This window comes from Platalea leucorodia, assembly GCF_965183815.1.
Source record: "Platalea leucorodia genome assembly, contig: HAP1_HAP1_SCAFFOLD_46, whole genome shotgun sequence".
In the NCBI taxonomy this organism is placed as follows: domain Eukaryota; kingdom Metazoa; phylum Chordata; class Aves; order Pelecaniformes; family Threskiornithidae; genus Platalea; species Platalea leucorodia.
Genome location: NW_028121454.1, coordinates 345,037 through 415,159, shown reverse-complemented (window position 1 = coordinate 415,159; position 70,123 = coordinate 345,037). Strand labels below are relative to the sequence as shown.

The following is a 70,123-nucleotide window of genomic DNA, read 5'->3' as shown; positions in this document are numbered from 1 at the left end:
CTTTCCCCAATTTGTACTGACCCATAGCACCTCCTGATGAAGTCTGACTATGTAGGAAAGGTAAGATCATTTCTGTCAGACACCATGCAGGCCATCTTTGCCCCGTGTCCCGTCATCATTGTCAGTCCCCCCCACCCCCGCCTCCACCGGCCATTTCTCTCAGTGGCCACCTGGGATTTGCATCATGATTTCTCAAATCTTAGCTTTTTCCACTAAAGCCTGTAGCTGAACAATTCAGCTCGGTTGCATTGATTCCCACCTGCTCTATCCACCCATGCAGACCATAATAGCCTACCATTGAATATTGTGGGGGAGGATGCTGAAAGCCTTGCTGACCTCCAGGTAGAAGGCAATCACTGCTCTCCCCTGTCCAGAAATCCTGTCCTTTCATCAGAAAAAGTAAAAAGGATGGGCAGGCAGAAGCTACCCTGGTGTCCTGGTTTCAGCTGGCATAGAGTTATTTTTCTTCTTAGTAGCTGGCAGAGTGCTGTGGTTTGGGTTTAGGACGAGAACAATGTCGATAACACACCGATGTTTTGGTTCTTGCTAAGTAGTTGCTAAGTAGTGCTTACACTGTTCAAGGACTTTTCAGCTTCCCCTGCTCTGCCAGGTGCACCAGAAGCTGGGAGGGGGCACAGCCAGGGGGGCTGACCCAGGCTGGCCAAAGGGCTATTCCACACCATATGACGTCATGCTCAGTATATAAGCCGGGGGAAGAAGAAGGAAGGGGGGGATGTTCGGTGTGATGGTGTTTGTCTTCCCAAGTAACCGTTATGCGTGATGGAACCCCGCTTTCCTGGGGATGGCTGAACTCCTGCCTGCCAATGGGAAGGAGTGAATGAATTCCTTGCTTTGCTTTGTTTGTGTGCGCAGCTTTTGCTTTACCTATTTAACTGTTCTATTTTATTTCACTTCAGTTACTAAACTGTTCTTATGTCAACCCCTGAGTTTTCTCCCTTTTACCCTTCCAATTCTCTCCCCCATCCCACTGGTGGGGGGGAGTGAGCAAGTGGCTGCCTGGTGCTTAGTTGCTGGCTGGGGGTAAACCACGACACCTGGGTAAATCCAGTCACCTTCCTTTCAGACACCCAGAAAGGGGATCCGAGTGGACACGCTCTGGGGCACAGCCTTCTGTTACCCTGCTCATCTTTTCGGCATTTTTGCAAGGTGCATGCAATGTTCAGGTGCTGCCAGTCATCAGGGATTCCCCCCAGTCTCCATGCCCTTTCAAAGATGATGGAGAGTGGCTTCACAGTGACATTGACCTGCTCACTCAGCTCCCTGGGATGCCGCCCCTCCTGTCCCGTAGACTGGTAAGGACTGCGTTTGCTCAAGCGACCCCTGACTTGATCCACATCCGCTGCTGGTTGTTTCCTTCCAGAGTCCTGCCTCAAGGTGCAAAGGCCTGAGAGACCTTGCTGGGGAAGACTAAGGCAAGGGGGATAGACTATCTCAGATCTATCTACGCCTGCTTTTATTAAACTCTGCAGTGGCCACACACGATCTTTGGTTTTTTCTTTAACTGTTCTAGAAATAGGAACAGATCCTCTTGATGCCCTTGAATCTCTTGCAAGGGTCACACTAGGAAGCTTTGGCTTCTCTAAAGCAATCCCTGTTTCTAAATTCCTCCCTGAGTCCCTGCATCCACCTCCTGAATGCTTCTTTTTTTCTGTGGAGCTTCACTCTTTAGCCAAGCTGCTCTCCTGAAATGGCTGGTTGTTTTCCTGCTTATCCGTCTAGACAATACTTGTACTTGGAAGATGCTTTTCTGAAAGACCAGTTCTACTGAGCTCTGCTGCCCTTGAGGGCTGCTGCCCATGGGGCTACCACTAAGAGTCCCCTGAAGAGGCAAAATCTCCTCCCACTATTTCATGGTCACTACAGCCAAGGCTGACACTGGTTTTCAGATCCCTGACCAGCACTCCTTCCTTTGCAAGGACCAGATTCAGGTGAGCATCGCCTTTGTTGGCCTAGCACCTGTGCAAAGAAGTTGTCCCAAGAGACCCCAGACACGTGCTGGGCAGCATGCATCCTGCTGTGCTGCCCTTCCAGTGAGTGTCAGGGTCCTTGAAGTCCCCAGTAAGACCTGGGGTCACTGATCTGGTGATTTTCTTGGGTTGCTTAAATAAGCCTTTCTCCACTTCCATACCCCGATTCTGGGTTCTTTGTCTCCCACCAGGATGTCACACTAACAGGCCTCTCCTCTGACCCTCACCCGCAAGGGCTCACCCAACCTGTTGCACATCCCATAGAGGAGCTCCATACATACGATAAGCTCCTGCAGACGGAGGGCATCTCTGTCCTCATCTTCCTGGCCCATCGCTCCTGAAAAGCCCCTATGCACCATTGCGGCACCACTAGCAGCGTGAGCTGTCCCACCACACCTCGTCACTTATTCCATCAATACCCAAAGTCTGCAGTGGCACATGGGACACCAGCTCCTCCTGTCTGTGCCCCAGGCTGTGGGCATTGACGCACGTTTGGGCTGCAGCACCTCAGCTGTAGCACTGGGGCCAAGCTCAGACTTGTCACAGGCAAACCCAGTACCAAGTGCCCAAGACCCAATGTGTGCAAATGCTGTGCTTGAGACCAGAGGCGTGCTGGAGGGGATGGCAGATGGCAAGGTGAAGGCACAGAACAAGGAAATGCTTCTCTCCCAAAGGCCAGAGAAAAGTTGGGCTGGGATCTGCTGTCCTGGCAGAAGAGGGCTTTTCTCTTTGTGGTGTCTCTGCAGCCCCTGGAGGGCCTGTGGTGGAGCTGAAGCTCATCTGAAGGAAGGACAGATGCTGCTGAAAATGTCTTTGGGTGTGGACATCCTGTGATCCAAGAACACTGTGAAGATCCTTAGACAGTTCCTTGGTTGTTTCATCAAGTGGGTGAATAAAGGAGGGCTTTAAGGAGAAGCAGCAGAATTTGGGAGTAGGCAAATGCGTGGAGATCCCGGTGTGATGTGCTTCCTGTTCATGAACCGCCCTGCACTGACTGGCTGGAGGTGGGTCAGACCCTGCCTCATTGCAGTGGTGGGATTCAGTCTCTGGCCAACAGAAACTGATTCTGTCAGACATGCATCTGGAGTGTCTGCCTCGCACCCACTCTGAAGGCGGGTGCCTTTCCCATAGGTCCTGTGCTGTCCCCGCCAGCCACATGCAGTTGTGCTGGAGAGCCCTGGCATCTCGCATAGCACTACAGGCCTGTGTTTGGCCATTGAGGCACTGCCTTGAATTAGGTTAGGCAATGTAGGGATGTCCAGGAGACATCTGCCATTACAGTCAATGGCACTCTAGTGTACACAGCTGAGGCAGAAGATGGCTGATGGCTATGGCAACAACTACATCTGGTCCCCTGACTACCTCAATAGGCTGCCCTGGACCTAAGGAGTAGGGAAAAGTGCAGTTGTCCTAAATGTGGGCATCTGTTGTTGGCCAAAGGAATTCCCCACTGAGCTCAAAGATGATGCTTCCAGGTACTGCCCTGTCTCTGTGAACGGCTCCATAAGAGCTTGCAGTTAACTGCACGTATCTTGGACCACCTCTGACACCTCAGATGTCACCAGGTGTTTGAGTCTGAACAGCTCACTGCTGGCCTCCATCTCCAGTAATTACCATGGGAGCTGAGACAAGCAGCAGCCAGGCAGCAGGTGCCTGTTTTGTGCCCCCTGAACTGAGACAAGAGGAATCCCACCTCCTGGGGGTTTGTGGCAGGCATGGGTGAGAGCTGAGTCCCCTTCCAGCCCCAGGACTACAGACCCAGGATGAGATGCCTCCATTGACTCACCTGACTCCCTTCCCTCAGCAGGGGTAAAGGAGCCCCCTCCCTGTCCCTGCCTGGGTGTCCTGTCTAATAATAACACCAAAAAAGGTGATATTTAGATGTAACACTGACTCTGAGAGGAGAAATTACACTTCTGGAAAGAAGTGTCTCTCCCCAGCTGAGAGGGGCAACATGAGTGATTCCATCATTCTGTTTCACAGCAGGTTCCCCTGGAGCCCCAGGGACACCTGGAGGGAGCCCAGAGGGGCAGAGAAAGTGCTGCCTTGGGCTGGGCCTCTGCTGCTGAGCTGGGCTGGGCTCCTGGGATGGAGGGAGCTCCTGGCAAGTGGGCAGCCCTGCAGAGAGACAGCTCTGCCCAGGAGCAGCTCCTCTGCAAAGCACAGCAGGGCTGAGGGCACTGCCTGCAGGCACTGAGGACAGAGAAGAGGAGTGAAAGAGGTTAAAGGCAGTCTGGGGTGAGAGGACAAGTGAGAGCTCACTAAGGGAGAAATCTTCACAGCCCTTGACATGGTAAGTCTTAGGCTGCAGGGCAATGCAGATGAGTTCCTGGAAGTGTCTCCTAGATCTGGCACATGCCACAGCTGACAGGACCTGTCGGGGTGGCTCTCCTGGCTTTTCTGGTGTGGAGGAGGAGGGGGTGCTCCAGAGCAGGGATTGCCTGCTGCACCATCAGAGGGACAGGGCATGATGGCTCCCTCCTCCCAGGGATGGCTGCAGGGGTGCCAAGCTGGGTGTGCATGCAGGGGTGTCCTGGGCTCCGAGCAGGGTCCCTGCACCCCAGGGGGTTGTGTGCCATGACAAGGACTCTGCTGCCTGCCAGGGTCAGCACTCAGCCTGCCTGGGCATCTCCCCATGGTGCTGTGGGGAGAAGCTCTGGGTGGAAGGAGTGACCCCTGGCAGGACAGAGCAGGGTCCTTCTGCTCTCAAGAGGGTGCTGCGTGGCTCAGCGGCTCCTCACAGCTCCAGATCACCCCCAGGGCATTTCCAAGGGGATGTTTCAAGAGAAAGGTGCAGGCAGGGGCTACCTGGAAAGGAAGGTGCTTCCCTTAGTCTTCAATTTCATGCTGTGGGGGTGTAAAGGGAAAAGGAGCTGCCACTTTTGAGAAGCAGCTGTCACCCCTTCCAGCACAGACACCTTCCTCTGAGCAAGCCCCCTTGCATCCTCTCTGACCCAGCAAAGTCTCTGCCCTCGTGGCCGTGGGGCACAAGGCATCGGCCACCCCCTCTGCAGCCAGAGCTCCAGCAGAGGAGAGGTGCCTCTCTCCAGCCACGCACCCATTTCCCTCTGCAGAGCACAGGGGCTGAGTCTCGCTGCCTTGCACATTGCTGTCTGGGAGGCTGCGTGCATGGCTGGTTAAGGTGATGACTTTCTCAAGTGCCTTTGTCTCTCTTCTCGCCTCTCTTGGCAGAAGGATTGCAGAGCTGCTCCTTCATTTCCCACTTGCACCTGTGCTGCTCCTGCTCCCACTCTTGGGCTCTGTGGGGTTGGGGGAGTCTCCAACACGACCCTTCAAGCCTTGCTAGGCAGGGGTCTGCATGGGAGTGAGATGCCCCAGCTCCCTTCTATCCTGTGGGGCTCCAGGAAAGGTGGGCTGTGGGCTTGGGAATCGAATGGCTCTCCCCAGAGGAGATCCTCTCTGTAGGACACTTGACCATTTGCCTGCAGTGTCCTGCCAGCTGTGAGCTTGCCACCAGACGCAGCTGTCTCAGCATCTTTGTGATATCTTTGTGTTACCCCTAAAGAAGCCCCAGAGGTGCTAAGACTATGGAAACGGTGTTGAGCAGCTCTGTGTGGGCAGCTGAAAGATGCCCAGTGTGTCCTTGCCTAGAAGGGGAGTGTGGAGGCCACCCTCAGGAAAAGAGGGAGAAGTTTAGAGATCTGAGCTTTGAGTCCGGACTCCTCTACTCTCAGGAGGGTGCGGTTTCTTTTAAGGGGAACAGATGACTATGATCATCCTCCAACTCAAGCACATGCGAGCGCAGGGCAGCTGGGAACAAGACTGATAGACAGACCAGCTCCCCTCAGCCTGCACTAAGTGTCAGGGAATGCTTCTGCCATTCAGGTCTCACGATAAATATGCTGAGGATTTCTGCCTTTGAGGAAGACCCCCCAGGTAGGACAGGAGTATCTAAAAGAAAAGAAACAAAGTGAAAACCTTGTAAGCAGCTCCCATTCATCTGAATTGGGAGAGAAGATGGTGAAACACCCTTATGCATGAGAGTGGATTTCATCTGATGGAAACTGTGAATATCGGAGCTGGTCACCCCCATAGGCCCGTACCCACCACTGTAGAGCAGGACCAACTCTTTGGGAGCCCATGGGCGAGGCCTCTGCTCCTCATGGCCCACCTGGGGGTTTGTGAGAGAAATGAATATTTTAGTTTTCTTCCTTGAAAAGTCTCTCCTAAATTCTCACTGTCTTGTCCTTCTTCAACAGTCCCCCATGCCCAGAGGCAGCAGATGTCCAACAGCAGCTCCATGACTGAGTTCCTCCTCCTGGCATTCACAGACACGCGGGAACTGCGGTTCTTGCACTTCTGCCTCTTCCTGGCCATCTACCTGGCTGCCCTCCTGGGCAACGGACTCATCATCACTGCTGTAGCCTGTGACCACCGCCTCCACACCCCCATGTACTTCTTCCTCCTCAACATCTCCCTCCTCAACCTGGGCTTCATGTCTACTACCGTCCCCAAATACATGGCCAATTCCCTGTGGAACACCAGGGCCATCTCTTACGCAGGGTGCATTGCACAGGTCTTTCTGTTTGTTGCCTTCATCGTGGCAGAGTTTTCTCTTCTCACCATCATGGCCTATGACCGCTACATTGCCATGTGCAAACCCCTGCACTACGGGACCCTCCTGGGCAGCAGAGCTTGTGTCCACATGGCAGCAGCTGCCTGGGGCACTGGGTTTCTCACTGCTGTGCTGCACGCTCCCAATATATTTTCCCTACCCCTCTGCCAAGGCAATGTCCTGGAGCAGTTCTTCTGTGAAATCCCCCAGATCCTCAAGCTCTCCTGCTCACATGCCTACCTCAGGGAAGTGGGGCTTCTTGTGTTTTGTGTCTGTTTCACATTTGGGTGTTTTGTTTTCATTCTTTTCTCCTATGTGCAGATCTTCAGGGCCGTGCTGAGGATCCCCTCTGAGCAGGGACGGCACAAAGCCTTTTCCATGTGCCTCCCTCACCTGGCCGTGGTCTCCCTGTTTATCATCACTGCCGCGTTTGCCTACCTGAAGCCCCCCTCCATCTCCTCCCCATCCCTGGATCTAGTGGTGGCAGTCCTGTACTCGGTGGTACCTCCAGCAGTGAACCCCCTCATCTACAGCCTGAGGAACCAGGAGCTCAAGGAGTCCATTAGGAAAGTGATTTCATGGCTATTTCTCAATAGTGAGAAACTTCCCAACACTCCCCACACATGAATCCCAGGCTGTCTTGTTCCAGGCCTGTACTTTGTGGTGTTTTTTTTTAATTATCATGGCCATGATTAGCATAATCTTGTCAGAGCTGACTCTCTCATATGTAATAAAATTGTAATAAAATCTGTAATAAAATCGGATCTCCCTGGTCCACGTCCTGAAGGCTGGGCTCTTCTTCCAGAGCTGGCGAATGGTACCTGAGGTACATACCCAAGGCTGTCCCACACATGAACTGGTTGATGATGTCTTTAAAGAGGGGAGTCTGGACCTGAGTGCAGTAACAGTGACACTGGCTCAAGGTGCAGAGCCAGAAGTTCTTGCTGTCCTGGTGCTCCACCAGGCCTGGAAGATGGCTGAAGAAGGACTGGTGCCTCACACTCTCTTAGTGCTGTCGTCTCACCTGAAGAGTGGCATGGAGAGGGAGGCTGGGACCCTGTGTCAGGGCTTGCACTGAAGGAAACATGACCCAGAAGCCATGTCGGGTCACTGCAGTCCCTGTGCCCAGCACATGCCCATCAGACAGCCTCCCCTACCCTCTGCGTTGGCACACATCCCCAAAGCACCCCCAGTCCTGGACTTTTGTACCTCTCCTTTCCAGACCTGGCCATACACCGTGGTCCAGGTTTGGGCTCATATTTGAAATCCAAGTACCTGGGAGAACCACCAAGCCCTTCCCAGGCTCACACATGCCCAGAGCCTGGCAGACGCCAGAGCAGAGCTGTCTGTGAACCTCTGTGTGGGACACAGTCAAGTCTGGGTAGGGGCTGGGTGCTGGGGAGGGCTGCCAAAGCAGGAGGGGGGCAGGGAGATGGGGCATTGAGGTCTGTTGTGCAGACCACGCCAGGGAAATGCTTCCCCACCCTGAATGCACCTTGCCCTGTGTGGTGCCTGCACAGTTGGGCTGTGCGGCTACACGTGGGGCAGTGGGGCTGGTGCAAGGATGGGAATGCGAACAGGAGACACGATGCTCCTTGAAGCTCCTGCACTGCTAGGACATAAAAATGACTGTCAACCCATAGCCAGGCAGGGCTGTTGCCTCGGTCACTGCGATGACTCTGGGAACCCAGGAGACAACAAGGGTGGGAGGTCTGGGGTGGACACTTCCAGCGCCAGCTCTGCCAGCAGCCCCTCTGAAGACAGAGCAGCTCCCCACAGCCGCCACAGGACTCGCTGCTGCTCACGGGCTCAGGGGTGTCTTGGAGGCTGCAGCCACTGGCACCACCTGTCAGGAGCCCCAAGGCACACGGTGAGGGTTGGTTCCCTGCGCTGCAGCTCACGGTGCCTCCCCTCCTGTGCCACTGTCCTCTCTCAAGAGCACCACCAGCTGCATTACTGCCTACCTGGGTGTGAAGGGGACCTGCTGGAGGTCTTCTCTGCTGACCCCCATGTCCCATGGCTCTGTCCCAGCAATAGCTCACAATCACGACCACGGTCCTTCTGCAGTTCCATCTCTCTGCTTGGAGCTGGACACCACAGCCTGCCTGCATGGTCCCAAAGGGTCCCAGTGAGGCTGAGCTTAGACAGGAGGTTGTGACTGTCCTTGGTCTGGGTAGTTGGGATGATCTGGGTGGGCACCATGAAGGGAAAGAAGGGACAAGGGACAACAAGGACAAGAAGCAGGAGGGGAAATTTCAGATTAAGACAAAGAAAGAAAAGAGGAAAAAAAAATCTATCTATCTCTCCACCTATGTATCAGTCTATCTCAGCCCAGGATACTGGTGGCCGCCTTTGCTGCAGGGGCACATGGAGGGCTCCTGTTCAGCTTATTGTCCACCAGAAAACCAGGGTCCTTCTCTGAAAAGCTGATTTCTAGCCGGTTGGCCCTCAGCATGTCCTGGTGGACAGTGTTTTCCCTGCCTGGGCATTTCCCTTTGTTGAAGTTTCATGAGGTTCCTCTCTACCCATTCCCCCAGCCTGCTGATGTCCCTCAGAATGTGTCGCGAATGGGTCACTTAGAACACATAAGGAATCACCATCAAAGGTGTTAGCAAAAGTGGTTTGAATATGATGTTGTAAAAGTGCGACTTAAGAAAGTTTGATGGGAAGGTTCACTCTATAAATCACCGTGTGGAAGAATCATACAAAGGGATATTGAGTTTCCCTTTCATAAAAGTGAGTATAGGGGGTGAGCAAAGATAGAAAATCCAAGTACATGTTTCCTCCAGTATGCTAACGTACTCACAGTTGTTGTAATTCTTTACTAGATTGGGGCATCTGCAATTGTTCTGTTTTACTTAGGGTGTTCGGTGGAATTGCTGCACTATCTGCAATCCACCAAGTACCTAAAAATTTTACTTCTCTACTTGGACCCTGACGTTTTTCAAGGGGAATGTCAACTTCTGCTTTACCTAGTGCTTGCCACACTGCTGCTGCCACTTCCCCCACTTTTTCAGGGAAAGTTCCTTCAGTCAGAATATCATCTATATATTGGTGCAGTTTCACATCTTGAGGGAGTGAGACTGTTTGTAACAGTTCAGCAAGTGCAGCGTGAGCAATTGTGTGTGAATGTCTATACCCCTGTGGGAGTCTGTTAAAGGTTTATTGCATACCTTCCTCAGTAAAAGCAAATTTTTCTTTATCTCCCTCCTGCAAGGGGACCATAAAGAACATAGCTTTCACATCTAGCACTGCCATCCATGGGTGTGCAGCTGCTTGTAGCGTGGCTGTTAAAGTTGCAGTATTAGGTACTGCAGCCGTTAGCAGAGCTGCGTTAGCATTTAGGCACCGATAATCAATTGTCAGGCGCCATCTCCCATTCGGACTGGCCAGACTGGTGAATTGTATGGGGAGTGGGTTCTGGAAATAATGTGCCATTTTTCTAAGTCTGCTATTACATCAGAAATCCGGTTTTGTGCCACAGCAGCAATTGGGTGTAGCAGTACATTAGGAACCTATGAATCAGGGAGTGCAGGGGCAGCGTGGAGTACACGCACTGGAGTCTCCCCGTTTTTAGCAGGGTTAGGGTTAATATTTGAACCGAAGGACCACACGCTGCCATCCTGCAGGCACCAGGTTCAGCCATTCAAAACATCAAACCCCAAAATATTTTCCTTGTGATCTTTGATTGCAAAGTGAGTAGGTAGCATGCGCTTCTCACCTGGGAGCCATAAATTCACTTTCACGGTTTGGCAAATAGAACTTGCTCCGTTCACTCCAGTAATTTTATCTCTTTGCCATCCAGGCTGTACACCCAGCATCTCGGCATCCGGTTGTGTTGATATTGAAATTTGTGCTCCTGTATCTATTAGAAATTTCACCAGTCGTCATCGAGGACCAACTGGAATCAAAATATATGGTCCATTATTATTATTTATCCATTGCTAGGATTCCACTTGCCAGACAGGAGGCCCAGTTGCTGTCCTGGCATTACCTGGTTTTTGGCCTCATGTTTTGCAATTCATCCCTAAGGGGGAGGAAAGGGTTACCGCTCTTTCTTGGAGCGTGCAATGGCGCCGGAGTACTCAGAGGACGCTCTTTCATTTTGCCATCATCACATTTCTGAAATGCTTGAATTAGACTCAGGATAAAATATAGAAAAGTGCGACTTAAAAAAGTGTGATGGCAAGGTTCGCTCCATTAATTACTGCATGGAAGAATCATACAAAGGGAAATTGAGTTAGACGCGAGTAAAACTGATTCACAGAGAGACCAGAGATGCAAAGAGTAAGGAAGACCCTCCCAATGAGTAACAAGGTTGAGAGTAGACCCCCTTCCTTTCTAAACTCCTGATGGAGCCCAGGTGCGGCTAGGTGCAATCTTAGTCTCAGACTTGCACAATGGTTTACGTCTAAGGAATACAAACCAGACCCTGCTCCGCTGGTCCTTCACGTCTCTCCCAGGAGGCCTGGCTGTGCGAGGAGACATTCTTGGGTGCCAAGGACTGAATTCTCCCATGAGCGTCCATGACACTGCTGTGTGCCCCAGAGCTGCACACTCACACACTTGAGCTGCTCACAAGGGTTTTCCTCTCCTGGGCACTTCTCCGGGCATGTTCTCTAGAGCCACTTTGAAAGAAGACCTAAGCCTTCAGGCACTGCCCGGAGAAGATCCTTTCTCATAGAATCATAGAATGGTTAAGGTTGGAAAGGACCTCTGAGATCCTTGAGTCCAACCTCTTAACCTAACTGCCTGGTCCACCTCTAAACCATGTCCCTAAGCACCATATCCATATCCACACATTTTCTGAATATTTCGAGGGATTGTGATTGTACCACTTCCCTGGGCAGTCTGTTCCAATGCCTACCCACTCTCTCCGTGAAGATGTTTTTCCTAATAGCTAATCTAAAATGCTATTATGGAGGCCAGCTCTGTCACAGAGGTGCCCATTGCCCGTCCCTGCCTGCGGGCACAGGACTGCCGCACCACAGGACTGTGACCAAGCTGCCAGAGCACTCTGACCGTGCACCAAGACAAGGGCTGAGAAGGAGAGTGTGGAAGTGGAAAGAGAGCAGCTTGGGAAAGACCAAGAACTGGTGCTCCCTGGCAGTGCTGCTGTGCCAGGGCTGTTTTTCCTCTCCACCTCTGCACCAAGGTGCTTCACCTGCAGCTTTACAAAGGTCTGAGGGGAAGGATCTTAGAAAACAAGTCACTGCAGTGTCCTTTATTTTGTTTAAACACACAGAGAGCATGGCTCCTCATGTACACAGTCTGTGGATCACAAAAAACAGGTGGATATTGAAACAGAAGCACGAGGAAGAAAGGCACTTTTCTGTGGACAGCATTATTACAACTAAGAAAAGCTAAAAACAAAGTACCAAAGAAAGTCTGAACCTAGAATGAGTTCCATTATGTGTGCAATGAGATTTGCAGAAGAAGATGGGCAGTTTCTTGCAGTTTAACAGCATCCAATCACAAGTTTCTTCACGGAACGCTTCAGCTCCTTGTTCCTCATGCTGTAGATGATGGGGTTGACTGCTGGAGGCACCACTGAGTACAGAAATGATACCCCCAGATCTAGAACTGGGGAGGAGATGGAGGGGGGCTTGAGGTAGGCAAACATACCAGTGCTGAGGAAAAGGGAGACCACGGCCAGGTGAGGGAGGCACGTGGAAAAGGCTTTGTGCCGTCCCTGCTCAGAGGGGATCCTCAGCACAGCCCTGAAGATCTGCACATAGGACACCACAAGGAAAACAAAACACCCAAAGACTAAACAAGCAGCAAACACAAGGACCTCAACTTCCCTGAGGTAGGCATGTGAGCAGGAGAGCTTGAGGATCTGGGGCATTTCACAGAAGAACTGGTCCAGGACATTGCCTTGGCAGAGGGGTAGGGAAAATGTATTGGCAGTGTGCAGGAGAGCATGGAGAAACCCAGTGCCCCAAGCAGCTGCTGCCATGTGGACACAAGCTCTGCTGCCCAGCAGGGTCCCATAGTGCAGGGGTTTTCACATGGCCACCTAACGGTCATAGGCCATGACAGTGAGAAGAAAATACTCCACTGTGATGAAGAAGAGAAAGAAAAAGACCTGTACAGCACATCCCAAGTAGGAGATGGCCCTGGTGTCCCACAGGGAATTGGCCATGGATTTGGGGACGGTAGTAGACATGAAGCCCAGGTGGAGGAGGGAGAGGTTGAGGAGGAAGAAGTACATGGGGCTGTGGAGGCGGTGGTTGCAGGCTATGGCAGTGATGATGAGGCCGTTGCCCAGGAGGGCAGCCAGGTAGATGGCCAGGAAGAGCCAGAAGGTCAGGAGCTGCAGTTCCCGCGTGTCTGTGAATGCCAGGAGGAGGAACTCATTCATGGAGCTGCCACTGGACATCTGCTGCTTCTGGGCATGGAAACTGCCAAAGGAGAGAAAAGAGAAAAAATCAGAGAAGCTTCTCTGAGCCAAATTTCATTCATTCATTGTGCAATACCTAAGGGTGCTTTTCTTTCCCGGGGGACTGTTACGCAGCTCGGAGGCTTCAGCTGTGGTTTGTGCTGGCTGAGTGTGCTGTGCAGAGCCGTGCCCTCTCCCCAGGGGCTCCTGAAGGGTCAGCCCTGCTTTCCAGGAATGACCCATGCAGGCAGCAACAGCCCAGAGTGTTTGGAGGGAGGCTTCCTGGGGAGGAGTTCCCTGTGCTGCACTAGAGCGGAGGGCAAAAAGCCCAGAAGGACGCTTTCTTCCCCAAAGGTTGCTCTGGAAAAGACACAGGCCTGTCCTGGGAGCAGAGGGGTGCTGTGCCAGGTGCAGAGTTCAAAACACCTCTCCTTTCCAGCACAGCTCTGCAGAGTATGAGGAAGAGGACAGGGCAAGGATGCTGATTGGCATGGGCAGATCGGGTGCTCTCAGACATCTCTAGGGTCCTACAGGAGGGCTGTGCCCTTCTGGAGGGATGCTCACAGCCCTGCAGGACTCCCTGTCCAGCAGAATCCGGTGTCTTAAGGTGCTGTCTGCTAAGGGAAGCAGTGTCTCATTGCCCAAGCACTGAGTGCAGTGTCTCGAGCCTGGCAAATGAAGAGAGGGCGTGGGCACCTTGGTCCCATGGAAACACCTCCAGGGCAGCACCCTCCAGGCCAGGGCCAGAGCAGGCACTCCACACCCCCACCCCTTGCCCCACACCACCACCGTTCCTGCCAGGGACCCCACGAGCAGGAAGAAGAGCAGCACAAGCAGGTGGAGGACCAAAGCAGAACTCTGTGACTCTCCTCCCAAGGGAAGCAAGGAGAGGAGAGGCAGCCGGGCACTCAGGAAAGCCTTCTCCTTACCCAGCAGAGCACAGCAGCTGCCAGTTAGCAAAAGCCCAGGGCAGTCGCTCGCAGCCCCTTTGCCCTGCAGAGGGAAGCGGCCACGTGTCAGGAGAGATGCCCCTCTGCTGTGCCAGAGCTCTGGCTGCAGAGGAGGCAACTCCTGCCCAGGACCACACAGCCTTGAGGGCAGAGGCTGTGCTGGGTGGGAGACGAGAGCAGGGGTCTTGCGCAGAGGCAGGTGTCTGCATTGGAGGGGATGGCAGGGAGCTTCCCAACTTCTCCCTCCCATGCCATTTGGGGTTGGAGGTTCCTAGAGCTCTCTGCCCATGTCTCTGCTGCCTGGAGCTATCCCTGCCGGGAACTGTTGCTCTGCCCTCCAGTTTTTCCCTGTCAGGGATCACAGACCCCATCACCCACTCCTGTCTGCTCAGCTCTGACCTCAAGAAACCTCCCCGTTCCAGGCACTCTCTAGAGGTACTCCCCGCTTGCAGGCAGGAAGGAGCAGGTCAGAGAAACCCTGCTGAGGCCAGCAAAGGTGGTGCTGGTGCTCTCTGGAGGGAGAGGAGTGGATGCAAGCAGTTGCCTTGGCTCCTACCAGACCTCCTGATCTGTCAGGGTGGCAGCTCAGGACTCTCAGGCTCCCTCGCCAAACGCAGCAGCGCCTTTTCCCCTTTGTCATGAAACAGCAGGAAACTGAAAGCACAGCCTCAGGAAAGCTCTTTAGCTGTAAGGGATCCCCTGCCTTGCTCTTCCTCTGCAAAAGCCCCCTCTGAAATGCCCTGGGCAGCTCTGGCTGCACACCCTGCCTTCACCCCTTCCCCCTGGTCTAACATGAGCCCCTGGGCTGGGAGGCCTCCTGACAGACCCTGCAGGCTGGAGCCTATGAACGCTTTCGGAGACCCTTCCCACAACGGCAGCTGCATTGCCCTGCACCAAGAGACTTACCGTGGCAAGGGCTGCAAAGGTTTCTTCCCTTGCAGCTCCCCTCTCTCCTCCCACTCCGGGCTGCCTTTAATCGCGCTCTGCCCTACTCCTTTGCCCAGAGCCCTGCTGCGCTTGGCAGAGGAGTTGCTCCTTGGCAGAGCTGTCTCTCTGCCCTGCTGCCTGCTTACCAGGAGCTCCCTCCACCCCAGGAGCCTGTCTCAGCCCCGGAGGAGGGGACCTGCCCAAGACGTCACTGTCTCTGCCCCCCACCCCACTCGGCGCTCCCTCCAGGGGTCCCTGGGGCTCTCCAGGAACCTGCTTGGGAAGAGACTGAAGGAATCACCGCTGTTGACTGTCTCACCTCTGCAGAGATATTTCTTTGCAGCAGTCCCTTTCTCCTCTTAGAGACACAGTCACCCTTCCTTGGCCCATCATGAGACATGCCTCACCTCTGTTGCCTCGTGCCCTTGGGGCCAGCACCAGCCATGGCGCTGATGCACAGCCTCAAGCCCCTCTCTGCCCCCCAGGAGCTGCTGTGCCCTTCAGAGGGGCTGGGGCTGTGGGGTGAGTGCCCAGAGCTCTGCAGCACCCTGCGGTGGGCACTGCCGTGGGGCCAGCCCAAACTGGGCTGCTCTGCTGGGATTGGGAGAGGGCAGGGGTTGTGGGGAGAGCTGGGGAGGGGCTCGGCTGGGAAGTGCCTGGGAGAGGAAAGCCCCAATGTAGAGCTAAGCTGTGTGAGTGTGCAGGGTGGGGGCCCCCAGCAGGGTGCTCACAGTGCAGAGTCTGGTGTCATGGTGAAGGAAGCAAGGCACCAAAGGTGCAGAAGAGAGGGGCCAGGTCTGTGCCATGTTCCCTGGACATCCTGGGGAAGCTTTCCTGGGAAAACTGTCCCAGATCAGTCCCGCATGGTGGTCATTTCCATCTCTGTATATCCCAGGTCTGAGAAGGGACCTTTGCTGCACGGTAAACTCTGTCCTCCTCCAGGGCACTGTGATACCCAACTCCACCGCCATTATTAATAGAAAGGGAATCAGTTTCCTACTGAGTTTTATTGCACACAAGCTTCATAGCTCTTGTCACAGCTTGCCTCTCTCAGGCAAGCCTGTTCTCAGTCAGCTCCACCTTTAACAGGTGCTCGTGGCCTTGTCTCAACAAATACTGAATATCTCCATTGATTGAGTTCCCATCAGGTGGCCTGGATGTTTCCTCCAGTGTTTCGCTCTGAATGATTTTTCAAGAATCCAGCGCTCTCAGCCTCTCCTTGTCCATAATGTGCTCCAGGCCCCAGCCACACTTCTGGCCTCAGAAATGCTGAGGATTTCTGACATCCCAGGACAATCCCTGGGGAGATGGAGGGAGCTGTAAAAAACCCCAAACCTCTCAAACTGCCTTCTGCTATGCCAGTTCCTTGGCACTGGCAGTGCAGATGCTGACAGGCCATTCTGTTTTAGGAGAGGTTTCATCTGACAAAGTCAAACACCTGGACTTGCCCCTGCCCCCACCATTCCCATGACCCCACTGCTGCAGAGCAGGGCTGACTCCTCAGCAAATAGCGGGCAAGGGCCCTGCTCCTCATGGAACATTCTGCCAGCACCAACCAGAGCTCCAGCCACAGACCCGAGGAAGGTCTCCTGGAAAATGAAAAGGGGGTGTGTGCAGCAGGAGCAGAGTCTATGGGAAAAGGCTTTGATTTTGCTCAGAGAAGTCTCTGCTAACATACTGTGTTTTCCTCCTTGAACAGGTCCACATACCAAAGTGAAAAAATGTCCAACAGCAGCTCCGTCACCCAGTTCCTCCTCCTGGAAGAGGCGGGACACGCGGGAGCTGCAGCTCCTGACCTTCTGGCTCTTCCTGGCCATCTACCTGGCTGCCCTCCTGGGCAACGGCCTCATCATCACCACCGTAGCCTGTGACCGCCGTCTCCATGCCCCCATGTACTTCTTCCTCCTCAACCTCTCCCTCATAGACCTGGCCTCCATCTCCACCACTCTCCCCAACGCCATGGCCAATTCCCTGTGGGACACCAGGGCCATCTCCTACTCGGGATGTGCTGCCCAAGTCTTTGGATTTGTCTTTTTCATTTCAGCAGAGTTTTCTCTTCTCACTGTCATGGCCTATGACCGCTACGTGGCCATCTGCAAACCCCTGCACTACGGGACCCTGCTGGGCAGCAGAGCTTGTGTCCACATGGCAGCAGCTGCCTGGGGCACTGGGTTTCTCAGTGCTGTGCTGCGCTGCACACTGCCAATACGTTCTCACTGCCACTCTGCCAAGGCAATGTCCTGGACCAGTTCTTCTGTGAAATCCCCCAGATCCTCAAGCTCTCCTGCTCACATGCCTACCTCAGGGAAGTGGGGCTTCTTGTGGTTAGTGTCTGTTTAGTCTTTGGGTGTTTTGTTCTCCTTGTGGTGTCCTATGTGCAGATCTTCAGGGCCGTGCTGAGGATCCCCTCCGAGCAGGGACGGCACAAAACCTTTTCCATGTGCCTCCCCCACATGGCCGTGGTCTCCCTGTTTCTCAGCACTGGCATGTTTGCCTACCTGAAGCCCCCCTCCATCTCCTCCTCATCCCTGGACCTAGTGGTGGCAGTGCTCTGCTCCGTGGTGCCTGCAGCAGTGAACCCCCTCATCTACAGCCTGAGGAACCAGGAGCTCAAGGATGCCCTATGGAAACTGGCCCAATGGATGCTGTTTCACCAACGATAACCTGCCTCCCATTCTCTGCACATTTCGCACAGTTTATCTTAGGCCACACGTCTGCTCTTTTCTCTTATGATAATCCTGCTTACAGATAATTTGCTGGGTTCATACTACTTGTCTTAAGGCTTGATATTATTGTGTCTGACTCTTGCACAACACTGTGTGATATGTGGCATGCCCAATAGCAGCTCTTCAATAAAACGGAATCACCCAGATCCAGTGCCTGAAGGCTGCGCTCTTCCTCTAAAGCTGCTTCCAAGAAAATGTCCAAGAAAGAGTTTTTTAAAGAGTCAGATCTCCTTGTGTTCTTAATATTTTGGGAGTTAAGCTGATGGTCACATTGGGTTCCACTGGGCCAAGCGCTGTGAATTTAAAAGCTCTCTTCTTGGCGTCCAATGGGAGGGGAGATGGCCCATGAGCTCCCTTTCTCTCCTCAGGTTTCTTCATGTATGACAGGAGTGATGGCATATACCAGACTGCCTGGAAATGAATCTGGAGGGGTGAGGAGAGGAGAGGATGGGGACTCCCCACGTGCCCTGGGGTTGCAATGAATGGAGGCTCAGAAGGTGAAACAGTCGCAAAGGTGATGTCCCCCAAACGTAAAGCAGTAAATCATCTTATCCATGAACAAGGACTCTGCAGTGCCATGGGAGTCAGTGGGGACTCAGAAGCCAGAGGGAGGGGAGACTGGAGGGATTCGGGAGCTGCCTGAGGAGGCCCAGGGCCAGGACTGCTGTGCTCTTCTGAGGAGTGCGGCTGGTGGGAGCAGAGGAGGGGACAAATACAGTTAGCATTGGGCATCACCCACAATATGGATTCAGGAGAGCCAGAGAGTGCCTGGCCTGTTTCCTCCTGGCCTTGGGGCCAGCACCAGACTTGGGGTTAATTAGGAGCCTGAACCCCCCTCTCTGCCCCCCAGGAGCTGCTGTGCCCTTCAGAGGGGCTGGGGCTGTGGGGTGAGTGCCCAGAGCTCTGCAGCACCCTGCGGTGGGCACTGCCATGGGGCCAGCCCAGGCTGGGCTGCTCTGCTGGGCTGGGGAGGGGGCAGGGGAGGTGGGGAGAGCTGGGGAGGGGCTGGGCTGGACTGGGCTGGGAAGTGCCCGGGAGAGGAAAGCAGCAGTGTAGAGGCAATCTGTGTGAGTGTGCAGGGTGGGGGCCCCCAGCAGGGTGCTGACAGTGCAGAGTCAGGCATCAATGTGAAGGAAGCAAGGCACCGAAGGTGCAGAAGAGAGGGGCCCAGTCTGTGCGATGTTCCCTGTACATCCTGGGGAAGCTGCCCTGGGAGAACTGTCCCAGATCACTGCCACACACCGGCCATTTCCAGCTCTGTTTGTACACCCCAGCCCTGAGAAGGGACGTTTCCTGCATGGTCAGCCCCATCCTCCTCCGGGGCTCAGTGATACCCAACTCCATCACCAATATTAAGAAAAAGGGAAGCAGTTTCCTACTGACACTTATTACACACAAATCATAGAACCATAGAATCATCAAGGTTGGAAAAGACCCTTAAGATCATCAAGTCCAACCGTTAACCTATCACTGCCAAGTCCATCTATACCATGTCTTCAAGCACTGTATCTATCCGTTCTTTAAATACCTCCAGGGAGGGAGACTCAACCACTTTCCTGGGCAGCCTGTTCCAATGCTTGACCACCCTTTCGGTGAAGAAGTTTTTCCTAATATCTAACCTAAACCTCCCCTGGCGCAGCTTGAGGCCGTTTCCTCTTGTCTTATCACTCGTTACTGGGGAGAAGAGACCGACCCCCACCTTGCTACAGCCTCCTTTCAGGCTGTTGTACAGAACAATAAGGTCACCCCTCAGCCTCCTCTTCTCCAGGCTAAACAAGCCCAGTTCCCTCAGCCGCTCCTCATAAGACTTGTGCTCTAGACCCCTCAAGTCTCACAGCTCTTGCCACAGCTGGTCCCTCAGCCAAGCCAGTTCTCAGACAGATCCAGCTTGAACAGGTTCTCATGGCCTTGTCTCAACAAATATTGAATATCTCCATTGACTGAGATCCCTCAACTGGAGTGGGTCCTTCCTCTAGTGTCTGACTTGAGGGATTCCTCAAAACCTCAGCACTCTCAGCCTCTCCTTGTCCATAATGTGCTCCAAGACCCAACCATCCTTCTGGCCTCTGCAGGACTCGCTTCAGTCTGTCAGGGTCTTTCTTGTGCTGGGAAGCCCCATACTGGACGCAGCAGTCCTGATGTGGTGGTTCTGGAGTGGGTTAACCTTGGCCACCAGCCAGACACCCACCCAGCTGCTCACTCACTCCCCTGCCTCAACAGGACAAAGGGAGAAAATAAGATGGAATAACTCATGGGTCAAGATAAAGTAAAAGAGATCAGTTACCGAATACCATCATGGGCAAAGACCCGTTGACTTGGGGAAGATCAAATTAATTTGTTGCCAATTATAAAAAGATTTGGATTGTGAGAAACAATGAGAAAAATATTAAAGACCATTTCCCTCACAGTTTCTCCCAGGCTCAAATTACTCCATTGTTCCCAGTTCTACCTACCTCAACACCACCAGGAGCAGAGGGGATGGTGAAGAGGGGGCTAACAATCACTACAGAACATCTCTGCTGCTCCTTTCTCCTCACACCTCCCCTACTCCAGCATGGGTCCTCTCCATGCGATCCCACCGTATTTGCAGTCAAGGCTAGGTGTTGTTCCTTTCTTTCTCTCTTACTTTTCTCCTGCATACTCACAGAATCATGGAAATGTTGAGATTGGAAGAGACCTCTGGAGATCATCTAGTTCAACCCCCCAGCTGAGGCAGGGTCAGCTAGAGCATTGCTGAGCACCTTGTCTAGCTGGGGTTGGAATACCTCCATGGATGGAGACTCCACAACCTCTCTGGGAAACCTATTACAGTGTTTGACCACCCTCACAGTCCAAAAGTGCTTTCTTGGGTTCAGATGGCATTTCATGTGTTTTTAGCTGTGTCCATCGCCCCTTGTCTTGTCTCTGGGAACTACTGAGAAGAGTTTGGCTCCCTGGTCTTCATGCTCTCCCGTCAGGTGTTTATACGCATTAACAAGATCCCTCTGAGCCTTTTCTTCTCCAGACTGAACAGTCCCACATCTCTCAGCATTTCCTCCTATGAAAGATGCTGCAGTCCCTTAAACCAGCTTTGTGGCCCTTTGCTGGACTTGCTTTAGTAGGTCAAGAACTTTATTGTAGTGAGGAGCCCAGCACTGGACACAGCACTCCAGATGGGGCCTCCCCAGGGCTGAGTGGAGGGCAAGGGTCACCTCCCTCCATCTGCCAGCAAGGCTTTTCCTAATGCAGCCCAGGACGCTGTTGGCCTTTGCTGCAAGTGTGTATTGCTGGCTTATATTCAGCTGCTTCTCCTCTGGGATGCCAAGGTCCTTCTCTGCAGAGCTGCTTTCTGTCCAGTCAGCCCTCAACATGATGTCCACAGTGTGGCTGGGTCACAGGCTGCCCTCCCCCAGGGACTTTCTCAGCAGCAGCTTGTCCTTCTTGCAGCTCAGCTCCACCTCTGGCACAGGCCCCACGGTGCTGCAGAGTCACCTGGCACAGCAAAGCCCTCTCCTGCCAGGGCTGCACAGCCCAGGCCTCTTGCTCTCTGCCCTTGGGGACTGCAGCTTTTGCTCTCCGTGGGGGAACCTCATCCATCATTATGGCACCACCTGCCACCCACTCCAGCATGCCTCTGCTGGGAAGCCAAGCCTTGTCACACACGGGCTCCCACCTCTGGGGACCAGGTTTCCATGTGACAAGTCTGCCCTTGGCCCTGGTGCCACATCTGAGGTGCTGCAGCCCAAATGGGCACCAAAGCCCAGAGCGTGGGGCACAGAGAGCAGGAGCCCCGTGTGCCATCACAGAGCTGTGACATCAGTGGAATAAGAGGTGAGGTGGGGAAGGACAGCTCCCATGGCTTTTGTGGTGGATGGAGATACAGCATCTTCAGGAGAGACCTACAGGGATGATAAGAAGTGGAACATGCACTGTGGGATTTCAAGGTAGCTAAGATAAATGGAGGTTCTCTATGGGACAGGCAACAGGTTAGACGGCAGCTTGTGTGTGGCTCAGCTTCTGAGCCACCCAGTCTTCTGCTAACCTGGACCTGATACTTCCAAAAGAGGAAGGGCTCATCAGGAATGTGAAGAGCAGTGTCAGCCTTGGCTGTAGTGACCAAGAAATGGTTGTCTCCCAGATTCCCAGGGAAATGGGGAAGGAGAGGAGCAGAGAGCAGCCCCTGCACATCAGGGAGTGAGAACTTGTTCTGTTGAGGGCACGGGCAGGTGGGATCCCATGGGATCCCATGTCAGGGCCCTGAGAACATCCATAGGCCTTCATGGCCATGACCAGCCTCACCCGGGGCCTCTGCCTGCATCTCTGTCCATGGGTCCAGGAGACCATTGAAGCCAGGCCTGAATTTTAGCCCCAGCTGGATCTATGCTGGAGGTGTACGGATCTCCAGACACAGCCATAGACACAGCCTTGCCTGTCCATGGACCTTACTGATACAGAATTGCAGACTCACTTCCCAGTTTGATCCTTTATGAGATGTGCAATGGAATGGCACCGTGGCTCTCCAAGTGCCAGACCCCAGCTGATTCACAGAGGCCTAAGGGCCTTTCTGCTGCCTTTCCTCCTGTCGTTTGGTCAGATTTTGGGAGGAGAGGAAGGCAAAGCAGGTGAGGTTTCTGGGTGTCAATGATTCAACAGAGCCTGCACAAGTTAGATGATCTAATGGCTATGCTAGTTCAAAACTGTTGTCTTCACCTCCTTTCTCAGAGGTCTTAAATCTTCTACAGGAACCTGGAAGCTCTGAGCTTCAGCTCCATCTCCCTCTCCTTTAGCAACGTAGTTGATAGTACCCAAGTCAGAGGCTTTCAATTCTTTTTCCAGCCTAAAGCACCCCATGCTCTGGAGCTATGCCAGGGCACTTCCCTAGGGAACCATCTCCTCTGGACAAGAAGGTGGATGTTCCCAGGAGTCTCAGGAGGCATGGCATAACCATAGCTGTGTTCAGGGAGCTGGTCAAACACATCGTCTCCATTTCTGTAATGGTGGCCTAGATGCCTGCTTCATGTCTAAACTCTCCCTCTGGATGCTGACATTTACTGAGGAACTTGGTCTGACCTCAGAGCTGGCCCTGCTTGGAGCTGGGCATTGGACTACAGATCACCTGAGCTCCCTTCCACCCTGAATTGTCCTGTGAGCACATGATGTAGAGACCCTCACCTCCACCTTAAGCTTTTCTCACAGGGCACATGGTCAAGGCCCAGGCTCCTGGAAGAGTTGGTGGGAAAGAGACTGCAGGGGGACTCTAGTCCAGCCTCCAGGCTGGCTGTGACTTTGTGGAGCAAAGGAGAGTTCCAAAGGTGGAGATCACAGAAACGCTCATCCTAGTCCATTTTATCTTTCCTATTTTCCTGCCAAGAGGCAGTTTGTGGCCGTTGCCTCTTTCATAGGCCACTGCAAAAAGAGAGCGTGGATCTGTCACCTCTCCAGGTAGGTTTAGGCTCTTATTAGGTTGCCCCATGCCTCCACTTCAGCAGGCTAGAGAGGCCCAGTTCCCTCAGACTCTCCTCACACCTCCTGCTTTAGGCTCCTCACTCCATCTTGGCAGACCTCCTCTGGGCCCTCTCCAGTCTCTCCATTTTCCTTTTGAAATGCAAAGCCCACGGGCTCCTATGGCAGCCATCATGACTCGCAGGCCCTTCTCCTCAGGGCACTCCTTAGCTGGTATGGTCACTGCCCATGCTGCTGCATGCAGTTGTTCTGCAGCTTTTCCTTCCAAACCTTCAGGTTTCTGTCAGCCAAATCCCCAGAGGTGTCGAGGTCTCTCTGGACTGAACCTCCAGCAGTCAAGCACTGAAAGTACATGTGCTGATGCCCATCCTGAGGCACGGTGCCTTTAACAAGACCATAACTTAAGCAGCTGCAGGACACTACTGATGATAAGAAAAGAGTACTGGTGTAATGGAGTTGCTAATCAAGGGAGAAAGCACTGTGATAACCATCTCAGAAACAGCAAAGGTGGGTACAAAGTGAGGAAAGGCAGCGCCAGTGGGGAAATGGTGAAAAGGGGTTGGCTTTTTGCAGGGGAGGGGCTAAGGCTGGTTCAAGAGTAGCACTTGAGAGGTGGGAAATTAATGAAAAGGAAATGAATGGTGAAGCAAAGGAAGTGACCCGGGCTGTTTGGGGATACCTGTCAAGTAGCCCTGCATCTGAGCCACACAGCCTGGAGCAGGACAAGCAAGCTGCAGCTGCTCTGACTGTACCGACATGTGACTTTCTTCCAGGGTCACAGGAAACCTGAGAGCTTTCCTTACCGTCACCACTGCCTTACTGAAGTAGGATTTACCCTTGGTAAGTCCATGCTGACTGCTTTTGGGCACCCTCATCTCTTTTAGGTGCCCAGAGAAGTCACCCAAGAGGACTCTAATTGATGGCAGACTCCTCACCACAGTGAGCTTGTACAGCCTGGGGTTCCCAGGGTCGCACCTTGGGCCCCTTTCAAAGGTGGGTGCAACATTGCCTTGTCCTCACTCACAAGAGACCTCTGCCCATCCCAAGTCAAAAGGGAGATTCAGAAGAAATATCAGTCTTCCCCTGTAACTTCATTACCACTATTTTGCCTGTGACACAGTCTATTCAGTTTCTCCAATCTTTCATATATTTGCACCTGTCCTGATACAATGGCCATTTCTGAAGTCACCTTTGCAGATGCAGACTGCCTCGGCAAAGGCCCTTGCCATTTTTCTCCAGTTTTCTCCTCCCCTTGTTCTTTGTTCATTCCGATACCTCTCACCTCTGCAGCTGCTTTGAGCTTCAGGGAGTAAAAGCTTACTTCTCTTTCAACACTCTAATTGTCTCCTTAGCCAGCTCTTTAATTGTGTTCATGTCTATCTTTGTATCCACCTACCTACCCTGTGCTGCTGCTTTGAGCTTCAGGGAGTAAATTTGGCCTGTCTTTCAGTAGTCTAATTGTCTCTTTAGCCAACTTTTTAGTTATATCTCTCTTTTTGTATCTACCTATCTAAAATAAAAATAAAATAAAAAATAAAAATAAAAATATTTCTCATAAGATTATCCCTTGTAGAAAGGCAACCTCATTAGAGGTAACTTGAATTGAGCATATGGCTACAGAGTGTGTTATGAAACCCAATCATGCTTTACTTTTCTTTGCTTGCAAATAGGAAAAATTCTTCTGTGCCTGTGTGCAGCCAGTTCTCGAAGGAGAGCAGGTGGGAGATGGTGCAAAGGACCTGTAGCATCCAGCTGCAGACTTCAGGGCAGAAGTCTGATGTAAGGAACAGTGATGCAAGTCCCAGGGGGCCAATGTCAGAAATGGGGAGGTTTGGGAGTGAAGGAGCAAGGTTGTCCATACAGTGTCAGACTTCAAGGGACTGATTCTGCTACCTGTCCAAACCTCCTGAGGAGACACTCTGGATCATTATCACCTGGAGAATGCTGCTATAACCTCCTCTCTAAACTAAAAGGTAATAAAATATTCCTTTTAAAAGAAAAAATAATTCTTATTAGGTGCACTTTGAAATCTTCCTCCTTAACTACACTATGAAACAGCTCCAATTAGAGATACAAGTCTTGAAGACTTGAAGAAAATTACAGAAAGATAAAGAGCTCGTTAGGGCATTTGGGGCTTATTCCATGAACCTCAGATACTGAGAGGAGACTGAACAAACTGCTCAAGAAGTCAAAGTCAGAAGCAAACCCCAGAGTACCTTGAAGTATTAATGGGCCCCACTGAGGACCATTACTGACAAAGCCTCCCCAGGGACTTGTTAGAGCAGATAATTGGAGGCCATGATAGCAGGTAGGCAAAGGCACTGTGCAGGTGCCTTTAATGCTGAGGAAATCAAGTTTCCTTGATTATTAGGATTTTGTGAAACGTGACTAAGCAATTTTATATATGTGAGGAGGTTTTTGTAATAATGCTGTTTGTCTAGCTACTCCCCACACTCTACCATATCGGAAAGTGTTCAATAACAAACGTAGTATAACAAGTGTTAACAAAATCACGGTAGGATGTAGCATCTGGTTGAGTGTCCTGGTCGCTGTTGGAGACCATCCGAATAAGGATGAAATGGTCTTCATATCAGGACAGGGGCAAATACATGAAAGATGAGAGAAATGAAATACTCCATCTAACAGGCAGAGGAGTGATGAAGAAGGTACAGGTGAAGATCAATATTTCGTTTGAATATCCCTTTTGAAAAGTCATGGGATTGGTAGAGGTCTCTTGTGAGTGAGGGCAAGCAAATGGTGCACCCATCTTTGAAAGAGGCCAAAAGTGCAACCCAGGGAACCCCAGGCTGTACAAGCTCACTTTGGTGAGGAGCGAGCCATTGAATGAGTGCTCTTGGGTGACATTCCTGGGCACCCAAAAGAGAAGAGCATCGTCATGCACTTCCCAAGGGTGAATCATGCCTCACCAACCTGGTTGCCTTCATGATGAAGTAGCTGCGTTTGTGCATGAGGGGACATCAGGTGATGTCATTTACCTCCACTTCAGCAAGCCTTTTGGCAAGGTCTCCCTCAATGTTCTTGTATCCAAGTTAGGCCATTACAGTCTGGATGGACAGACAAACAGATAGGCAAAACGCCGCTTGGATGACAAGGCTGAGAGAGCAGTGGTGAAGGGGCCAGACTCTACCTGGAGGCCAGGGGCCATAGTGGGGTTTGGTGAGGTGGCACAGGGGACTCTCCTGAGCCCTGCACAGTTTAACACCTGTATCCACGACCCGGAGGAGGCAACTCTCACCACATTTTTCAATGTCACTAGCATGGGAGGACCATTCCTGTGCCTTAGGGATGCCTTTCAGGGGAAACCTGAGAGGCGGGAGGACCGTCCTGTGGGGACCTTCATGAAACAGAAGAAGGACAAAGGCCAGATCCTGCGCCTGGGATAGACTGGTTGGGGCCTGGAGCACATTATGGAGAAGGAGAGGCTGAGAGAGCTGGGTTTTAGTGAAATCCCTCAGAGCGAAACACTGGAGCAAAGACCCAGGCCAGTTGGTGGGATCTCAATCAATGGAGATTTTCAATATTTGTTGAGACAAGGTCATCGGCACCTGATCTAGCTGGAGGTGTCTGAGAACTGGCTTGGCTGAGGGATGAGCTGTGGCAAGAGCTATGGGACTATAAGGGTCAGTAGGAAACTGGTTCCCTTTTTATTAATATTGGTGGTGGAGCTGGGTATCACTGAGCCCCGGAGGAGGATGGGAGTGACCATGCAGCAAAGGTCCCTTGTCAGGGCTGGGGTATACAACCAGACATGGAAATAGCCAGTCTGTGGGACTGATCTGGGACAGTTTTCCCAGGGCAGCTTCCCCAGGATGTCCAGGGAACATGACACAGACTGGGCCCCTCTCTTCTGCACCTTTGGTGCCTTGCCTCCTTCACCATGATGCCTGACTCTGCACTGTCAGCACCCTGCTGGGGGTCCCCACCCTGCACACTCACACAGCTTAGCTCTACACTGGGGCTTTCCTCTCCCAGGCACTTCCCAGTCCAGCCCAGCCCCTCCCCAGCTCTCCCCACAACCCCTGCCCTCTCCCCAGCCCAGCAGAGCAGCCCAGCCTGGGCTGGCCCCATGGCAGTGCCCACCGCAGGGTGCTGCAGAGCTCTGGGCACTCACCCCACAGCCCCAGCCCCTCTGAAGGGCACAGCAGCTCCTAGGGGGCAGAGAGGGGGGTTCAGGCTCCCCATCAGCCCCAAGGATGGTGATGGCCCCAAGGGCATGAGGCAACGCACTCTGTGGCTCTCCTAAATTCTTATTGTAGGTGATGCCTAATGCTGACTGAATTTGTCCCCTCCTCTGCTCCCCCCAGCCCCACTGCCCAGGACAACGTGATAGCCCTGGCCCTGGGCCTCCTCAGGCAGCTCCTGCATCTCTCCAGGCTCCCCTCCCTGTTCCTGCTGGGTCCGCACTGACTCCCATAGCACTGCAGAGTCCTTGTTCACGGATAAGATGATTTAGTGCTTTACTTTTTGGGACTTCAGCATTGTGTTTCACCTTCTGAGCCTCCATTCATTGCAACCCCAGGGCACGTGGGGAGTCCCCATCCTCTCCTCTCCTCACCCCTCCAAATTCATTTCCAGGGAGTCTGGTATATGCCATCACTCCTGTCATACATGAAGAAACCTGAGGAGATAATGGGGAGATCATGGACCATCTCCTCTGCCACTGGACACCAAGACAGCTCTTAAATCAAGAGCATTTTATTCAGTGGAACTGAAGAGTACCATGAGCTTAACTCTGAAAACATTGAGAACACAAGGAGAACAGACTCTTGAAAACACCAATTCCTTGGACATTTTCTTGGAAATACCTTTGGAGGAGGAGCCCAGCCTTCAGGCACTGGACCTGGGAGATTCTGTTTTATTGAAGAGCTGCTATTAGGCGTACCACATATCACACAGTGTTGTGCAAGAGTCAGAGACAACAGGATGAAACCTCATGACAAGTAGTAGAAGCCCAGCAAATAATCTATGAGCAGGATTATCACAAGTGAATAAAGCAGACGTGGGGCCTAAGATGCTAAACTCTGGGAAATGTGATGAGAAGGGAAGGCAGGTTATTGTCGATGAAACAGTGTCCATTGACCCACTTTCCATAGGGCATCCTTGAGCTCCTTGTTCCTCATGCTATAGATGAGTGGGTTCACCACTGGAGGCACCACAGTGTACAGCTCTGCCACCACTAGGTCCAGAGACGGGGAGGAGATGGAGGGGGGCTTCAGGTAGGCAAAAAACAAGGTGCTGAGAAAAAGGAAGACCACAGCCAGGTGAGGGAGACACGTGGAAAAGGCTTTGTGCCGTCCCTGCTCAGAGGGGATCCTCAGCACGACCCTGAAGATCTGCACATAGGACACCACAAGGAAAACAAAACATCCAAAGACTAAACAGGCACTACCCACAATAAGCCCCACTTCCCTGAGGTAGGCATGTGAGCAGGAGAGCTTGAGGATCTGGGGGATTTCACAGAAGAACTGGTCCAGGACATTGCCTTGGCAGAGGGGTAGGGAAAATGTATTGGCAGTGTGCAAGAGAGAGTTGAGAAACCCAGTGCCCCAGGCAGCTGCTGCCATGTGGACACAAGCTCTGCTGCCCAGGAGGGTCCCGTAGTGCAGGGGTTTGCAGATGGCCACGTAGCGGTCATAGGCCATGACAGTGAGAAGACAGTATTCTCCTCCAATGAAGAAGACAAAGAAAAAGACCTGTGCAGCACATCCCAAGTAGGAGATGGCCCTGGTGTCCCACAGGGAATTGGCCATGGCTTTGGGGAGAGTGTTGGAGATTAAGCCAAGGTCTATGATGGAGAGGTTGAGGAGGAAGAAGTACATGGGGGTGTGGAGGCGGTGGTCGCAGGCCATGGCGGTGATGATGAGTCCGTTGCCCAGGAGGGCAGCCAGGTAGATGGCCAGGAAGAGCCAGAAGTGCAAGAGCTGCAGTTCCCGCGTGTCTGTGAATGCCAGGAGGAGGAACTCATTCATGGAGCTGCCATTGGACATCTGCTGCTTCTGGGCATGGAAACGGCCAAAGGAGAGAAAAGAGAAAAAATCAGAGAAGCTTCTCTGAGCCAAATTTCATTCATTCATTGTGCAATACCTAAGGGTGCTTTTCTTTCCCGGGGAACTGTTCTGCAGCTCCGGGGCTTCAGCTGTGGTTTGTGCTGGCTGAGTGTGTGTGCAGAGCCGTGCCCTCTCCCCAGGGGCTCCTGAAGGGTCAGCCCTGCTTTCCAGCAATGACCCATGCAGGCAGCAACAGCCCAGGGTGTTTGGAGGGAGGCTTCCTGGGGAGGAGTTCCCTGTGCTGCACTAGAGCGGAGGGCAAAAAGCCCAGAAGGACGCTTTCTTCCCCAGAGGAAGGTGGGAGATGAGGTGCAGCAAATGTGTCCCGTTACACTGTGGTTTAGTATTCAGACACCCCCATCCCACTTGGGAAATGGTCTTGGAAAGGCTGGAATTCCCCCATTGCCCCGTTACTCTCATTGTAAACTTCCGACAGTGCTCCCATGCAGGAGGGCTGCTCTGTCCATCAGCCTGGTGCCCAGCTGCTCTGGGCTTGCACCGCTCTCAGCTGCAGGAGGGCTGCACCCAGAGGTTGCTCTGCAAAAGACACTGGCCTGTCCTGGGAGCAGAGGGGTCCTGTGCCAGGTGCAGAGTTCAAAACACCTCTCCTTTCCAGCACAGCTCTGCAGAGTATGAGGAAGAGGCCAGGACAAGGATGCTGATTGGCATGGGCAGATCGGGTGCTCTCAGACATCTCCAAGTTCCTACAGGAGAGCTGTGCCCTTCTGGGGGATGCTGACAGCCCCACAGGACTCCCTGTCCAGCAGAATCCGGTGTCTTAAGGTGCTGTCTGCTAAGGGAAGCAGTGTCTCATTGCCCAAGCACTGAGTGCAGTGTCTCGAGCCTGGCAAATGAAGAGAGGGCGTGGGCACCTTGGTCCCATGGAAACTCCTCCAGGGCAGCGCCCTCCAGGTCAGGGCCAGAGCAGGCACTCCACACCCCCACCCCTTGCCCCACACCACCACCGTTCCTGCCAGGGACCCCACGAGCAGGAAGAAGAGCAGCACAAGCAGGTGGAGGAACAAAGCAGAATTCTCGTCCTAAGGGAAGCAAGGAGAGGAGAGGCGGCCGGGCACTCAGGAAAGCCTTCTCCTTACCCAGCAGAGCACAGCAGCTGCCAGTTAGCAAAAGCCCAGGGCAGTCGCTCGCAGCCCCTTTGCCCTGCAGAGGGAAGCGGCCACGTGTCAGGAGAGATGCCCCTCTGCTGTGCCAGAGCTCTGGCTGCACAGGAGGCAACTCCTGCCCTGGACCACACAGCCTTGAGGGCAGAGGCTGTGCTGGGTGGGAGACGAGAGCAGGGGTCTTGCGCAGAGGCAGGTGTCTGCATTGGAGGGGATGACAGGGAGCTTCCCAACTTCTCCCTCCCATGCCATTTGGGGTTGGAGGTTCCTAGAGCTCTCTGCCCATGTCTCTGCTGCCTGGAGCTATCCCTGCCGGGAACTGTTGCTCTGCCCTCCAGTTTTTCCCTGTCAGGGATCACAGACCCCATCACCCACTCCTGTCTGCTCAGCTCTGACCTCAAGAAACCTCCCAGCTCCAGGCACTCTCTAGAGGTACTCCCCACTTGCAGGCAGGAAGGAGCAGGTTAGAGAAACCCTGCTGAGGACAGCAAAGGTGATGCTGGTGCTCTCTTGAGGTAGAGGAGTGGATGCAAGCAGTTGCCTTGGCTCCTACCAGACCTCCTGATCTCTCAGGGTGGCAGCTCAGGACTCTCAGGCTCCCTCGCCAAACGCAGCAGCGCCTTTTCCCTTTTCCTGAAACAGCAGGAAACTGAAAGCACAGCCTCAGGAAAGCTCTTTAGCTGTAAGGGATCCCCTGCCTTGCTCTTCCTCTGCAAAAGCCCCCTCTGAAATGCCCTGGGCAGCTCTGGCTGCACACCCTGCCTTCACCCCTTCCCCCTGGTCTAACATGAGCCCCTGGGCTGGGAGGCCTCCTGACAGACCCTGCAGGCTGGAGCCTATGAACGCTTTCGGAGACCCTTCCCGCAACGGCAGCTGCATTGCCCTGCACCAAGAGACTTACCGTGGCAAGGGCTGCAAAGGTTTCTTCCCTTGCAGCTCCCCTCTCTCCTCCCACTCCAGCCTGCCTTTAATCGCGCTCTGCCCTACTCCTTTGCCCAGAGCCCTGCTGCGCTTGGCAGAGGAGTTGCTCCTTGGCAGAGCTGTCTCTCTGCCCTGCTGCCTGCTTACCAGGAGCTCCCTCCACCCCAGGAGCCTGTCTCAGCCCCGGAGGAGGGGACCTGCCCAAGACGTCACTGTCTCTGCCCCCCACCCCACTCGGCGCTCCCTCCAGGGGTCCCTGGGGCTCTCCAGGAACCTGCTTGGGAAGAGACTGAAGGAATCACCGCTGTTGCCTGTCTCACCTCTGCAGAGACGTTTCTTTGCAGCAGTGGCCTTGCTGCTCTCTGAGGCACACTTAGGTCTGAGAATCCCCCTTCCTTGGCCCATCATGAGACAGGACACCTGGAGACTGCCAGGGAGGCATCTCCTTTAGCCATGCTGAGGGAAGGCAATCAGCTGAGTCAGTGGAGGCATCTCATGCTGGATTTGTAGTGGTGGGGCTGGAAGGGACCTCAGCTCCCTCCCATGCCTGCCACAAATGCACAGGAGTTTTCTCCTTTCTACTCACAGAACCACAGAAATGTTGAGGTTGGAAGGGACCTCTGGACTTTCCCTTCCCCTTCATGAACCCATGTTAAATACAAGTCCTGCTTAACTCATTTGATATCCTTCTGGGATAAGGTCACCATCCCAGTGGATGAAGGGAAGGTGGTGGGTGTAGTTTTCCTGCATTTTAGTAAGGCTTTCTGTACTGTCCCTCACAGCATCCTTCTGGACAAGTTATCCAACTGGGGGATGAGTGGGTTCACGGTGCGCTGGGTGAAGAACTGGCTGAAGGGCAGAGCTCAAAGGGTCGTAGTGAATGGGGCTGCATCTGGCTGGTGACCGGTCCCCAGCGGTCTTCCTCAGGGCTCTGGGGAAGAATCCCTAGGATTCTAGGGCCAGTTCTGTTCAATATGCTTATCGATAATTTGCATGCAGGAGTCGAATGCACCATTACCAAGTTTGCTGATGATACCAAACTGGGAGGTGCTGTCGACTCTCTCGAGGGACAAGAGGCCTTGCAGAGGGATCTAGAGAGATTGGAGCATTGGGCTATGATTAATGGGATGAAATTTAACAAGTCAAAATGCCAGATTCTGCACCCAGGATGGAGTAACAGCGGGCACGAGTATAAATTGGGAGAGGAGTGGCTGGAGAGCAGCCCTGCAGAAAGGGATCTGGGGGTGCTGGTGGACAGCAGGCTCAACAGCAGTCAGCAGTGTGCCCTGGCAGCCAGGAGGGCAAACCGTGTTCTGGGGTGCATCAAACACAGCAAAACCAGCCGGTCCGGAGAGGGGATTATCCCGCTGTATTCAGCGTTGGTGCGGCCTCACCTGGAATACTGTGTGCGGTGCTGGGCCCCGCCATTGGAGAAGGATGTTCAGGTCCTGGAATGCATCCAGAGGAGGGCACCAAAGCTGGTGACAGGGCGGGAAGGCATGTCCTCTGAGGAGCAGCTAAGGGCTTTGGGCTTGTCTAGTTTGGAGAGAAGGAGGCTGAGGGGCGACCTCATGGCTCTCTCCAGCTGCCTGAGGAGGGGACGTGGAGAGGGAGGTGCTGATCTCTTCTCCCTGGCATCCAGTGATAGGATGAATGGGAATGGCTCAAAGCTGCACCAGAGGAGGTGTAAACTGGATATCAGGAAACATGTCTTTACCAAGAGGGTGGTCAAACCCTGCAACAGGCTTCCTAGAGAGGTGGTCGATGCCCCAAGCCTGTCAGTGCTTAAGAGGCATTTGGACAATGCCCTTAATAACTTGCTTTAACTTTTGGTCAGGCCTGAATTGGTCAGGCAGTCAGACTAGATGATCATTGTAGGTCCCCTCAAACTAAACTATCCTGCTCTGCTCTGGTTTATGCTATGCTATTCTACTCATTTAATCAAAAAAGGTGGCAGTTGTGTGACAAGCCATGGGCCTACAGCTCTTCCTGGCAGTGCACACATGGGCCGCAGCACCTCAGCTGGGGCACCAGGCTGGAGGACAGCCTTCTCACGGGAAACCTGAGCAGTTCCTGCTGGGCTGGGCTGGGCTGCATGGACAGTGTGGTCTTCACGCCTGTGCTGTGCTGCACAGGTCCCTGCGCCGCAGGACAACCTCAGCAGCTCATTGCCACCGAGGAGCCTGCAGCCAGCTCCCACTCTCCACTGGTCATCAGGCCACCTGCCTGGCTTTGCCTGCCCCTAACAGCGCAGCAACAAGTTCTCATGGGAACGTTGTTTCTGTTGGACTGCACAAAGGATAAAGAACGTTGTTTCCTGGCACCTCGTGTAGCCCTGGCACCTCATGGAGCTCCGTGGGCCTGGATTTGAACATGAAAGTGAGCAGATTCCCTGAACGCTGTAAGGCAACGTGGGGCTGAACATGAGGCAACGGCCAATATCTCCACGTCAGTGGAGATCTCGTCAACACAGCAGAAGGAGAAGAGAGAGACGGAGTTCTCCCTATGGCACATGACTCGAATCATTCAGATGAATAACTCCATAAACTGCCCTGAACTTCATGAGCAGGGACAGTTTTAAGGTCCAAAACTGATCACAGAGCCCAAACTCTCCTTTTCAGGGCCCAAAGCCTCCTTTTCAGCATCCAACTACTCCTTTTATGGTCCAAATGCTCATTTTAAGGCCCAAAGCCTCATTCTTAAGGTTCCAATTATCACCTTAGAATCCAAAGCCTCATTTCTATGGCCCAAAGCCTCACTTTTAGGGATCAAAGGCTCATTTTAGGCTCTGAAGTCTCCTTTTAGGTTTCAAAGCGACATTTTTATGGTCCAAAGGCTCCCTTTCAGTTTGCAAAGTCTCCTTTTTTTAGACTCCAAGGCCGCATTTTGAGAATTTAAAGCCTCAATTTCAGGCTCCAAAGGCTCAGTTTTAGGATGCAGCCAGTTGTATTGAGGGCCCAAGTTGCATCTTGAGTTTCCAAACCCTCGTCTTTAGGGCCGACCCCCTGTTTTGCGGCTCAAAGCTTCAGTTTTAGAGTCCAAAGCCTTGATTCTAGGCTTGAAAGCCTCCTTTTGATGGTCCAAGCCCTCATTTTCAGGGTCTAAACCCTCACTTACAATTTCCAAGCCCCACTTTTAAGATTCAAGGACTCATTTCAAGGGCCCACAGTGTCATTTTTAAGTCCCCAGTTCTGATTTTGAAGGTCCAAAGCCTGATTCTTAGAGTCCAAAGCCTTATTTAGAGGGTCCAAAGGCTCATTTTTGGGCTCAAACCCTCAGTTTTAGCTTCTAAAGCCTCCTTTTCAGGGACCAAAGCCTCGCTTTCAGGAACCATAGCCTCATTTGTAGGATCCAGTCTGCAATTTGGATGGACCAAAGCCTCATTTTGACAGCCCAAATACTCATTTGGTGGGCCCAAAGCCTCCTTTGAGGGTCCAAACTCCTCATTTACGCTACAAAGCCTCAGTTGTTTCATGTCCAAAGCCTCATTTTGAGCCTCCAAAACCCCATCTTTAGGGTGAAAAGCCATAGGTTTTGGTACCAAAGCATCATTTTAGCTCACCAAACCTGATTTCAGGGTTCAAAACCTCCATTTCCTTTCCCAAGCCCCATTTTGAAGGCCCAAATCCTCCTTTGGAGGGTCTAAACTCTCATTTATAGGCTCCAAAGCCCCCTTTGACAGCTCAAAGCCTTCACTGGGGTGCCCAAAGCCCTATATTTGGGAAAAAAAGCTTCAGTTCTTGGGGCCACAGAGGAACCAATGGGTTTCCCTCATTTGCAAGGTCACAAGTGTCATTTGTAGCGTCTAGCTGATCCTTTTTAGTGCCCAAAGAGTCCCTTTGAGGGCAAAATCCTCATTTTTTTTGCTCCAAACCTGTCCTTTATTACCCATAGCCTTTTTGGGGGGCCCACAGTTTCATTTTTACGGTTTACACCCTCACTTTTAGGGCACCAAGCCTCTTTTCAGGATCCAAAGATACAGTTGCAGTGTCCAAAGCCTCATATTTACTTTCTAAAGTCTTAGTTTTGCTTCCAAAGCATCATTTTAGACTTCAAAGCCTCATGTTGATGGTCCAAAGCCTCTGTTTCAGATGGCAAAGTCTCCTCTTTTAGACTCCAAAGCCTCATTTTGACTTTCCGAAGCCTCAATTTCAGGCTCCAAGGTGGCATGTTTAGGATCCAGCCAGTCGTTTTGAGGGTCTAAGCCACATCTGGAGTGTCCAAACCCTCATTTTTAGGGTCCAAACCCCTCTTTTAGGGCTCACAGCCTCATTTTTAGGGCCCAAAGCTTCATTTTTGGAGTACAAAGCTTTGATTCTAGGGTTGAAACGCTCCTTTTTAAGGTCCAAACCCTCATTTTCAGGTTCCACACCCTCATTTGCAATATTTCCAAGCCTCACTTTCAAGGTTCAAGGACTCACTTAAAGGGCGCAGAGCATCATTTTTAAGACACCAATTCTGACCTTGAAGGTCCAAAGCCTCATTTTTAGAGTCCCAGGCCTGATTTATATGGTCCAAACCTGTCTTTTATTAACAATAGCCTTTGTTCAGGACACACACTGGTGGGGGATGGCAGAGGCTGGATACTTGGTGCTCCGTGGCAGGTGGGATGGATTTCCAGGCACAGGCGGTGGCTGCTCGCATCAGGTCCGGCTCTCAGGGGTTCTGGGGCATGCAGGACAGGTGTCTGGGCACGTGGGGTGGCTGCTGGTGTCAGGCCGGGCTCACGAAGCTGCAGAGAGGCGCCTGTGAAGAGAGCAGGCTGCTGAGGCCCCGCTGCAGCTGCGGTGCCACGTGGGTGCCAGGGTGCGGGGCAGCGCTGGGCGCCCTGTGGGGTTTGGGCACCTGGCTGCACGTGGCAGCTGTGGGCACGGAGAGCTTTGTGCAGAAAACGGGGCGCCCCACACCCCTCGGCTGGGGCTCTGCTCGCCTGCCCACGGCTCGTCTCCTCTCGGCCCTGACCATCCTGACCTGCCTGCTCTGCAGGTGCCGGGAAGGAGACCTGACCCCGGCAGGCCGAGGGGACCAAAGCCGGGCACGGCACTGCAGGGCCAGCAGAGCCTCCTGGTCGCCTTTCTCAGCGTGCCTGGCAGGGACCAGCGCTCGCCTCCATGCCCATCCCTGACCAGGCAAGGGGACAGCCTCGCCTCACTCTTCGCTGAGGTGTTCTCCATCCTCTCTTCACAAGACCTATCCAAAGGGATACGTACCCTGCACAGACAAAAGCCCTGCCTGTGCTGGGAACGCGCACGCTGGCGGTGTTGGGCTGCAGGTGGGACAGACTGACTCTTTCTCCAAAGCAAGGCACAGAGCTGGGAAGGTTCGGCACCACGGTCTGCGTTGCTGAGACACCTTGGCTGCGGTGAACATCTGGGATTTATGGCATCACCTAACAGAGTGATTTCTGCTGCGGGGTTCACTGGCAGGGAGATGTCACTACTGCAGTTCTCACTTTTTATGGCAACGTCGTCCCTTGTTGTTTTTACTTTCTGACCTTGCTCTGCCTGCGTCTGTCGCTGGGTCTGCTCTTGTTGAGGCAGGGTCACTTTTAAGCAACACTTGCCATAGTAAGAAGGGCTTTCAGAAAAGAATGCCCATGAATGGAGAGGCCAGTGAAAGCATCTTACAGCAGAAACCTCAGTCGAGTCTAGCCAATAAGTAACTCACCACTCCAGAATACTCTAAATGCTTCATGACCAACAGCAGCCATCTCATACAGAAGTTTGGCAAAAAAACCTCCCAACAACTCACTGTTTCCTCTTCCTCCACAGACAGATCACACCACACAATGCCATCCCAAACAGCACGGAGCCCAAGACTGCCACGGCGCCTTCTATGCAGTATTTCTGGAAAGCATTGGGATCCACAGCATTTGAGTTTCTCCTGCCATCCACACCTGGAGGAACAATTCTGCACGTTAGCGTGTCCTGCACCTCAGCTCACAGCAGGGACCCCCTTCTGTTGGGCCTAGGGCCTCTAGGGACGCATGGCAAGCTCTGGGATGCAGGTACTGAGGGAGGCGCATTCGATCAAGAGTCACATTTCCCATCATCTACTGCACGTGGTTCAGCTGGCCTCGTTCCCAAAATGGCAGAGTTCTGAAATTCCTGGGAAAGGGGGGGCGGTGGGAGGCGAGCACTTCACCACATCCACAGAGGGTTACCGGTGTCTCTCTGGCACACTGCTGGCAAGAACCTCCACACCCCCGAGACGACAGCCATCCTCAGGGAGCCGCTCCTGGCTCCCTGCAGAACACTGGCTCTGTACTAATAGTTCGGCTGCTGACACCACGTGCAGTAGCCGGCACCAGGGGAAGAGCCTGCAGACACCCAGGGATTTTGAGATGTGACACTGGATGACCGAGGGACAGCAATTACCTGGCACGCCGCTTGGTTGGATTGCCCCCGCTTTTCCGTCAGAGACTGGCAATGAGGGACTGCCTCCTTCCTCAAGCGCCTCCTTCTCCACGGTCTCACGGTCCATCTCTTTAGAAAGAAAGTGGGTCAGTTGAAGTAGAAGTAACCGTTCCTCCTCAGGAACACGGTATCCTCAGGAGGCAAAATACATTAATTACACTCAGAAACAAAGCCTGGGTGTTTGGGGGTGCACCTCATCACTAGTCCAAACAATGTGTCATTTACGGGAAAATATTAAGCACTGGACACTTTCCAGTTTGCCAGTAGACGGCAAAACCTGACCTGCTGAGAGACTGGGAGATTGCAGGTCATCTTCCTGTTCACATTCCACTCAGTTCATTTTGGGCAAACTGCAAGATGACGGTAAATTACTTCCCTCAGAGAGGACAGGAGGACGCTGCAGCCAACTCAGCTGGGGAAAGAGCCCTTCGGAGAAGCACGTCCCATCATGCCAACTCCATCACACACTAAGGGTAACAGCCCCACACAGTGGAATGAACCCCAAGCTCTTGCAACCATGGTCTGGGCACTTTCACAAGCGGCAGTGAAGAGCCCACAGTCCCCAAAAACAAGAGGAAAGCCACAACCAAGGTAGCTAAAACACAACTACACACAAAGAGCTAAACCACCCGAGACTGAATGCACAGCCTTTCATTTTAGCTGCCTTCAAGGTTCAGTGTCCGGCCTCAAGCTGGGTGTCCAGCTTTCACCTGTCCCTGACCCCAAGGTGTCACAGCGTCCTAAAGGTGAGCTCTGATCTCAAAGCCCTAACCTGAACACCTAAGCCCCAAAGCCCTCATTCCTGTGCTCCAACCGCCTCACCTTCAGCCCCTCCTAACCCTAACTTCCTCTGTTTGGCCCCTTGAACAGGGCAGGGGTCGTGAGGTCCCAGAACATTCTCATGGCACTGGAAGAGGAATGTGAGGTGACCTGTGTCTGCTGTCTTGGGCTCAGCGACCATGAAATGATAGAGTTTTCAATTCTAGGAGAGGTAAGGAAGGGGGTCAGCAAGACCGCTACCCTGAACTTTAGAAGGGCGGACTTTGGGCTGTTCGGGAGTCTGGTTAACAGAGTCCCTTGGGAGGCAGTCCTGAAGGGCAAAGGAGTCCAGGAAGGCTGGATGTTATTCAAAGAGGAAATCTTAAAGGCGCAGGAGCAGGCCGTCCCCATGTGCCGCAAGTCGAGCAGGTGGGGGAGAAGACCGGCCTGGCTGGACAGAGAGCTTTGGCTAGAACTTAGAAAAAAAAGGAGAGCCTACCACCTTTGGAAGAAGGGGCAGGTAACTCAGGGGGACTACAAGGATATTGTGAGGTTATGCAGGGAGAAGATCAGAAAGGCGAAGGTGCCGCTGGAACTTAAACTGGCCACTGCCGTTAAAGACAACAAAAAAAGTTTTTATAAATATGTTAGTGACAAAAGGAGGGCCAGGGAGAATCTCCCTCCTTTGTTGGATACAGAAGGTAACCTTGCCACAAAGGATGAGGAGAAGGCAGAGGTACTTAATGCCTTCTTTGCCTCAGTCTTTAATAGTCAAGCTAGTCATCCTCGGGTTTTTCCAGCCCCTGAGCTGGGAGATGGAGATAGTGAGTGCCATTATGCAGCAAGTGCGGGACAACCGAGGGATCAGGCCCAGCCAGCATGGGTTTATGAAAGGCAGATCCTGTTTCACTAACCTGGTCTCCTTCTATGACAAGGTGACCTGCTTAGTGGATGAGGGGAAGGCTGTGGATGTTGTCTACTTGGACTTCAGTAAGGCCTTTGACACAGTCTCCCACAGCATTCTCCTGGAGAAGCTGGCTGCTCACGGCTTGGATGGGTGCACTCTACGCTGGATTAAAAACTGGCTGGACGGGCGAGCTCAGAGAGTGGTGGTGAATGGAGTCAAATCCAGTTGGTGGCCTGTCACGAGTGGTGTTCCCCAGGGCTCAGTACTGGGGCCAGTCCTTTTCAATGTCTTCATTGATGATCTGGACGAGGGGATCGAGTGCACCTTCAGTAAGTTTGCAGATGACACCAAGTTGGGTGGAAGTGTCGATCTGCTGGAGGGTAGGAAGGCCCTGCAGAGGGACCTGGACAGGCTGGATCGTTGGGCCGGGGCCAACTGCATGAGGTTCAACAAGGCTCAGTGCCGAGTCCTGCACTTGGGTCACAACAACCCCATGCAATGCTACAGGCTGGGGGAGGGGTGGCTGGAGAGCTGTCTGGCAGAAAAGGACCTGGGGGTCTTGGTTGACAGCCGCCTGAACATGAGCCAGCAGTGTGCTCAGGTGGCCAAGAGGGCCAATGGCATCCTGGCCTGTATCAGGAACAGTGTGACCAGCAGGACCAGGGAGGTGATGGTGCCCCTGTACTCGGCATTGGTGAGGCCGCACCTCGAGTACTGTGTTCGGTTTTGGGTCCCTCACTACAAGAAGGACATCGAGGTGCTGGAGTGTGTCCAGAGGAGGGCAACGAAGTTGGTGAAGTGTCTAGAGCACAAGGCTTACGAGGAGCAGCTGAGGGAACTGGGGTTGTTTAGTCTGGAGAAGAAGAGGCTGAGAGGAGACCTTGTTGCTCTCTACAACTACCTGAAAGGAGGTTGTAGCGAGGGGGTCGGTCTCTTCTCCCTAGTAACGAGTGATAGGACGAGAGGAAACGGCCTCAAGCTGCGCCAGGGGTACACCGGTCAAGCTGCGCCAGGGGTAAACTGGTCAAGTAAATCCGTTTGTCCCTTTCCTCCACCTGGCTGGAGGCAGGGCCCCCTCTAGTCCTTGTCATTGTATTCATAGAATCATAGAATGTTTTGGGTGGGAAGGGACCTTTAGTGGTCATCTAGTCCAACCCCTCTGCAATGAGCAGGGACATCTTCAACCAGATCAAGTTGCTCAGAGCCCCATCCTGCCTGTCCTTGAATCTTTCCAAGGACGGAGTATCTACAATCACTCTGGACAACCCATTTCAGTGTTTCACCACCCTCATCGTGATTTTTTTTTTTCTTTTTGTTCAGTCTAAATCTACCCTCCTTTACTTTAAAACCATTACCCCTTGTCCTGTCTCCCTTCCCTCTGCCTGCTGGGTTCCCACTGACCTCCATGGCAAAGTCCTTGTTTGTGCGTACCTCAGTTTAGTGTTTTGCTTTTGGGGGACTTCACCATTGAGGGTGTTTCACCTTCTGAGCCTCCATTCATTCCAACTTCAGGGCATGTGGTGAGTCCCCATCCTCTCCTCTCCTCACCCCTCCAAATTCATTTCCAGGGAGTCTGGTATATGCCATCACTCCTGTCACACATGAAGAAACCTGAGGAGAGAATGGGGAGCTCATGGACCATCTGCCCTGACACTGGACACCAAGAAGAGAGCTTTTAAACCCAGAGCATTTGGTCCAGTGGAACCCAATAGTACCATGAACCTAACCCCAAAACATTGAGAACACAAGAAGAACAGACTCTTTAAAAGACTAATTCATTGGACATTTTCTTGGCAGCAGCTTTGGAGAAAGAGCTCAGCCTTCAGGCACTGGAACTGCGAGGTTCTGTTTTATTGAAGACCTGATATTGGACAGGCCACATTTGACACCTTGTTTGCAAGGGTAAGGCACAACAGGATCAAGCCTCAAGAGAAGCACTATATAAAAAAAAAAAAAAAAAAAAAAAAAAACAGAAAAATATTAGATGTATGATTATCATGAGGGAAAACAACAGTCTCCTGCCATAAGGTAAACTCTGGGAAATGTGCAGAGAAGGGGAGGCAGGTTACTGTTGGTAAAAAAACGTCCACTGGGCCCGTTTCCATAGCGCATCCTTGAGCTCCTGGTTCCTCATGCTGTAGATGAGGCGGTTCACTGCTGGAGGCACTACTGAATACCAAAGCGATACCCCCAGATTTAGAACAGGGGAGGAGATGGAGAGGGGCTTCAGGTAGGCAGACATGGCAGTGCTGACATACAGGGAGACCATGGGCAGGTGAGGGAGGCACATGGAAAAGGCTTTGTGCCATCCCTGCTCAGAGAGGATCCTCAGCACAGCCCTGAAGATCTGCACATAAGACAGTGTGCAGGCACACAAGTGGAGACCGCGGTGCTCTGTGCCTTGTGTTCCTGGACTGCCCTACATCTACTGGATTGACAGGGGACAGACCTTGTAACACTGCAGTCGTGGCCATCAGTTGCTTCTGTTAGGAAAATTTCCAACTGCCACGTGCACACTGAGGAGAGAGGCTAGGATGCAAAGTCTAGAATTACAAGGGTCAATATTTATTCATGCACATGAGGTGCCCCAGCTAAACTGGGGCACTGTCGCAAGAGCAAGTTGGGAAGTTTGTCAGCTGAGGAGGAAAGGGACACAAGGGTAGAACTGCAAAAGGTTTCTTTCATGATCGTGAGACCAGCTCTCCATAGGGAAGGAAGGTATCCATCGGGATTTTTCAAGAGCTCATATACAGCTTGAAAGGTTTCTATACAGCTAAGCTTAATCATCCAATAGCGCACACACACACTTTAGTCCTCTCCGATCACGTTCAGTTCCTTGCAAGTATTCTCAGTCACCCAGTGTTGTTCTGCATGGGCAGTCTGGTTGTTCAAACATGACCTCCTGAGGTCCAGATGTTCCCCTGCGTTTGCCAAACACAGGTTCCTTTTTATTCTCCTTCTCCTGAGGGCATCCTGCTCAGGTCTCTTCTCAGGATTTTTACCTGGCTATCTGGGCTCAGCAGTTTACCCTTTCCTCACAGCTAATATCCTTAAACTGTGCTGTGCCCAAGCTCTGAGATGTGGTACCTAAGAGCACAGCCATGACCAGTCAGCTGACAGACCCCTGAGCAGAGATTGTTCTTGAGCTATTTGGTGTCAGGTATGGGCATGTTCTCGAATGATATTTACACTGTACTCAATTGGTTTACATTTGTTAGCATAACAACAACAACAAGCAGTATTTATTAAGTTAAGGAGCGTTCAAGGCTTTCCATCTCATCCTCAGGGGATGACCATGTTTCACCATTCACTATTCATGGATCCAAAAAACACGGGCTGAGGAAGCACATCAAGATGTGTGAGGGGAGGACCTCCCTGAGGCACCTCTTGGCTCTTTGACTGCTTGTGCACGGCTCGGGAGGAGCTCATTTGGTGACCCCATTTGTATTGCAGGCGGTTGGTCTGCACTGGGCAGGGAGTGAGACGGAACTGCTACCAGGAATGCCGTGGGAGGGGAGCTTCGGTGTACTGGGTGTGGCTGGGAGAGGGTTAATTTTCTCCACAGCAGCCCGTATGGTGTGTGCTTTGGATGGGGTGTCCAGCGCACACGGGCACAGACCAGACCCTGCTCCGCTGGTCCTTCACGTCTCTCCCAGGAGGCCTGGCTGTGCGAGGAGACATTCTTGGGTGCCAAGGACTGAATTCTCCCATGAGCGTCCATGACACTGCTGTATGCCCCAGAGCTGCACACTCACACACTTGAGCTGCTCACAAGGGTTTTCCTCTCCTGGGCACTTCTCTGGGCATGTTCTCTAGAGCCGCTTTGAAAGACCCAAGCCTTCAGGCACTGCCCGGAGAAGATCCTTTCTCATAGAATCATAGAATGGTTAAGGTTGGAAAGGACCTCTGAGATCATCGAGTCCAACCTGTTAACCTAACTGCCTGGTCCACCTCTAAACCATGTCCTTAAACACCGTATCCATATCCACAGGTTTCCTGAATACTTCCAGGGATTGTGATTGTACCACTTCCCTGGGCAGTCTGTTCCAATGCCTAACCACTCTCTCCGTGAAGAATTTTTTCCTAATAGCTAATCTAAAATGCTATTATGGAGTCCAGCTCTGTCACAGAGGTGCCCATTGCCCGTCCCTGCCTGCGGTCCCAGGACTGCCGCACCACAGGACTGTGACCAAGCTGCCAGAGCACTCCGACCGTGCACCAAGACAAGGGCTGAGAAGGAGAGTGTGGAAGTGGAAAGAGAGCAGCTTGGGAAAGACCAAGAACTGGTGCTCCCTGGCAGTGCTGCTGTGCCAGGGCTGTTTTTCCTCTCCACCTCTGCACCAGGGTACTCCACCTGCAGCTTTACAAAGGTTTCAGGGGAAGGATCATGGACAAAAAAGTCACTGCAGTGTCCTTTATTTTGTTTAAACACACAGAGAGCATGGCTCCTCATTTACACAGTCCATGGATCACAAAAAACAGGTGGATACTGAAACAGAAGCGGGATGCAGACAAGCACTTTTTTGTGGACAGCATAATTACAACTAAGAAAAGCTAAAAACAAAGTACCAAAGAAAGTCTCAGCCTATAAGGAGTTACATTCTGAGTGCAATGAGATTTCCAGAAGAAGATGGGCAGTTCATTGCTGCTTAAAAGCATCCAGTCATAAGTTTCTTCAGGGAATCCTTGAGCTCCCGGTTCCTCATGCTGTAGATGAGGGGGTTCACTGCTGGAGGCACCACAGTGTAGAGAAATGATACCACCAGATTTAAAACTGGGGAGGAGACGGAGGGGGGCTTGAGGTAGGCAACCATGCCAGTGCTGACATAAAGGGAGACCACGGCCAGGTGAGGGAGGCACGTGGAAAAGGCTTTGTGCCGTCCCTGCTCAGAGGGGATCCTCAGCACGGCCCTGAAGATCTGCACATAGGACACCACAAGGAAAACAAAACACCCAAATGCTAAACAGGCACTAACCACAAGAAGCCCAACTTCCCTGAGGTAGGCATGTGAGCAGGAGAGCTTGAGGATCTGGGGGATTTCACAGAAGAACTGGTCCAGGACATTGCCTTGGCAGAGGGGTAGGGAAAATGTATTGGCAGTGTGCAGCACAGCATAGAGAAACCCAGTGCCCCAGGCAGCTGCTGCCATGTGGACACAAGCTCTGCTGCCCAGGAGGGTCCCGTAGTGCAGGGGTTTGCAGATGGCAACATAGCGGTCATAGGCCATGACGGTGAGAAGGTAACATTCTGCTGAGATAAAAAAGACTATCAGAAAAAGCTGGGCAGCACATGCCAAGTACGAGATGTCCCTGCTGTCCCACAAGGAATTGGCCATGGCCTTTGGGAGCGTGGTGGAGATGGAGGCCAGGTCTATGAGGGAGAGGTTGAGGAGGAAGAAGTACATGGGGGTGTGGAGGCGGTGGTCGCAGGCTATGGCAGTGATGATGAGGCCGTTGCCCAGGAGGGCAGCCAGGTAGATGGCCAGGAAGAGGCAGAAGTGCAAGAGCTGCAGCTCCCGCGTGTCTGTGAATGCCAGGAGGAGGAACTGGGTGATGGAGCTGCCGTTGCACATCTCATTCTGCTGGGCATCAGCACTGTCCATGAAGGAAAAGACAGTCAAATATTTAGGTCAGACTACTCTGAACAAACTCTATGCTATTTTTCGTAATGCTCTGCTATGTGGGCGAGGACACCAGGGGCTTGCTCCGGAGAACGTGTCTGGCATGGCAGGGGACGGCAGGGAGGTGCCTGAATCCTCCTTCCCCCAGCATTTCTGGGAGCAGCTCCCCTCTCACTCCCTGCCCATATCTGCTGCCTGGAGTTGTCAGTGCTAGGAGCTGTTTCTCTGTGCCCACATCTCCTCCCTGTCAGTGCTCACAGACTCCATCCAACCCACTGTGTGCTCAGCTCTGCCCTGCAGACCCCTCCCGGCAGCAAGGCACTGCCCAGGGGCATCTCTGTGTGTGCAGGGGCTTAGGAGCAGCTCAGAAAAGTCCTAACCAGAACCGGGGTCTCAGTGCCTTCTCCAGAGTGGAGAAATAAATTCCCATCTCCCACTGCCCACCCAGACCACCAAGAGTGGAAAACTGAAAGCACAGATTCGTTCCCTTTCAGGGAACTGTGGCTTTGATGTCACCCTTGAAAGTCTCCTCAGAAATGCCTTAGAAATGATCTGGAGCTGGGAGCAGCCCTGAGCCACGCAGCACCCTCTCAACAGCAGAAGGACCCTGCCCTGCTGAGGATCGCTCCTTCCACCCACAGCTTCTCCCCACATCACCATGGGCAGCTCCCCGGGCAGGCTGAGTGCTGACCCTGGCAGGCAGAACAGTCCCTGCCCCAGCACACAGCCCCTGGGGTGCAGGGACCTGCTCTGAAGGACGGCCCTGGGCACCCCTGGCTGCACACCCACCTTCACACTTCTGAAGCCGTCGCCAGGAGAAGGGAAACGCCATGCCCTGTGCCTCTGATGGTGCAGCAGGGAAGCCCCGCTCTGGAACACATCCTCCTTCTCTATGCTAGAGAACCACTGAGAGCCCTCTTGACAGATTGCATAAGCTGGGGTTATGTGCCAGCTTTAGGAGATCTTTCCAGGAACCACAGCTGTGTTGCCCTGCAGCCAGAGACTTACTGTGTCAAGGGCTGTGAACATTTCTCCCACAGTGAACACTCAGCTCTCCTCCCACTCCAGATTGCCTTCTCTCTCTGCCTCGCTCCTCTCCCCCTCGGTGCCTGCAGGCAGTGCCCTCAGCCCTGCTGCACTTCGCAGAGGAGCTGCTCCTGGGCAGAGCTGTCTCTCTGCAGGGCTGCCCGCTTGCCAGGAGCTCCCTCCATCCCAGGAGCCCAGCCCAGCTCAGCAGCAGAGGCCCAGCCCAAGGCAGCACTTTCTCTGCCCCTCTGGGCTCCCTCCAGGTGTCCCTGGGGCTCCAGGGGAACCTGCTGTGAAACAGCCTGAAGCAACCACTCATGTTCCCTCCCTCAGCTGGGGAGAGAGACTTACTCCCAGCAGTGTAATTTCTCTTACCAGAGACAGAGTTCGGTCCTATAATCATGTTTTCTTGTCCCATCATTAGGCAGGACACCCAGGCAGCGACAGGGAGGGGTCTCTTTTACCCCTGCTGAGGGAAGGGATTCAGCAGAGTCAACTGAGGCGTCTCATCCTGGGTCTGTGGTCCTGGGGCTAGAAGGGGTCTCAGCTCCCTCCCATGCAGACCACAACCCCCAGGAGCTGGGATTCCTCTTGCATAGTTCAGGTGTGCACAAAACAGGCACCTGCATGTGAGCTTCTTGTCTCAGCTCCCATGCTAATTACTGGAGATGGAGACCAGGAGTGAGCTGTTCAGACACAAACACCTGGTGACATTTGAGGTGCCAGAGGTGACCAAGATGCATGCTGGTCACTGTGAGCTGTAATGGAGCAGTCCATAGAGACAGGGCAGCATCTGGGGGCATCACCTTGGGGGCTGGTGGGAAATTCCATTGTCCAGGTAAATTGACAGCAGATGCCCACATGTAGGACACCTGAACCTGTAACTGTTCCTTATGTCCAGGGCAGCCTATAGAGGTCTTCAGCTGACCAAATGCAGTCACGTGGCCCAAGGAGAGCTAAGTCTCTCTTTCTCTTCTCCACCAGTTGTATTATGCACATCTCCTTTGGCAGTTGTCTCATGTGCATCCCTTCATTGTCTGATCTAATTCAGGACAGCTGAATCTTAATTTAATAGCCAAATACAGGCCTGTAGAGCTATGTGAGATGCCAGGATGCTCCAGCCCAACTGCATGCAGCTGACATGGACAGCACAAGGCCTATACAGGAACCCCCTCCCCATTCAGACTCATTGTGTGACAGGCACCACCCAGGGCATCTCAGACAGATTCGGTGCCTTTGGGCCAATGTCTGAATCCCACCACTGCACTGACGTGAGGTCTGTCCCTTCTCTCTCCAGCAGATGCTGGGCAGTGCATGAATACCAAGCACATCACACCAGGGTCCCCACTCGTGTGCATTCCTTCTCAAGCTCTGCTGGTTCTTCTCTCCATCATCACAGGATGTCCACACCCAAGGGCACTCTCAACATCATCTCTTCCTTCCTGTGATTCACCTCCACCACAAGCTCTCAGAGGCTGCAGAGACACCACAGACAGCAAACCCCTCTCCTGCTCAGACTGCACAGCCCAGCTCTGTTTCTCTTTGGCCTTGGAGAGAGCAGGGTTTGCCACCTTTGTGGGCACCTCATTTCTTCTTCACTTTGCCATCTGCTCTCCACTCCAGCATGTCTCTGCTCTGAAGCAAAGCCTTTGCACGCTTGAGGTCTTGGGCACTTGGTAGCAGGTTTCCCTCTTGCAAGTCTGCTCTCAGCCCAAAGGTGCCACAGCTGCGGTGCTGCAGCCCAGCCATGCACCCATGCCCTCAGCCTGGAGCACAGGCAGGAGGAGCTGGAGCTCTGCATGCAATCTCTTCATCCCACTTGGAGGGAATAACAGCTGAGGCGTGTTGGGACAGCTGACATGATTGGGGTGCTGTGATGGGTGGGTAGAGGATCATCAGGAGAGACAGGCCAGAAGGATGAGGAGGGAGGTGTCCCCAGTGTGAAGGAGCTGCTTAGATGTGTGAAGCTCCTCTGTGGGATGAACAAACTGGGTGAGCCCTTGTGGGTGAGGGTCAGAGGAGACTGGTAAGGGTGACATTGTGGTGGGAGACAAAGAACCCGTGGAAGTCCCCCTGTGGACTTTCATTACCCTGGCATTCACTGGAAGGAGACCACAACAGCATGCAAACAGTCCTGGGCAATGCCAATTGAATCAGTATTTGCAATATAGGGCATGATACCCAATCCAAAAGTACATACCTAAAGCAGTTCAGAATAAAGGTTGTTGTGGTTTAACTGGGCAGGCAGCTAAACACCACGCAGCCGTTTGCTCACTCCCCTCCCCGCAGTGGGATAGGGGAGAGAATTGGAAAAAAAAAACAAAACCGTGGGTTGAGACAAAGACAGTTTAATAGGAGAGCAGAGGAAGATAAAAATATAATAATGAAGATGATAATAATAAAAAAATAAAAGAATATACAAAACAAGTGATGCACAATGCAATTGCTCACCACCTGCTGACTGATGCCCATCCCATCCCTCAGCAGCGATCTTTGCCCCCCAGCAGACTCCCTCCAGTTTATATACTGAGCATGACGTCATATGGTATGGAACAGGCTTTTGGCCAGGTTGGCTCAGCTGTCCTGGCTGTGCCCCCTGCCAGCTTCTTGTGCACCTGGCAGAGCATGGGAAGCTGAAAACTCCTTGACTAACGTAAGGACTACTTAGCCACAGCTAAAACGTCAGTGTGTTCTCAGCATTATTCTCATCGTAAATCCAAAACACAGCACTGTGCCAGCTACTAGGAAGAAAATTAACTCTAATCCAGCTGAAACCAGGAGACTTGGGTACTGTTTACTTAATTGCTAAAAGAGAGGGAGATGGAGGGATCTCAGAGCTTCCAGGTTCCTGTAGAAGATTTCAGGCCTCCAAGAAAGCAGCTGAAGATAACAGTTTTCAACTAGCATAGCCTTTAGATCATTTCACGTGTGAGGGATCTGCTCCCCCATTTCAGTCACTGGCACCCAGAAACCTCACCTGCTTTGCCTTCCTCTCCTCCCAAAGCCTGACCAAGGGATGGGAGGAAAGGCAGCAAAAAGAGTGTAGGCCACTGTGAATCAGCTGGGGTCTGGCACTTGGAGGGCTACAGTGCCATTCCCTTGTTCACCCCATAAAGAATCAAGCTGGGAAGTGAGTCTGCAAGTCTGACTCAACAAGGTCCATGGACAGGCAAGGCTGTGTCTATGGCCGTGTCTGGAGACCCGTACACCTCCAGCATAGATCCAGCTGGGGCTGAAACTCAGGCTTGGGCTTCAATGGTCTCCTGGGTTCATGGACAGAGATGCAGGTAGATGGCCCCAGGTGGGGCTGGTCAGGGCCATGAAGGCCTATGGATGCTCTCAGAGCCCTGACACTCCCATATTAGACCCCGCCTGCCACTGCCCTCAACAGGACAAATTCTCATTCCCTGATTTTGCAGGGTCTGTGCTCCACTACTCTCCTTCCTTATGTCCCTGGGGATCTGGGAGACCACAATTTCACGGTCACTGAGGCCAAGGCTGACACTGGTCTTCACATCCCTGATGAGCCCTTCCTCTTTTGGGAGTACCAGACCCAGGAGAGCAGAAGAGTGGGTGGCCCAGCTAGAAGCTGACCAACACACAAGGCACCATCTAACCTGCAACATGTCCCATAGAGACCCTCCATATATCTGAGCTGCCCTCACATCACACAAGGCATCCCCCACTTCTCATCTCCCCTCTCAGTCTCTCCTCAAGACGCTGTATCTCCAGCAACCACAAAGCCATGGGAGCTGTCCTTCCCCACCTCACCTCTTATTCCCCTGATGTCACAGCTCTGTGATGGCACACGGGGCTCCTGCTCTCTGTGCCCCAGGCTGTGGGCTTTGGTGCCCATTTGGGCTGCAGCACCTCAGATGTGGCACCAGGGCCAAGGGCAGACTTGTCACATGGAAACCTGGTCCCCAGAGATGGGAGCCCGTGTGTGGCAAGGCTTGGCTTCCCAGCAGAGGCATGCTGGAGTGGGTGGCAGGTGGTGCCATAATGATGGATGAGGTTCCCCCCCCGAGAGCAAAAGCTGCAGTCCCCAAGGGCAGAGAGCAAGAGGCCTGGGCTGTGCAGCCCTGGCAGGAGAGGGCTTTGCTGTGCCAGGTGACTCTGCAGCACCGTGGGGCCTGTGCCAGAGGTGGAGCTGATCTGCAGGAAGGACAAGGTGCTGCTGAGAAAGTCGCTGGGGGAGGGCAGCCTTTGATCCAGCCACACTGTGGACACCATGCTGAGGGCCGACTGGCCAGATGATAGCAGCTCTGCAGAGAAGGACCTTTATATCCTGGAGGACAACAAGCTGAGCATGAGCCAGCAATGCATCCCCACGGCAAAGGCCAACAACCTCCTGGGCTGCATTAGGAAAAGCCTTGCTGGCAGATGGAGGGAGGTGACCCTTCCCCTCCACTCAGCACTGGCGAGGCCCCATCTGGAGTGCTGTGTCCAGTGGTAGGCTTTGCAGTAAAGGAAATTTGTTGACTTACTACAGGAATTCCAGCAAAGGACCACAAAGGTGGTTTAAAGGACTGCAGCATCTTTCATGGGGGGAAAGGCTGAGAGATGTGGGACTGTAGGATAATGAATGGAGAGATCTTATTAATCTATATAAAATTCCATTTGAACCCAAGAAAACACTTTTTAACTGTGAGGGTGGGCAATCACTAGAACAGGTTGCCCAGAGAGATTGTGGAATCTCCATCCAGGGAGGTATTCCATACTCACCTAGATAAGGTCCTGAGCAACCTGCCCTAGCAGACCCTGCCTCACTTGGAGGGTTGAGATAGATGATTTCCAGAGGTCCCTTCCAATCTGAACATTTCCATGATCGTGTGAGTATGAAGGAGAAAAGTACGAGAGAAAGAAAGGAACAACACCTAGCCTTGACTGCAAATATGGTGGGATCCCGTGGAGTGGACCCACGCTGGAGCAGGGGAGAAGTATGAGGAGGAAGGAGTAACAGAGATGTTCTTTAATGACTCCTAACCCCCTCTTCAGCATCCCCTCTGCTCCTCTTGGGGTTGCGCTGGGCAGAAGAACTGGCAACAATGGAGTAATTTGAGCCTGGGTGAAAGTATGAGGGGAATGGTCTTTAAAATATTTTTGTTATTGTTTTTCACACTCAAAATCTTTTGTAATGGCCGATAAATTAAACTGATCCTCTCCAAGTGAACAGGTCTTTGCCCGTGACAGTACTTGGTAACTGATGTCCTTTACTTTATCTTGACCCATGAGTTATTCCATCTTATTTTCTCCCTTTGTCCTGTTGAGGCAGGGGAGTGAGTGAGCAGCTGGGTGGGTGTCTGGCTGCTGGCCAAGGTTAACCCGCTACAGAACCACCACATCAGGACTGCTGCATCCAGCATGGGGCTTCCCAGCACTCAGCACTGGGGAGGCCCCGTCTGGAGTGCTGTGTCCAGTGCGGGGCTCCTCACTACAGTAAAGTTCTTGACCTACAAAAGCAAGTCCAGCAAAGGGCCACAAAGCTGGTTTAAGGGACTGCAGCATTTTTCATAGGAGGAAATGCCGAGAGATGTGGGACTGTTCAGTCTGGAGAAGAAAAGGCTCAGAGGGATCTTATTCATGTGTATAAATACCTGATGGGAGAGCATGAAGACCAGGGAGCCAAACTCTTCTCAGTAGTTCCCAGTGACAAGACAAGGGGCGATGGACACAGCTAAAAACACATGAAATGCCACCTGAACCCAAGAAAGCACTTTTTGACTGACGGTGATCAAACACTGGAACAGGTTGCCCAGAGAGGTTGTGGAGTCTATATCCCTGGAGATACTCCAACCCCAGCTAGACAAGGTGCTCAGCAACCTGCTCTAGCTGACCCTGCCTCGGCTGGGGGGTTGAACTACAGAAGTGTGAGGAGGAAGGAGCAGCACAGATGTTCTGCAGTGACTGTTAACCCCCTCTTCACCATCCCCTCTGCTCCTGGTGGTGTTGAGGTAGGTAGAAAAACTGGGAACAATGGAGTAATTTGAGCCTGGGGGAAAGTGTGAGGGGAATGGTCTTTAATATTTTTCTCATTGTTTCTCACAATCCAAATCTTTTTATAATTGGCAACAAATGAATTTGATCTTCCCTAAGTCAACAGGTCTTTGCCCATGATGGTATTCGGTAACTGATCTCCTTTACTTTATCTTGACCCATGAGTTATTCCATCTTATTTTCTCCCTTTGTCCTGTTGAGGCAGGGGAGTGAGTGAGCAGCTGGGTGGGTGCCTGGCTGCTGGCCAAGGCTAACCCACTACAGAACCACCACATCAGGACTGCTGCGTCCAGTATGGGGCTTCCCAGCACAAGAAAGACCCTGACAGACTGAAGCGAGTCCTGCAGAGGCCAGAAGGGTGGCTGGGACCTGGAGCACATGATGGACAAGAGATGGGTTCTTTAGAAATCATTCAGAAGAAAACACAGGAGATAGATAGAACCCAGGCCAGTTGGTGGGATCTCAATCAATGTAGATTTTCAATATTTGTTGAGACAAGGCCATGAGCACCCGAAGTAGCTGGAGGTGTCTGAGAACTGGCTTGGCTGAGAGACCAGCAGTAGGAAACTGGCTCCTTTTTCTTAATACTGGTGGTGGAGTTGGGCATCACTGAGCCCCGGAGGAGGATGGGGCTGACCATGCAGGAAACGTCCCTTCTCAGGGCTGGGGTGTACGAACAGAAATGGAAATGGCTGGTGTGCGGGACTGATCTGGAACACTTTTCCTGGGGAAGCTTCCCCGGGGTGTCCAGGGAACATGGCACAGACCTGGCCCCTCTCTTCTGCACCTTCGGTGCCTTGTTTCCTTCACCATGATGCCTGACTTCACTGTGAGCAACCTGCTGGGTGCCCCCACCCTGCGCACTCACACGGCTTAGCTCTACACTGGGGCTTTCCTCTCCCAGGCACTTCCCAGCCCAGCCCAGCCCCTCCCCAGCTCTCCCCACCTCCCCTGCCCCCTCCCCAGCCCAGCAGAGCAGCCCAGCCTGGGCTGGCCCCATGGCAGTGCCCACCGCAGGGTGCTGCAGAGCTCTGGGCACTCACCCCACAGCCCCAGCCCCTCTGAAGGGCACAGCAGGTCCGGGGGGCAGAGAGGGGGGAGGTTCAGGCTCCCCATGAGCCCCAAGGCTGGTGCTGGCCCCAAGAGCATGAGGAAACAGAGGCCAGGCACTCTCTGGCTCTCCTGAATTCATATTGTAGGTGATGCCCAGTGCTGACTGAATTTGCCCCTCCTCTGCTCCCAGCAGCGCCACTCCCCAGGATGGCATGAGAGTCCTGGGGCTTCTCAGGCAGCTCCTGCATCTCTCCACTCTCCCTTCCCTCTGCCTGCTGGGCTCCTACTGACTCCCATGGCAGAGTCCTTGTTTTGCATACCTCAATTTAATCATAGAATCATAGAATTGTTAACGTTGGAAAAGACCTCAGAGATCATTGAGTCCAACCTCTTAACCCAACTGCCTGGTCCACCTCTAAGCCATGTCCCTAAGCACCACATCCACACGATTTTTGAATACTTCCAGGGACCATGATTGTACCACTTCCCTGGGCAGTCTGTTCCAATGCCTACCCACTCTCTCTGGGAAGAAATTTTTCCTAGTATCTAATCTAAATCTCCCTTGGCACAACTTGTTACCTGGAGAAGAGACTGACACCTACCTCGCTACAACCTCCTTTGAGATAGTTGTGGAGAGCAATAGGGTCTCCCCTCAGCCTCCTCCAAACTAAACCACCCCAGCTCCCTCAGCTGCTCCTCGTAAGACTTCTCCTCTAGACACTTCAACAGCCTCAATAGCTTCATGTTTTGCTTTTGGAGGAGTTCACATCTGAGAGCCTTTCACCTTCTGAGCCTCCATTCATTCCAACCCCAGGGCATGTGGGGAGTCCCCATCCTCTCCTCTCCTCACCCCTCCAAATTCATTTCCAGGGAGTCTGGTATATGCCATCACTCCTGTCATACATGAAGAAACCTGAGGAGAGAATGGGAGCTCATGGGCCATCTCCTCTCCCATTGGACACCAAAAAGAGAGCTTTTAAATCCAGAGCATTTGGTCCAGTGGAACTCAGTGCCACCCTGAACTTAACTCCCAAAATATTGAGAACAGAAGGAGAATAGACTCTTTAAAAGACCAATTCCTTGGACATTTTCTTTGCAGCACCTTTGGAGGAAGAGCCCATCCTTCAGGCACTGGACCTGGGAGATTCCCTTTTATTGAAGAGCTGCTATTGGCCATGCCACATCTGGCACAGTGTTGTGCAAGAGTCATATACGAGGGGATCAGGCCTCAAGACAAGTAGTATAAGCCTAGAAAATTATCTATAAGCAGGATTACCACAAGAGAAAAAAGCAGACGTGGCCCAAGAAAAAAGTGAGAAATGGGAAATGTGCAGAGAAGGGAAGGCAGGTTATTGTTGGTGAAACAACATCCGTTGGGCCAGTTTCCTTAGGGCATCCTTGAGCTCCTGGTTCCTCATGCTGTAGATGAGGGGGTTCACTGCTGCAGGCACCACTGAGTACAAAACAGAAACCACGAGATCTAGAAATATGGAGGACACTGAGGGGGGCTTCAAGTACGCACACATTACAGTGCTGACAAACAGGGAGACCACGGCCAGGTGAGGGAGGCACATGGAAAAGGCTTTGTGCCGACCCTGCTCAGAGGGGATCCTCAGCACGGCCCTGAAGATCTGCACATAGGACACCACAAGGAAAACAAAACATCCAAAGACTACACAGGCACTAACCACAAGAAGCCCCACTTCCCTGAGGTAGGCATGTGAGCAGGAGAGCTTGAGGATCTGGGGGATTTCACAGAAGAACTGGTCCAGGACATTGCCTTGGCAGAGGGGTAGGGAAAATGTATTGGCAGTGTGCAGCACAGCATAGAGAAACCCAGTGCCCCAGGCAGCTGCTGCCATGTGGACACAAGCTCTGCTGCCCAGGATGGTCCCATAGTGCAGGGGTTTGCAGACGGCAATGTAGCGGTCATAGGCCATGACAGTGAGAACACAATACTCTGCTGAGATCAAGAAGAGAAAGAAGAAGACCTGTGCAGCACATCCCAAGTAAGAGATGGCCCTGGTGTCCCACAGGGAATTGGCCATGGCTTTGGGCAGAGTGGTGGGGCCAGCACCAGACTTGGGGTTGATTGGGACAGAAAGACAGACTGAGCTCCCCTGTGGCACGTGACTCCATTTGGTCAGATGAACACCTCTGTTGGCTGCCCTAAGCATACTGAGGAGGGACAGCTTGGGTTGTCCTAACTGTCATCCTTTTCTACCAGTTCAGTTGGCCAAAGGGATTCCCCACCAGCCGCCAAGGCAATGCCCCCAGATGCTGCCCTGTCTCTCACAATTGCTCCATTAGAGCTTGGAGTTTCCTGCACATGTCCCGAACCACCTCTGGCAGCTCCAGTGTCACCAGGCGTTTGCATCAGAAAAGCTCACTCCTGGCCTCTATCCCCATCATTAACACAGCAGCTTAGAGAAGGAGCTCCCAGCTCTTTTGTGCAGCCGAGCTGAGGCAAGAGGCATCCCACCTCCTGTGGGTCTGTGGGGTGCACTGGAGAAGCTGAATGCCCCTCCGGCCTCAGGAATACTGATGAGAGCTGAGATGCCGACATTGACTTGGCTCAATCCCTGCCCTGCCCAGGTGGCAATGATCCCCTGCCTGTCCCTGCCCACATGCCCTGCCTGACCATGGGACAGGAACGGGGGTTTCCAGAGGGGAACGTTGACACCTCCCGTAGCTCCGGACACCCTGGCAGAGCAATTCCCACTGCAGGAATGAGTCTGTGCAGTGTTTAGGGAGGGAGAGTTGGTGGTGACTTCAGTCTGCTTCAAGTTCTGTTCCCCAGGAGAGACCCTGCTGCCTTTCAGGAGCTGTCAGCCCTGGAGCCCCAGGGACACCTGGAGGGCTCTGGGGGCAGGGGCTGGGGGTAGGAGGCAGAGAAAGTGCTGCCTTGGGCTGGGCCTCTGCTGCTGAGCTGGGCTGGGCTCCTGGGATGGAGGGAGCTCCTGGCAAGTGGGCAGCCCTGCAGAGAGACAGCTCTGCCCAGGAGCAGCTCCTCTACAAAGCGCAGCAGGGCTGAGGGCACTGCCTGCAGGCACCAAGGGGAGAGGAGTGAGACAGAGAGAGGGTAAAGAGAGCCAGGAGTGGGAAATTGCATAGAGTGAAGGAGGAGAAATCTTCCCAGCCCTTAACACAGTAAGTCTTTGGCTGCAGGGCACAGCCTGGAGCGTTCTCCTAGAACTGGCACATCAACACGGCAAGAATGGAGGAGAAGGATGTGCTCCAGAGCAGGGCTTTCCTGCCACACCATCAGAGGCACAGGGCATGATGGCTGCCTTCTCCCAGGGACAACTGCAGGGTGTGAAGGTGGGTGTGCAGCCAGGGGTGCCCAGGGCCGTCCTTCCGAGCAGGGTCCCTGCACCCCGGGGGCTGTGTGCTGGGGCAGGGACTCTGTCACCTGCCAGGGTCAGCACTGAGCCTGCCCAGGGAGCTGCCCATGGCGCTGTGGGGAGAAGCTGTGGGTGGAAGGAGTGATCCTCGGCAGGGCAGGGTCCTTCTGCTGTTGAGAGGGTGCTGTGTGGGTCAGGTTTGCTCTCAGCTCCAGCTCACTCCCACGCATTTCTGAGGGAACTTTTCAAGGTGGAGTTCCTGTAAGGGCAGGTGTCTGTTTTTTGAGGTTTCTCCTCTTGGTTGGCTGGGTGGGCTACACATAGCACGAGCATCACCTTTCCAGTCTCATCAGGGTTTGTGGGACCTGTTCTTTAGCCCCTGCACACACGGAGAGGCTGCAGGGCAGAGCTGGGCACAGAGGGGCTGAGATGGGGTCTGTGAGCACTGGCAGGGAAGAGACGTGGGGCCAGAGCAACAGCTCGTGGCAGGGACAGCTGCAGGCAGTAGAGATGGGCAGGAAAGGAAGGACCTGCTAAGGGAAGCCCTGTTGCAGGGGAGATCTGGGCACCTCCCGGCCACCCCTGCAGTGCAGATGCCTTCCCTGAGCAACCCCTTCATCTCTCCTCTCCCACCCAGCACAGCCCTCGGCCCTCACGGCCATGGGGTCTGGGGTGGGAGTCACCTCTCTGTCCAGCAGAGCAGCAGAAGAGGCGAAGGGCATCCCTAGTGCTATGTCCCCTTTTCCCACTGACCAGCAATCAGGCTGAGGGCAGCTGTCCTGCATTATCACTGTCTGGGAGGTGGCGTGCACAGCTGGGTAAGGGTAACACTGTCCTGAGGGTCCGTCTGCCTCCCCCCTTGCCTCTCTCAGCCAGACCCTCACTGTATTTTTCCTCATTTCTCCACCTGCCCATTTTAAAGTCATCTTTTTAGTGCTGTCAGACTCCCGGGGGATGGGAATTTCAGCTGCAGAGTCACACACTGATCTTGTTCATCCATTCATGCAGGCATGTCGATGGGAACAAGCGTCCCAGCTTTCCTCTAATCTGTGGGGCTGTGGGCAATGCAGCCTGTGGGGCTGGGGAAGGAGTCAATTTTGTCTTCATGAGATGCCAACATTAAGACAATTGGCTATCACCTCCTTAGGGTGTCCTTCCAAGCTGTCAGCTGCCTTCCAGCATGCAAACCTGTCCCATAGCACCTTTGTGTTCTCTGGAAGCCCCATGGAGAAATGCAGAGACTCTATGGCTGAGGAAATGCTGTTGGGTTGGTGAAAGGATCCATGAGTGTCCGGGGCTAGAAGTGGGGTGCTGAGACCTTGAGAAAGGCTGACCAGATCCCCTCACTGCGCTGAGCCACAGGCAATCATCTTGCCTCGCAGGGCTCGCTCTGTTCTCCATGAGAGCAGCAGAAATGCTGAGGATTTCTGACATCCCAGGACAATCCCTGGAGAGATGGGGGGAGCTGTAAAAAACCCCAAACCTCTCAAACTGCCTTCTGCTATGCCAGTTCCTTGGCACTGGCAGTGCAGATGCTGACAGGCCCTTCTGTTTTAGGAGAGGTTTCATCTGACAAAGTCAAACACCTGGACTTGCCCCTGCCCCCACCATTCCCATGACCCCACTGCTGCAGAGCAGGGCTGACTCCTCAGCAAATAGCGGGCAAGGGCCCTGCTCCTCATGGAACATTCTGCCAGCACCAACCAGAGCTCCAGCCACAGAGCTGAGGAAGGTCTCCTGGAAAATGAAAAGGGGGTGTGTGCAGCAGGAGCAGAGTCTATGGGAAAAGGCTTTGATTTTGCTCAGAGAAGTCTCTGCTAACATACTGTGTTTTCCTCCTTGAACAGGTCCACATACCAAAGTGAAAAAATGTCCAACAGCAGCTCCATCACCCAGTTCCTCCTCCTGGAAGAGGCGGGACACGTGGGAGCTGCAGCTCCTGACCGCTGGCTCTTCCTGGCCATCTACCTGGCTGCCCTCCTGGGCAACGGCCTCATCATCACCGCCGTAGCCTGCGACCACCGCCTCCACACCCCCATGTACTTCTTCCTCCTCAACCTCTCCCTCCTCGACCTGGCCTCCATCTCCACCACTCTCCCCAAGTCCATGGCCAATGCCCTGTGGGACACCAGGGCCATTTCCTACCAAGGGTGTGCTGCCCAGATCTTTATGCTCGCCTTCTTGATCTCAGCAGAGTTTTCGCTCCTCACTGTCATGGCCTACGACCGCTACGTGGCCATCTGCAAACCCCTGCACTATGGGACCCTCCTGGGCAGCAGAGCTTGTGTCCAGATGGCAGCAGCTGCCTGGGGCACTGGGTTTCTCAGTGCTGTGCTGCGCTGCACACTGCCAATACGTTCTCACTGTCACTCTGCCAAGGCAATGTCCTGGACCAGTTCTTCTGTGAAATCCCCCAGATCCTCAAGCTCTCCTGCTCACATGCCTACCTCAGGGAAGTGGGGCTTCTTGTGGTTAGTGTCTGTTTAGTCTTTGGGTGTTTTGTTTTCCTTGTGGTGTCCTATGTGCAGATCTTCAGGGCCGTGCTGAGGATCCCCTCTGAGCAAGGACGGCACAAAACCTTTTCCATGTGCCTCCCTCACCTGGCCGTGGTCTCCCTGTTTGTCAGCACTGGCATGTTTGCCTACCTGAAGCCCCCCTCCATCTCCTCCTCATCCCTGGACCTAGTGGTGGCAGTGCTCTGCTCCGTGGTGCCTGCAGCAGTGAACCCCCTCATCTACAGCCTGAGGAACCAGGAGCTCAAGGATGCCCTATGGAAACTGGCCCAATGGATGCTGTTTCACCAACGATAACCTGCCTCCCATTCTCTGCACATTTCGCACAGTTTATCTTAGGCCACGAGTCTGCTGTTTTCTCTTATGATAATCCTGCTTACAGATAATTTTCTGGGCTTATACTACTTGTCTTAAGGCTTGATATTATTGTGTCTGACTCTTGCACAGCACTGTGTGATATGTGGCATGCCCAATAGCAGCTCTTCAATAAAACGGAATCGCCCAGATCCAGTGCCTGAAGGCTGGGCTCTTCCTCTAAAGCTGCTGCCAAGAAAATGTCCAAGAAAGAGTTTTTTAAAGAGTCAGATCTCCTTGTGTTCTTAATATTTTGGGAGTTAAGCTGATGGTCACATTGGGTTCCACTGGGCCAAGCGCTGTGAATTTAAAAGCTCTCTTCTTGGCGTCCAACGGGAGGGGAGATGGCCCATGAGCTCCCATTCTCTCCTCAGGTTTCTTCATGTATGACAGGAGTGATGGCATATACCAGACTGCCTGGAAATGAATTTGGAGGGGTGAGGAGAGGAGAGGATGGGGACTCCCCACGTGCCCTGGGGTTGCAATGAATGGAGGCTCAGAAGGTGAAACAGTCGCAATGATGATGTCCCCCAAAAGTAAAGCAGTAAATCATCTTATCCATGAACAAGGACTCTGCAGTGCCATGGGAGTCAGTGGGGACTCAGAAGCCAGAGGGAGTGGAGACTGGAGGGATTCGGGAGCTGCCTGAGGAAGCCCAGGGCCAGGACTGCTGTGCTCTTCTGAGGAGTGGGGCTGGTGGGAGCAGAGGAGGGGACAAATACAGTCAGGTATGGGCATCACCTACAATATGAATTCAGGAGAGCCAGAGAGTGCCTCGCCTGTTTCCTCCTGGCCTTGGGGCCAGCACCAGCCTTGGGGTTAATTAGGAGCCTGAGCCCCCCTCTCTGCCCCCCAGGAGCTGCTGTGCCCTTCAGAGGGGCTGGGGCTGTAGGGTGAGTGCCCAGAGCTCTGCAGCACCCTGCGGTGGACACTGCCATGGGGCCAGCCCAGGCTGGGCTGCTCTGCTGGGCTGGGGAGGGGGCAGGGGAGGTGGGGAGAGCTGGGGAGGGGCTGGGCTGGACTGGGCTGGGAAGTGCCCGGGAGAGGAAAGCAGCAGTGTAGAGGCAATCTGTGTGAGTGTGCAGGGTGGGGGCCCCCAGCAGGGTGCTGACAGTGCAGAGTCAGGCATCAATGTGAAGGAAGCAAGGCACCGAAGGTGCAGAAGAGAGGGGCCCAGTCTGTGCGATGTTCCCTGTACATCCTGGGGAAGCTGCCCTGGGAGAACTGTCCCAGATCACTGCCACACACCGGCCATTTCCAGCTCTGTTTGTACACCCCAGCCCTGAGAAGGGACGTTTCCTGCATGGTCAGCCCCATCCTCCTCCGGGGCTCAGTGATACCCAACTCCATCACCAATATTAAGAAAAAGGGAAGCAGTTTCCTACTGACACTTATTACACACAAATCATAGAATCATAGAATCATGGAGTCGTCAAGGTTGGAAAAGACCCTTAAGATCAAGTCCAACCGTTAACCTATCACTGCCAAGTCCATCTATACCATGTCTTCAAGCACCGTATCTATCCGTTCTTTAAATACCTCCAGGGAGGGAGACTCAACCACTTTCCTGGGCAGCCAGTTCCAATGCTTGACCACCCTTTCGGTGAAGAAGTTCTTCCTAATATCTAACCTAAACCTCCCCTGGCGCAGCTTGAGGCCGTTTCCTCTTGTCCTATCACTCGTTACTGGGGAGAAGAGAGCGACCCCCACCTCGCTACAGCCTCCTTTCAGGCTGTTGTACAGAACAATAAGGTCACCCCTCAGCCTCCTCTTCTCCAGGCTAAACAAGCCCAGTTCCCTCAGCCGCTCCTCATAAGACTTGTGCTCTAGACCCCTCAAGTCTCACAGCTCTTGCCACAGCTGGTCCCTCAGCCAAGCCAGTTCTCAGACAGATCCAGCTTGAACAGGTTCTCATGGCCTTGTCTCAACAAATATTGAATATCTCCATTGACTGAGATCCCTCAACTGGAGTGGGTCCTTCCTCTAGTGTCTGACTTGAGGGATTCCTCAAAACCTCAGCACTCTCAGCCTCTCCTTGTCCATAATGTGCTCCAAGACCCAACCATCCTTCTGGCCTCTGCAGGACTCACTTCAGTCGGTCAGGGTCTTGTGCTGGGAAGCCCCATGCTGGATGCAGCAGTCCTGATGTGGTGGTTCTGTAGTGGGTTAACCTGGCCAGCAGCCAGACACCCACCCAGCTGCTCACTCACTCCCCTGCCTCAACAGGACAAAGGGAGAAAATAAGATGGAATAACTCATGGGTCAAGATAAAGTAAAAGAGATCAGTTACCGAATACAATCATGGGCAAAGACCCGTTGACTTGGGGAAGATCAGATTAATTTGTTTCCAATTATAAAAAGATTTGGATTGTGAGAAACAATGAGAAAAACATTAAAGACCATTCCCCTCACACTTTACCCCAGGCTCAAATTACTCCATTGTTCCCAGTTCTACCTACCTCAACACCACGAGGAGCAGGGGGGATGGTGAAGAGGGGGTTAACATTCACTGCAGAACATCTGTGCTGCTCCTTCCTCCTCACACCCCCCCTGCTCCAGCTTTGGTCCTCTCCATGGGATCCCACTGTATTTGCAGTCAAGGCTAGGTGTTGTTCCTTTCTTTCTCTCTTACTTTTCTCCTTCATACTCACAGCATCATGGAAATGTTGAGATTGGAAGGGACCTCTGGAGATCATCTAGTTCAACCCCCCAGCTGAGGCAGGTTCAGCTAGAGCAGGTTGCTGAGCACCTTTTCTAGCTGGGGTTGGAATATCTCCATGGATATAGGCTCCACAACCTCTCTTGGCAACTTTTTCCAGTGGCTGACCACCCTCACAGTCAAAAAGTGCTTTCTTGGGTTCAGATGGCATTTCATGTGTTTTTAGCTGTGTCCATCGCCCCTTGTCTTGTCACTGGGAACTACTGAGAAGAGTTTGGCTCCCTGGTCTTCATGCTCTCCCATCAGGTATTTATACACATTAACAAGATCCCTCTGAGCCTTTTCTTCTCCAGACTGAACAGTCCCACATCTCTCAGCATTTCCTCCTATGACAGATGCTGCAGTCCCTTAAACCAGCTTTGTCACCCTTTGCTGGACTTGCTTTTGTAGGTCAAGAACTTTATTGTAGTGAGGAGCCCAGCACCGGACACAGCACTCCAGATGGGGCCTCGCCAGTGCTGAGTGGAGGGGAAGGGTCACCTCCCTCCATCTGCCAGCAAGGCTTTTCCTAATGCAGCCCAGGACGCTGTTGGCCTTTGCCGTGGGGATGCATTGCTGGCTCATCCTCAGCTGCTTCTCCCTTGGGATGCCAAGATCCTTCTCTGCAGAGCTGCTATCATCTGGCCAGTTGGCCCCCAGCATGATGTCCACAGTGTGGTTTGATCACAGGCTGCCCTCCCTCAGGGACTTTCTCAGCAGCACCTTGTCCTTCTTGCAGCTCAGCTCCACCTCTGGCACAGGCCCCACGGTGCTGCAGAGTCACCTGGCACAGCAAAGCCCTCTCCTGCCAGGGCTGCACAGCCCAGGCCTCTTGCTCTCTGCCCTTGGGGACTGCAGCTTTTGCTCTCCGTGGGGGAACCTCATCCATCATTATGGCACCACCTGCCACCCACTCCAGCATGCCTCTGCTGGGAAGCCAAGCCTTGTCACACACGGGCTCCCACCTCTGGGGACCAGGTTTCCATGTGACAAGTCTGCCCTTGGCCCTGGTGCCACATCTGAGGTGCTGCAGCCCAAATGGGCACCAAAGCCCACAGCCTGGGGCACAGAGAGCAGGAGCCCTGTGCGGCATGACAGAATTGTGACATCAGTGGAATAAGAGGTGAGGTGGGGAAGGACAGCTCCCATGGCTTTTGTGCTGGATGGAGATTCAGTGTCTTGAGGAGAGACCAACAGGGAAGATGAGAAGTGGGGCATGATCCCAATGGATGTGATCAACAAAATAATGGCTATGTCTCCAACAACCAGCAAAAAGGAAACACAAGCTTTCTTGGGCATTGTGGGGTTTTGGAGAATGCATATTCCTAATTACAGTCTGGTTTTAAGCCCTCTCTATGAAGTGACCTGGAAGAAGAACGATTTCAAATGCGGCCCTGAGGAACAACAAGCCTTTGAACAAATTAAACAGGAGGTAGTTCATGCAGTAGCCCTTGGGCCAGTCTGGGCAGGACAAGGTGTAAAAACTGTGCTCTACAGCACAGCCAGGGAGAACGGCCCTGCCTGGAGCCTCTGGCAGAAAGCACCGGGGGAGACTCGAGGTCGACCCCTGGGGTTTTGGAGTTGGGGATACAGAGGATCCGAGGCCCGCTATACTCCAACTGAAAAAGAGATATTGGCAGCATATGAAGGGGTTTGAGCTGCTCCAGAAGTGGTTGGTACTGAAGCACAGCTCCTCCTGGCACCCTGACAGCCAGTGTTGGGCTGGGTGTTCAAAGGGAGGGTCCCCTCTACACATCATGCAACTGATGCTACATGGAGTAAGTGCGTCACACTGATCACACAACGGGCTCGAATAGGAAACCCCAGTCGCCCAGGAATCTTGGAAGTGATCATGGACTGGCCAGAAGGCAAAGATTTTGGAATACCACCAGAGAAGGAGGTGACGTGTGCTGAGGAGGCCCCACTGTACAATAAACTGCCAGAAAATGAGAAGCAATATGCCCTGTTCACTGATGGGTCCTGTCGTCTTGTGAGGAAGCATCGGAGGTGGAAAGCTGCTGTATGGAGTCCTATACAAGAAGTCGCAGAAACTGCTGAAGGAGAAGGGGAATCGAGCCAGTTTGCAGAGGTGAAAGCCATCCAGCTGGCTTTAGATATTGCTGACCAAGAAAAGTGGCCAATGCTCCATCTCTGTACTGACTCATGGATGGTGGCAAATGCCCTGTGCGGGTGGTTGCAGCGATGGAAGCAGAGCAACTGGCAGCACAGAGGCAAACCCATCTGGGCTGCCGCATTGTGGCAAGATATTGCCGCCCGGGTAGAGGACCTGGCTGTAAAAGTACGTCACGTAGATGCTCACGTACCCAAGAGTCGGGCCACTGAAGAACCTCAAAACGACCAGCAGGTGGATCAGGCTGCTAAGACTGAAGTGGCTCAGGTGGGTCTGGACTGGCAACATAAGGGTGAATTATTTCTAGCTCACTCAGCCCATGACACCTCAGGCCACCAAAGAAGAGATGCAACACATAGATGGGCTCGCGATTGCGGGGTGGACTTGACCATGGACACCATTGCACTGGTTACCCATGAATGCGAAACATGCGCTGCAATCAAGCGAGCCAAGCGGTTCAAGCCTCTCTGGTTTGGAGGACGATGGCTAAAAGATAAATATGGGGAGGCCTGGCAGATTGATGCTATCACACTCCCACAAACCCACCAAGGCAAGCGCCATGTGCTTACAATGGTGGAAGCAACCAGCAGATGGCTGGAAACATGTCCCGTGCCCCATGCCACCGCCCGGAACACTATCCTGGGTCTTGAAAAGCAAATCCTATGGCAACATGGCACCCCAGAAAGAATTGAGGCAGACAATGGGGCTCATTTCTGAAAGAACCTCATAGACCCCTGGGCCAAAGGCATGGCACTGAGTGGGTATATCACATCCCCTATCACGCACCGGCCTCTGAGAAAATCGAACGATACAATGGACTGTTAAAGACTACACTGAGAGCAACGGGTGATGGGACATTCAGACACTGGGATAGACATTTAGCAAAGGCCACCTGGTTAGTCAACACTAGGGGATCTGCCAATCGAGCTGGCCCTGCCCAATCAAAACTTTTACGTACTGTAGAAGGGAATAAAGTCCATGTGGTGCACATAAAAAATATGCTGGGGCAGACAGTCTGGGTTACTCCCACCTCAGGCAAAGGCAAACCCATTGGTGGGATTGCTTTTGCTCAAGGACGTGGGTGCACTTGGTGGGTGATGTGGAAGGATGGGGAATTCTGATGTGTACCTCAGGGGGATTTGATTTGGGGTGAAAATAGCCAATGAACTGAATCGTATGATGTTAATTGCTAAATGATAGTGCATGTCATCACTTCTATGGTGGCTATATGCCATACCAATGGTATTACACTAAGAATCACCCAGATTAATGAAGAATGAACTTTGATGAAACCAAGCAAAGTGCAGCAGTGATGGAACCAGAACTGACTTCAGCATGCAACAATCCAAGACCACACACCAGCTCTCCTGCCCTGGAAGACTGTTATGACAGATAAAGCCCAAAGTCATGGACTCAAGGAACCCAACGGACATTTTAGAGGCATGGCCCATAGACCAAGGGAATGATATCTGTGTGTATATATTAAAAGACAGGAAAAGTGGTGGCAATTAATTGAAATGTATTGGAAAGTATGGGACCTGGGCACGACGTAGATGGTATAGAATAAGGGGTGGATACTATCCTGGTTTCAGCTGGGACAGAGTTCATTTTCTTCCTAGTAGCTGGTAGAGTGCTGTGTTTTGGATTTAGCCTGAGAATAACGTGACAGCACACTGGTGTTTTAGTTGTTGCTAAGTAGTGTTGGACTCGATGATCCCTGTGGGTCCCTTCCAAGTCAGGACATTCTATGATTCTGTCATTCTAGTGCTTATATTAAGACAAGGACTTTTCAGCTTCCCATACTCTGCCAGCCAGGAGGTGCACAAGTAGCTGGGAGGGAGCACAGCCAGGACAGCTGACCCCAACTGGCCAAAGGGCTATTCCATACCACATGATGTCATGGTCAGGATATAAACTGGAGGGAGTTGGCCAGAGGGCAGTGATCGCTGCTCGGAGACTGGCGGGGCATTGGTCGGTGACTGGTAGGCGGTTGCATCACTTGATTTTCCTGGGTTTTGTTCCCCTCTCTCTCTCTTATTGTTTTCCTTTTCATTACAATTTTTTTTTTTTAAATTTAATTTTATTTTATTTCCATGATTAAACCATTCTTATCCCAACTCATGAGTTTTCTTACTTTTGCTCTTCAGATTCTCTCCCTCATCCCACTGGCTGGGGGGAGGGTGAGTGAGCGGCTGTGTGGTGCTTGGTTGCCAACTGGGGTTAAACCACAACAATCCTGCTGTGTTCCTCTTCCATTAAATGCCAGGGACATTGCAGTCTCCAGTGAGACCCAGGCTTCTACATCCAGGGACTTCATTTGGATGCTTAGAAAAGACTAGGCCAACTGTGGGTTTCTCATCTCCCACCACGGTGTCACCTTTACTGGCCCCTCCTCTGGTCCTCGCTCACAAGGGCTCACCCAACTTGTCACTTGCCCCACAGAGGAGCTCCATCCATGCAGTTAATTTCTTCACTCTGAGGAAGCCCCACTCCTGATCCTTCCAGCCTGTCTCTCCTGAAAAGCCTGTACCCATCCATTGCAGCACCCCAAGCCGTGTGACTTGTCCCATCATGCCTTGGCAGTTACTCCATGCATGTCAAAAAGCACAGGCTCCAGCTCATCCTGGCTGTGCCCCTGGCTGAGGGCATGAGTGCACATTTGGGCTGTAGCTCCTCAGCTGTGGCTCCAGGCAAGACTCTGACTTGTCTTACGGAAACCTGGTACCCAGCGTCCGAGAAGCCCTGTTTGCAAAGGCTTTGCTTCAGAGCAGAGACGTTCCAGAGTGGACATCAGATGGAAACATAAAGCTGCAATTGGATGCCACAATAATGAGCAAACCCTGCTGTCCCCAAGGCCAGAGGAAAATGGGGCTGGGAAGTGCAGCCCTGGAAAGAAAGAGGTTTATTTCAGTGGTGTCTCTGCTGCCTCTTAGGGCCTTTGGTGGACGTGAAGGTGATCTCCGTCAATGACAAGGTGCTGCTGTCAGGCCAATGTGAAAACTGTTGGTCCGTTCCTTGATTGTATCATCAAGGGGGTGAGTAAAGGCTGGTGGAGAGATAAAACAGCAGTCTGAGAACATAGGCACACAAGTGGAGACCCCAGTGTGATGTGCCTTGTGCTCCTGGCCTGCCTTACATCTACTGGGTAGAGAAGGGACGGACCTTGCCACACTGCAGTGGTGGCAAAGAGTTTCTTGCACAAAGGCACCGAACCTGTCTGCAATGCTGTCTGGGGTGTCCGACACACACTCGTTCTGAATGGGGATGGCTTTCCCGTGCTGTACCTGCCAGCCACATGTAGGTACGGGTGAGAGCCTTGGCATCTCACAGAACACTACAGACATCTATTTGGACATGAAATCGAGTAACAGTCTGGAATTTGATTAGGCAATGTGGGGATGAAAACCATCATTACAGGCAATGGAGATCTAGTCAACCCAGCTGATGGAAAAGACAGAGCAAAGCTTAGTTCTCCCTGTGCTACATGACATCATTTGGTCAGATGGCAGCATAGGCTGCCAAGAAAGTAGTAAACAGGGACAAGTGCAGTTGCCTTGCATGTGCCTTGGACAACCCCTGGCACCTCAGATGTCAGCAGGTATTTCATCTGAACAGCCAAGTCCCGACCTACATCTTCACCAGTGACCACAGGAGCTGAGACAAGGAGCTCACATGCAGGTGCCTATTTAATGCCCACCTGAACTGAAGCAAGAGGAATCCCACCTCCTGTGGGATTGTGGCAGGCATGGGAGGGAGCTGAGTCCCCTTCCAGTGCTTAGCAATAGAAACACAGGATGAGATGCCTCCTCTGAGTCTCAGCCTCCAGCTGAATCCCGTCCCTCATCAGGATTAAAGAAGATCCCTGCCTGTCATTGTCTGGGTGTCCTACTTAATGGTAAGACAAAGGGGCGATTTTTAGACCTAAGCCCATCTCTGATAGGAGAAAGGACACTGCTGGAAAGAAATCTCTCTCCCCAGCTGAGGGAGGGAACATGAGTGATTCCTTCAGCCTGTTTCACAGCAGGAGCCCCAGGGACACCTGGAGGGAGCTCAAAAAAGAGAGAAAGTGCTGCCTTGGGCTGGGCCTCTGTTGGTCAGGTGGGCCGGGCTTCTGGGACACAGGGAGCTCCTGGCAAGTGGGCTGCCCTGCAGAGAGACAGCTCTGCCCAGGAGCAGCTCCTCTGCGAAGCGCAGCAGGGCTGAGGGCACTGCCTGCAGGCACCGAGGGGAGAGGAGTGAGGCAGAGAGAGGTTAAAGGCAGTGTGGGGTGGAAGGAGAGAGCTGAGCTTGTTCGGAGAGAAATCTTCACAGCATTTGGCACAGTAAGTCTCTGGCAGCAGCGAGATTCAGATGAGTATCCTGGAGGGCTCTTCCAGAGCTGGCACATCCCATGACTGATAGGACCTATCAGGATGTCTTTCTTGGCTTCTCTGGGGTGGAGAAGGAGAACATGCTCCAGAGCAGGGCTTCCCTGCTGCACCATCTGAAGGAAAGGTCATGATGGCTGCCTTCTCCTGGGGATGGCTGCAAGGGCGTGAAGCCGGGTGTGCAGCCAGGGGTGCCCAGGGCCATCCTTCAGAGCAGGGTCCCTGCACCCCAGGGCGCTGTGTGCCAGGGCACCAGACGCTGCCGCCTGCCAGGGTCAGCACTCAGCCTGCCCGGGGAGCTGCCCACAACGCTGCAGGGAGAAGCTGTGTGTGCAAGCAGTGACCCTGGCAGGGTAAGACCGGGTCCCTCTGTTGAGAGGGTGCTGCATGGGTCAGGGCTGCCTACAGCTCCAGATTACCCCCAGGGAATTTCCAAGGGGACTTTTCAAGAGGAAGGTCAAGATGAGGATTACCTAAAAGGGAAGGAATCTCTGCTTTCTCTTTGCCACTCTTGGTTGGCTGGGTGGGCAGTGGGAGATGGGAATTTATTTCTCTGCTCTGGAGAAGGCACTGAGACCCTGCTTCTCACTGGGACTTGTCTGAGCTTCTCCTGAGTCCCTGCACATACAGAGATGCCCCTGGGCAGTGCCCTGCTGCCAGGAGATGTCTGCAGGGCAGAGCTGAGCACAGAGCGGGTGGGATGGGCTCTGTGAGCACTGGCAGGGAGGAGACTTGGGGACAGAGAAACAGCTCCTGGCAGGGACAGCTCCAGGCAGCAGAGACATGGGCAGGGAGGGAGAGGGAGCTGCTCCCACGAACACCATGGCAGTGGGGATTCAGGCACCTCCCTGCCATCCCCTGCAGCACAGACACCTTCAGGGAGCACCCTCCTGCTCTCCTCTCCCACCCAGCACAGCCTTTGGCCCCAGGGTCATGGGGTTTCAGGCTGTCTTCTTCTTGGCAGCCCAACCCACAGTGAGGAGAAACGCCTGAGTGCCTGTGGGTCTGTCCCTGTCCTTCCTCCCATGGCAGGAGCATTGGGACATTTCTCTGTGTTTCCCCTCCTGTCCTTGCTGCCTTTGTCCCCACCTTACCTGGGGGCTCCGGGCACTGCAGTGTGTGGGGCTGGCAATGAGCTGACCCTCACCTAAGGACTCCCTGTCTTCAGGACTTTTGACTTTTTCCCTGGGGGTCCTGCTGGGATGCAGGCTGTCCTCCAGAAGGGCACAGCTCTCCCATGGGCTCTCTGTGTCCCATGGAGAAGACAACTCAGTGCTAAGGCCATGGCAATGTGGCTCATCGTCTGTGTGGGCAGCTGCAATGAGCCCTGTGTGTCCATGGCTGGGAGGGGAGAGCTGAGATCCTGCTCACGTACAATGAGATGGTGGGGAGGGGTTTGGAGATCTGCACTTGGGAACTGGATTCCTCTGCTCTCAGAAGTTTCCAGTTTCTTCTCAGGTGAACATCTGGGTGTGATCCTCCTCCAGCTCAAAGAGCTGCAAGGAAAAGGCAGCTGAGACCAGGGCTGATGGACAGACCAGCTCTCCACACCCTGCACTAAGGGACAGTCTCTTTGCCTGTCAGCACCCACACCATTTCACTTGGAGTACAGCAGAAGTGCCAAGGATTTCTGCTTTACAAGCACTTCTCAGTTGTGCTGTGGCAACTAGAACAAGATAAACAAACCAAAATCCCTTTGGCGCTGCTCTGCAGTTGGGTGAAATGGGAGCAACAATGCTGAAAAGCTCATTGATATCAAAAGTGGATTTAATCTGAGATCACCCCATGTTGCTATTACCTATTGCTGTAGGACAGGGCTGACCCCTCCAGAGCGCA

The 70,123-nt window shown here is 53.0% G+C and overlaps 4 protein-coding genes across 4 annotated transcripts; 2 read left to right on the top strand and 2 right to left on the bottom strand.

The window, feature by feature from the left end:
* Positions 1 to 6,231: 6,231 nt before the first annotated feature.
* Positions 6,232 to 7,191, top strand: LOC309603284 (olfactory receptor 14J1-like; the record flags this gene model as incomplete). Its single annotated transcript, XM_082338167.1, has 1 exon — positions 6,232 to 7,191. The coding sequence occupies one exon, from the start codon at positions 6,232 to 6,234 to the stop codon at positions 7,189 to 7,191; it is 960 nt and encodes a 319-aa protein (XP_082194293.1).
* Positions 7,192 to 28,063: 20,872 nt separating this feature from the next.
* On the bottom strand, positions 28,064 to 28,999 carry LOC309603283 (olfactory receptor 14J1-like; the record flags this gene model as incomplete). The annotated part of the gene is made up of 1 exon (XM_082338166.1): positions 28,064 to 28,999. One exon carries the CDS (start codon positions 28,997 to 28,999, stop codon positions 28,064 to 28,066), a length of 936 nt encoding a protein of 311 aa, XP_082194292.1.
* A 14,833-nt stretch (positions 29,000 to 43,832) lies between these two features.
* On the bottom strand, positions 43,833 to 44,756 carry LOC309603300 (olfactory receptor 14A16-like; the record flags this gene model as incomplete). The annotated part of the gene is made up of 1 exon (XM_082338182.1): positions 43,833 to 44,756. One exon carries the CDS (start codon positions 44,754 to 44,756, stop codon positions 43,833 to 43,835), a length of 924 nt encoding a protein of 307 aa, XP_082194308.1.
* A 12,128-nt stretch (positions 44,757 to 56,884) lies between these two features.
* Positions 56,885 to 59,255, top strand: LOC309603281 (olfactory receptor 14I1-like; the record flags this gene model as incomplete). Its single annotated transcript, XM_082338165.1, has 4 exons — positions 56,885 to 56,896; positions 58,121 to 58,414; positions 58,720 to 58,845; positions 59,214 to 59,255. The coding sequence occupies 4 exons, from the start codon at positions 56,885 to 56,887 to the stop codon at positions 59,253 to 59,255; spliced, it is 474 nt and encodes a 157-aa protein (XP_082194291.1).
* Positions 59,256 to 70,123: the final 10,868 nt, after the last annotated feature.